General features: G+C 44.9%; 1 protein-coding gene across 1 annotated transcript; it reads left to right on the top strand.

Moving 5' to 3' along the window:
• Positions 1-13,000: 13,000 nt before the first annotated feature.
• On the top strand, positions 13,001-66,767 carry NAGLU (N-acetyl-alpha-glucosaminidase). The gene is made up of 6 exons (XM_044297308.1): positions 13,001-13,649; positions 44,227-44,374; positions 47,903-48,049; positions 50,693-50,778; positions 51,737-51,993; positions 64,182-66,767. Exons 1-6 carry the CDS (start codon positions 13,240-13,242, stop codon positions 65,390-65,392), a joined length of 2,259 nt encoding a protein of 752 aa, XP_044153243.1. The 5' UTR covers positions 13,001-13,239; the 3' UTR covers positions 65,393-66,767.
• Positions 66,768-72,089: the final 5,322 nt, after the last annotated feature.

The raw sequence follows: 72,089 nt of genomic DNA, 5'->3' as shown, positions 1-72,089 counted from the left end.
TCATATCTGGTGTCATCACAGTAGATTACATTTTTTTTTTTAAAACAACAATTTTGACTGTGAAATAATAGCAGTCAGTTGCCTGCACGCATGTGTGTTTCAGGCCCTGCAAGCGCATAGTGTCACCAGCGCAACTCATATCTGGTGTCATCACAGTAGATTACATTTAAAAAAATATATAATTTTGACTGTGAAATAATAGCAGTCAGTTGCCTGCACGCATGTGTGTTTCAGGCCCTGCAAGCGCATAGTTTTACCAGCGCAACTCATATCTGGTGTCATCACAGTAGATTACATTTTAAAAAACAACTACAATTTTGACTGTGAAATAATAGCAGTCAGTTGTCTGCCCTCGTGTGTGTTTCAGGCCCTGCAAGCGCATAGTGTCACCAGCACAACTCATATCTGGTCTCATCACAGTAGATTACATTAAAAAATAAAATAATTTTGACTGTGAAATAATAGCAGTCAGTTCTCTGCACGCTTGTGTGTTTCAGGCCCTGCAAGCGCATTGTGTCACCAGCGCAACTCATATCTGGTGCCATCACAGTAGATTACATAAAAAAAAAAAAAATAATTTGACTGTGAAATAATAGCAGTCAGTTGCCTGCACGCGTGTGTGTTTCAGTCCCTGCAAGCGCATGGTGTCACCAGCGCAACTCATATCTGGTGTCATCACAGTAGATTACATTTAAAAAATAATATTTTGACTGTGAAATAATAGCAGTCAGTTGCCTGCACGCGTGTGTGTTTCAGGCCCTGCAAGTGCATGGTGTCACCAGCGCAACTCATATCTGGTGTCATCACAGTAGATTACATTATAAAAAAAAAAACAATTTTGACTGTGAAATAATAGCAGTCAGTTGCCTGCCCTCGTGTGTATTTCAGGCCCTGCAAGCGCATAGTGTCACCAGCACAACTCATATCTGGTGTCATCACAGTAGATTACATAAAAAAAATTAAAAAATTTGACTAGGAAATATTCGCAGTCAGTTGCCTGCACGCGTGTGTGTCTCAGGCCCTGCAAGAGCATAGTGTCACCAGCGCAACTCATATCTGGTGTCATCACAGTAGATTACATTTAAAAAATAATATTTTGACTGTGAAATAATAGCAGTCAGTTGCCTGCACGCTTGTGTGTTTCAGGCCCTGCAAGCGCATAGTGTCACCAGCGCAACTCATATCTGGTGTCATTACAGTAGATTACATTTAAAAAAATAATAATTTTGACTGTGAAATAATAGCAGTCAGTTGCTTGCACGCGTGTGTGTTTCAGGCCCTGCAAGCGCATAGTGTCACCAGCGCAACTCATATCTGGTGTCATCACAGTAGATTACCTAAAAAAAAATATATATTTTGACTGTGAAATAATAGCAGTCAGTTGCCTGCACGCGTGTGTGTTTCAGGCCCTGCAAGCGCATAGTGTCACCAGCACAACTTATATCTGGTGTCATCACAGTAGATTACATTTTTTAAAAACAACAATTTTGACTGTGAAATAATAGCAGTCAGTTACCTGCACTCGTGTGTGTTTCAGGCCCTGCAAGTGCATATTGTCACCAGCACAACTCATATCTGGTGTCATCACAGTAGATAAATTTTTTTTTAAAAAACAACAATTTTGACTGTGAAATAATAGCAGTCAGTTGCCAGCACTCGTGTGTGTTTCAGGCCCTGCAAGCGCATAGTGTCACCAGCACAACTTATATCTGGTGTCATCACAGTAGATTACATTTTTTAAAAACAACAATTTTGACTGTGAAATAATAGCAGTCAGTTGCCTGCACTCGTGTGTGTTTCAGGCCCTGCAAGCGCATAGTGTCACCAGCGCAACTCATATCTGGTGTCATCACAGTAGATTACATAAAAAAATATACAAATATTTGACTGTGAAATAATAGCAGTCAGTTGCCTGCACGTGTGTGTGTTTCAGGTCCTGCAAGTGCATGGTGTCACCAGCGCAACTCATATCTGGTGTCATCACAGTAGATTACATTATTTTTTTAAAACAACAATTTAGGCCTCATGCACACGACCGTTGTGTGCATCCGTTGCTGTTGTGCTATTTTCCATTTTTTTTCGAGGACCCATTGACTTTCAATGGGTCCGTGGAAAAATCGGAAAATGCACCTTTTTGCAGCCGAGACCGTGATCCGTGTATCCTGTCCGTCAAAAAATATGACCTGTCCTATTTTTTTGACGGACAACGGTTCACGGACCCATTCAAGTCAATGGGTCCGTGAAAGAACACGGATGCACACAAGATTGGCATCTGTGTCCGTGATCCGTGGCCGTAGGTTACTTTCATACAGACGGATCCGAAGATCCGTCTGCATAAAAGCTTTTTCAGATCTAAGTTTTCACTTTGTGAAAACTCATATCCGACAGTATATTCTAACACAGAGGCGTTCCCATGGTGTTGGGGACGCTTCTAGTTAGAATACACTACAAACTGTGTACAAGACTGTCCCCTGCTGCCTGGCAGCACCCGATCTCTTACAGGGGGCCGTGATCAGCACAATTAACCCTTTCAGGTGCGGCACCTGAAGGGGTTAATTGTACTATCATATCCCCCTGTAAGAGATCAGGGCTGCCAGGCAGCACTGGGCAGACCCCCCCCTCCCCAGTTCTAAATATCATTGGTGGCCAGTGCGGCCAACCCCCCTCCCTCCCTCTATTGTAATAATTTGTTGGTTGCACAGTGTGCGCCCCCCCTTCCTCCCTCTATTGTAATAATTCGTTGGTGGCACAGTGTGCACCCCCCATCGGCCCCCCCTCCCTCTATAGCATTAACAACATTGGTGGCCAGTGTGCGGCCTCCCATCTCACCCCCCCCCCCCCCGATCATTGGTGGCAGCGGAGTTCCGATCGGAGTCCCAGTTTAATCGCTGGGGCTCCGATCGGTAACCATGGCAACCAGGACGCTACTGCAGTCCTGGTTGCCATGGTTACTTAGCAATAGTACAATAGTAGAAGATTCATACTTACCTGCTGGCTGCTGCGATGTTTGTGTCCGGCCGGGAGCTCCACCTGCTGGTAAGTGACAGGTCTGTGCGGCGCATTGCTAAATTAACTGTGACTTACCAGTAGGAGGAGCTCCCGGCCGGACACAGACATCGCAGCTCGCAGGTAAGTATTTTAGTAATATTTTACTATTTAGTAATATTTTACTATTGTGCTATTGCTAAGTAACCATGGCAACCAGGGCTGCAGTAGCGTCCTGGTTTCCATGGTTACCGATCGGAGCCCTAGCGATTAAACTGGGACTCCGATCGGAACTCCGCTGCCACCAATGATCGGGGAGGGGGGGGGAGATGGGAGGCCGCACACTGGCCACCAATGTTGTTAATGCTATAGAGGGAGGGGGGGCCGATGGGGGGCGCACACTGTGCCACCAACAAATTATTACAATAGAGGGAGGAAGGGGGGGGCCGGGGGGGCGCACACTGTGCCACCAACGAATTATTACAATAGATGGAGGAAGGGGGGGGGTGCACACTGTGCCACCAACAAATTATTACAATAGATGAACGAAGGGGGGGGGGGCCGGGGGGGCGCACATTGTGCCACCAACAAATTATTACAATAGAGGGAGGAAGGGGGGGCCGATGGGGGGCGCATACTGTGCCACCAACGAATTATTACAATAGAGGGAGGGGGGAGGGGGGCCGCACACTGTGCCACCAACCTATTATTACAATAGAGGGAGGGAGGCCGCACTGGCCACCAATGATATTCAAACTGGGGAGGGGGGGGGGTCTGCCCCCTGCTGCCTGGCAGCCCTGATCTCTTACAGTGGGATATGATAGTACAATTAACCCCTTCAGGTGCGGCACCATGGGAACGCCTCTGTGTTAGAATATACTGTCGGAAATGAGTTTTCACGATCTAACTCATATCCGACAGTATATTCTAACATAGAGGCGTTCCCATGGTGATGGGGACGCTTCAAGTTAAAATATACCATCGGATTGGAGAAAACTCCGATCCGATGGTATAAAAGGGACTCCAGACTTTACATTGAAAGTCAATGGGGACGGATCCGTTTGAAATGGCACCATATTGTGTCAACGTCAAACGGATCCGTCCCCATTGACTTGCATTGTAATTCAGGACGGATCCGTTTGGCTCCGCACGGCCAGGCGGACACCAAAACGACTTTTTTTTCATGTCCGTGGATCCTCCAAAAATCAAGGAAGACCCACGGACGAAAAAACGGTCACGGATCACGAACCTACGGACCCCGTTTCTGCGGACCGTGAAAAAATACTGTCGTGTGCATGAGGCCTTACGGTGTGCCCATACAGCAGTTTTTTACAACCACATATGGGGTGTTTCTGTAAGCTGGGGTGTTTGCTGTTAACCCTTGCTGCTTTACCAGAAAAAAATCTATTTAAATGGAAAATCTGCAACAACAAAAAAATTTGACGTTTTGAAATGTCACCTCCATGTTCCTTTAATTCTTAAGGGTTAACAAAGTTTGTAAAATCAGTTTTAAATCATTTGAAGGGAGTAGGTTCTAAAATGGAGTCATCCTTGGGTGATTTCTATTACAAACCGGATTCCAAAAAAGTTGGGACACTAAACAAATTGTGAATAAAAACTGAATGCAATGATGTGGAGATGGCAAATGGCAATATTTTATTTGTAATAGAACGTAGATGACAGATCAAACGTTTAATCCGAGTAAATGTATCATTTTAAAGGAAAAATACGTTGATTCAAATTTTCACGGTGTCAACAAATCCCAAAAAAGTTGAGACAAGTAGCAATAAGAGGCTGGAAAAAGTAAATTTGAGCATAACGAAGAGCTGGAAGACCAATTAACACTAATTAGGTCAATTGGCAACATGATTGGGTATAAAAAGAGCTTCTCAGAGTGGCAGTGTCTCTCAGAAGCCAAGATGGGTAGAGGATCACCAATTCCCACAATGTTGCGCAGAAAGATAGTGGAGCAATATCAGAAAGGTGTTACCCAGCGAAAAATTGCAAAGACTTTGCATCGATCATCATCAACTGTGCATAACATCATCCGAAGATTCAGAGAATCTGGAACAATCTCTGTGCGTAAGGGTCAAGGCCGTAAAACCATACTGGATGCCCGTAATCTCCGGGCCCTTAAACGACACTGCACCACAAACAGGAATGCTACTGTAAAGGAAATCACAGAATGGGCTCAGGAATACTTCCAGAAACCATTGTCAGTGAACACAATCCACCGTGCCATCAGCCGTTGCCAGCTGAAACTCTACAGTGCAAAGAAGAAGCCATTTCTAAGTAAGATCCACAAGCTCAGGCGTTTTCACTGGGCCAGGGATCATTTAAAATTGAGTGTGGCAAAATGGAAGACTGTTCTGTGGTCAGACGAGTCACGATTCGAAGTTCTTTTTGGAAATCTGGGACACCATGTCATCCGGACCAAAGAGGACAAGGACAACCGGTGTTGTGACAGTGTTTATCAACGCTCAGTTCAGAAGCCTGCATCTCTGATGGTATGGGGTTGCATGAGTGCGTGTGGCATGGGCAGCTTGCATGTCTGGAAAGGCACCATCAATGCAGAAAAATATATTCAGGTTCTAGAACAACATATGCTCCCATCCAGACGTCATCTCTTTCAGGGAAGACCCTGCATTTTTCAACAAAATAATGCCAGACCACATTCTGCATCAATCACAACATCATGGCTGCGTAGGAGAAGGATCCGGGTACTGAAATGGCCAGTCTGCAGTCCAGATCTTTCACCTATAGAGAACATTTGGCGCATCATAAAGAGGAAGGTGCAACAAAGAAGGCCCAAGACGATTGAACAGTTAGAGGCCTGTATTAGACAAGAACGGGAGAGCATTCCTATTTCTAAACTTGAGAAACTGGTCTCCTCGGTCCCCAGACGTCCGTTGAGTGTTGTAAGAAGAAGGGGAGATGCCACACAGTGGGGAAAATGGCCTTGTCCCAACTTTTTGGGGATTTGTTGACACCATGAAATTCTGATTCAACATATTTTTCCCATAAAATGGTACATTTTCTCAGTTTAAACTTTTGTTCCGTTATTTATGTTCTATTCTGAATAAAATATTAGAAGTTGGCACCTCCACATCATTGCATTCAGTTTTTATTCACGATTTGTATAGTGTTCCAACTTTTTTGGAATCCGGTTTGTATTTAAACCCCACAAAGTGACTTCATAACTGAATTGGCCTCTTTCACACGGGCATTGCGGGAAAATGTGCGGGTGCGTTGTGGGAACACGTGCGATTTTTCTGCGCGAGTGCAAAACATTGTAGTGCGTTTTTCACGCGCGTGAGAAAAATCAGGCATGTTTGGTACCCAAACCCGAACTTCTTCACAGAAGTTCGGTCTTGGGATCGGTGTTCTTTCTCTTCTGTCTGTCTTCTGTGCTGTGTGGAGGAACAGGACCTGTGGTGATGTCACTCCAGTCATCACATGGTCCATCACATGATCTTTTACCATGGTGATGGATCATGTGATGACCGGAGTGACGTCACCACAGGTCCTGTTCCTCCACACAGCACAGAAGACAGACAGAAGAGATGCCGGGCTGCGAGATCAAGTGGATTAAGGTGAGTTAAATTATTATTATTATTTTTTTAACCCCTCCAGCGCTATTTTACTATGCATTCTGTATTCAGAATGCTATTATTTTCCCTTATAACCATGTTATAAGGGAAAATAATAATGATCGGGTCTCCATCCCGATCGTCTCCTAGCAACCGTGCGTGAAAATCGCACCGCATCCGCACTTGCTTGCAGATGCTTGCGATTTTCAAGCAACCCCATTCATTTCTATGGGGCCTGCGTTACGTGAAAAACGCACAAAATAGAGCATGCTGCGATTTTCACGCAACGCATAAGTGATGCATGAAAATCACAGCTCATGTGAACAGCCCCATAGAAATGAATGGGTCGGGATTCAGTGCGGGTGCAATGCGTTCAACTCATGCATTGCACCCGCGCGGAATACTCGCCCGTGTGAAAGGGGCCTAAGCCTTCTAACGTTTTAAAAAATAAAATGCATTCACAAAATTATGCCAACAAAAAGTAGACTTAGGGTCCATTCACACGTCCGTTGTTTCTTTCCTGATCTGTTCCGTTTTTTGCTGAACAGATCTGGACCAGATCTGGACCCATTCATTTTCAATGGGTCCTGAAAAAAAATCGGACATTGTGCTATCCGTTTTTTTTCAGGACCCATTGAAAATGAATGGGTCCAGATCTGGTCCAGATCTGTTCAGCAAAAAACGGAACAGATCAGGAAACAAACAACGGACGTGTGAATGGACCCTAATAGTGAATGTTAAAGGGGTTGTCTGGGCTTTTACTATTGATGACCTATCCTTAGGATTGATCATCAATATCAGATCGGCGGGGGTCCGACACCCGCTCCGATCATCTGTATGTGCGCACATGCCGTCACCCTTCTCTCTTCGTGTTCATAAATAGGGTAAATAAAAGCATTCCAAAGTTATTATAACACAAAATGAAACACGTCAGATTTGCAAAATGTGGCTTGGTCCTTATGTTAAAAACTGGCTCGGTCTTTAACCCCCTTGAAGGGGTTAAACAATAGGTCTGTCAAATTATGACAAATTCCCTTTAACCCTATCCCTTGAATATTCCATCAATGTATAATATCCTGAGACCTCTACCATTGATGAGAAGGATGGAACAGCAAACGGAGCTGAGCAGTAATTCTGGAGACAATTTTAACTTGACCCCTTCATTCTCATGATCGGTGAGTGTTGCTCATAAGCAGGGCCGGACTGGCCATAGGGCAGACCGGGCATTTGCCTGGTGGGCCGGGCCGCCTCAGCCTCAGGGTTCGAGTGGGGCCGGGGGTGTGCCGTGACAGTGTGAGACGAGTCCGTGACTGCCGGCCGGCCGGGTATGGCCTAATCAATTCACACCCCTGTCACTGTCTGTGACTGCTCCGCTCCGCCTCCTGCCAGCCCACTGTGACACAAAGAACAGACACACACATATACTGACTCACGTGTGAGACTGAGACCGCCTCCTGTAGTCCGCCTCCTGTGCTCTGCCTCCTGTGCTCCGCCTCCTGTGCTCCGCCTCCGTGCTCCGCCTCCTGTGCTCGGCCTCCGTGCTCTGCCTGACTGCCTCCCATCTTCCGGCGGCCGGCAGCGTAACGTCGCTCATTGCGACGTAACGTAGTGAGTGACGTCACGTCACGTTACAGTTACGCTGCCGCCGGCCGCCAATTTTGAATATTGAAGAGCGGGACTGGAGCACTGCCAGTGCCACGCCAGTCACGCCACCAGCTTCTGCCTGCCAGTGCCCGCCCCTGCGCCCTAGTAGTGCCAACTGGCTGTCGCTGGCGCCTGCCTGCCCGCCCATGCCCACAGTCTGCCAGTGCCACAGACAGTAATTGAATTGGATTGTGAAAACCGTGATTGTGAATGATTGACAGGCAGTCTTTTGTGCACTGTCTGCAGCACATTGACTACTGCACTGTCTGTGAAACACAGTGACAGTGAATTGTACTAAGTTGTGAGAATACATTTGGAGTCCTCCTGAGTCCTGACTCCTGACTGTCCCAGGCAGTAAGTTAGTGAATACTGAATAGTGATGATTAGTGATAGATTATATTAGATAAGATAGTAACTTATGTAAGTGAGGTGAGCTATTGAGCTTGTAAATAAACTTGTGCAAACTGCAAACTATATGAGTAGTTACTAACTACTCATATACTTTGCACAAGTTTATTTACAAGCTCAATAGCTCACTTACATAAAGGAACGGACGTCTTACAATAGGGTGGGACACTGTTATGGGGGGGGGGGGGGGGAGAAGTGATATGTGGATGATGACACATTTATATAGCACAAGATGCTTGCGCTGCCTGCCATATATGTGTGTCATCCACAGATCCCCCCGGCCACCTATAACAGTGTCATCCACAGATGCCCCATAACAGTGTGTCACCCACAGATGTCCCCATAAGTTCCATAACAGTGTCATCCACAGATGCCCCCATAACCGTGTGTAATCCACTGATGCCCATAACAGTGTGTCATCCACAGATCCCCCATAACAGTGCGTCATCCACAGATGCCCCCTAACAGTGCGTCATACACAGATCCCCCATAACAGTGCGTCATCCACAGATGCCCATAACAGTGTGTCATCCACAGGTCCCCCATAACAGTGCATCATCCACAGATGCCCCCATAACAGTGCGTCATCCACAGATGCCCCCATAACAGTGCGTCATCCACAGATGCCCATAACAGTGCGTCATCCACAGATGCCCATAACAGTGCGTCATCCACAGATGCCCATAACAGTGTGTCATCCACAGGTCCCCCATAACAGTGTGTCATCAACAGGTACCCCATAACAGTGCGTCATCTACAGATGCCCCCATAACAGTGCGTCACCCACAGATGCCCATAACAGTGCGTCACCCACAGATGCCCATAACAGTGCGTCACCCACAGATGCCCATAACAGTGCGTCACCCACAGATGCCCATAACAGTGCGTCATCCACAGATGCCCATAACAGTGCGTCATCCACAGATGCCCATAACAGTGCGTCATCCACAGGTCCCCCATAACAGTGTGTCATCCACAGGTCCCCCATAACAGTGTGTCATCCACAGGTCCCCCATAACAGTGTGTCATCCACAGATGCCCCCATAACAGTGCGTCATCCACAGATCCCCCATAACAGTGCGTCATCCACAGATCCCCCATAACAGTGTGTCATCCACAGATCCCCCATAACAGTGCGTCATACTGTCATCCACAGATCCCCCATAACAGTGTGTCATACTGTCATCCACAGATCCCCCATAACAGTGCGCCTGCGCACTGAGGAGAGACAGAAAGGAGGGCACATAATCAGTGGAAGCAAGCAGAGGACGGCACAGCAGACGACTGAATAGCTTCTTTTGTAAGTAAATTGTTTTATTATAAATGTAGTTTAATGTTTTTGTCTTTTATTATATTCTGGCTTTTGCTTGGTTATGTATGATGCTTTTTGATAATAAGTAAATGTAGTGGTGCTATAATGTGGACCCCAGGCCTCTCTGATGTCCTGCAGGCTGGCGCTGTGGCAGCATACGGTTGGTCAGGCAGCAGAAAGGCTCTGGGGCTGTCATTGTGCTCTGGAACTTTTCCCTTCACAGCCACTGCTATCTCTCTCTCGTACAGTGCAGACTCTGCAAGAGGCTTTCCGTTTGCTCTCCGTCCTCTTGAAAGTCTATGGGAATCAAAACTGATCCATCTGGTTCCTGTTATGCAAGACGGAAAACAAAGTCCGTCTTGCATAAGGGGACCCAGACTGATCTGTTATGCTTTCTCATAAACTTCTATTAGGACAGAGCAAAACGGAATGCCTCTTAGGGTCCATTCACATGTCCGTTGTTTCTTTCCTGATCTGTTACGTTTTTTGCGGAACAGATCTGGACCCATTCATTTTCAATGGGTCCTGAAAAAAATCGGACAGCTCAATTTCAGATTTTTTTTCAGGACCCATTGAAAATGAATGGGTACAGAACTGGTCCAGATCTGTTCCGCAAAAAACGGAACAGATCAGGAAAGAAACAACGGACGTGTGAATGGACCCTTAAAGGTTTCCGTTTTGCATTCCATCTGGCCATTCCGTTATATTCCGTTGTGAAACGGAACCTATAACGGAATGGCATAACGCAGATGTAAACCCACCCTGTACGGAATAGGTGGTATTTGCCAGAGTTGCTGGAGAACTGTGAGTGCAATTTCGGGGGCACTGACCTGTACAGGGTGTGGAGGATGGGGAGGTTGAGATCCACTGAGGATATTATAAGACTTTTCTGTAGCTTCCTATATTGTTGCAAAGCTTGTGTGTTGGCTGAAGCCTTCCTATCTTACTGGTGGCTGGCCCTGCCCCTCAATTGTGCTTCCGGGTTTGGCTCCGCCCCTAGACTGCAAGGGGGTGGGGCCTGTTGGGGGTCATGTGATTGGGCTGCTCAGTCAAAAATGCCCGGGCCTATTTTTTGTCCCAGTCCGGCCCTGCTCATAAGAACAAATATTTCATGGTTCTTAGGGTTTTACCCCCTGCTTTCTAAATACTGGATGTTATCCCTATGTATGGTATTTGTCTGGCAGAAACCCAGCATTTATGCCAATAAATGACCAAATCCTATTATAGTCAATGAGGATCCGGTGGTTTCTAGCATTAGCCGACTATGCCGGATTCAGTAAACTCTAGCAGGCTGTTCTTCTGGTGGAACAGACTGCCAGATGATTTTGACTGCTGATGTGAACATATACTAACATCACTTCTAAATCTGTGACACATTCATACATCTTATCCTCTGTGTACAGATCTGTGGATTATGTGTTTGTGTGTTTCTTGGTAACTCCTGACCAGGAACTCCTTGGTAACTCCTGACCAGGAACTCCTTGGTAAGGGTACTTTCACACTTGCGTTTTTCTTTTCCGGCATAGAGTTCCGTCACAGGGGCTTTATACCGGAAAATAACTGATCAGGCATATCCCCATGCATTCTGAATGGAGAGTAATCCATTCAGTTTGCATCAGGATGTCTTCAGTTCAGTCGTTTTGACTGATCAGGCAAAAGAGAAAACCGTAGCATGCTACGGTTTTATCTCCGGCGAAAAAAACTGAAGACTTGCCTGAATGCCGGATCCGGCATTTTTTTCCATAGGAATGTATTAGTGCCGGATCCGGCATTCAAAATACCGGAATGCCGGATCCGTTTTTCCGGTCTGCGCATGCGCAGACCTTTAAAAATGAAAAAAAAAAAAAAAAAAACGGATCCGTTTTGCCTGATGACACCGGAAAAACGGATCCGGTATTGCAATGCATTTTTCTGACTGATCAGGCATTTTTCTGACTGATCAGGATCCTGATCAGTCTGAAAAATGCCTGATCAGTCAGAAAAAATGACATCCGTTTGCATACAATTTGCCTGATCAGGCAGTCAGTTCAGGCAACGGAACTGCCTGCCGGAATCAAGCAACGCAAGTGTGAAAGTACCCTAACTCCTGACCAGGAACTCCTTGGTAACTCCTGACCAGGAACTCCTTGGTAACTCCTGACCAGGAACTCCTTGGTAACTCCTGACCAGGAACTCCTTGGTAACTCCTGACCAGGAACTCCTTGGTAACTCCTGTCCAGGAACTCCTTGGTAACTCCTGTCCAGGAACTCCTTGGTAACTCCTGTCCAGGAACTCCTTGGTAACTCCTGTCCAGGAACTCCTTGGTAACTCCTGACCAGGAACTCCTTGGTAACTCCTGACCAGGAACTCCTTGGTAACTCCTGACCAGGAACTCCTTGGTAACTCCTGACCAGGAACTCCTTGGTAACTCCTGACCAGGAACTCCTTGGTAACTCCTGTCCAGGAACTCCTTGGTAACTCCTGACCAGGAACTCCTTGGTAACTCCTGACTTGGTAACACTAACACATTCAAATATTTTAAGTGAAGAAGGAGGAGCTTAGTCCTGGCAGACAGCTTTGGATTTGCTGTTGTGGATTTTTGTGCGGCAAATCTTCAGCGTACAGTACTGGCAAAGTGCATAGAAAAACCACAGTGTAAATTGACCTGAGGTGTGAATTTAAAATCTGCAGCTTGTCATGCACGTAATACGTGTGGTTCTTGGTTTTTGCTGTGGAAGATCTGCTGTGCACATTTTTCAGCTGTCTATATCCTTAGTGTGCTATGTACAGCACTGCTGGGTGTAGGAATCCTCAGTTCAGGTTGGTTACTGAACGCATTATACATGAAGGATTGCAAAGCCTATTTTTTGACAACTCCCTTTAACTAACAAGAAACAGCCCTATGCAGTCATCTCTGCGGCTTGTTCAAACAATCACCCTCCTGTAGTAAAACACTTAAGGAACCAATAACATTTGTTCAGTAGCCAATCCTGCAGTCTGGGACAGTCCACCAATAGCAGCATAACGCATGTGGCCAATGAGGCACGAGGTCTCATGTTACCACCTTCAGGAAATGTAAAAGACTCCCTCAGCCTATGAGTAATGCACATGCATGCTGTTTGAGTCTGTAAGTTGTCTCTGCGGACTACACTGCTGAGCTTCTGCTACCTCAGCTATTAACTCTTTGAAGAACACAGATTCTTAGGATTAAGTTTACATGCAAATGCCAGGTAGAAGCATCTAGGATAGAACTCATGCATGTTGTAAGTGGACATTATTGACCAAGATTCAACATTGAGCATTTGATTGCAAACACAAGGATGAAAGTAGCTGTGCTGGTTTTCATTCTCCTTTCCTCTCTTGGTGTGGCGGTGTCAGGAAAAGTTTTCCAGACTTTGTCCCACCTTAAGCCACAGTACAGGGATGAGGTGCAGACCTCTGCTGTTCAGGATCTCCTCCATCGGTTGATTGGTGACCGCGCTGATGAGTTTGTTGTCACCGTAAACAGCTCCTTGGCTGGAATTGAGGGTCTGGACACTTATCAGCTGAGTTCTGTGGGTGGAGGTAAAGTGGCTGTAGTGGGCACCACTGGCGTAGCTGCTGCCACAGGATGTTACAGCTATTTAAAAAAGTTCTGTGGATGTCACATTTCCTGGTCAGGAGTCCAGATGCAAGTCCCATCACCTCTGCCGCAAGTGCCTTCAACTATCACAGTGAAAACACCTAACAGGTAAGTAATATACAATGTAGTTAGAGCTCAGAAAACTGTGGGGATATTACCAAATTAGGGCTCATGCACACAGCCGTATTACTAATCCATATAACCCAAGTAGTACAGTGCTGTAATATATCTCCTGTACAAGTGTATGGGGTCCTACAGTATGTCTCGGGTTTCATACAGAAGCATACAGAACTTTATTCCGGCATGGGCTTTTAGTCTCAGTAGGGGGACCTATATCAAAACTGATGTACAGGAAAACCAGCTAATGCCTGATCAGAGCTTACCTTTAATTTTTTCAATATTTTTATTTTATTTTTTTACTTTAAGAAATGAAAGGTGAGCTCTGGTTGCTATGGGCAACTAAGGCTACTTTCACACTGGCATTTCTGGGTCCGCTTGTGAGATCTGTTTCACGGCTCTCACAAGCGGCCAAAAATGGATCAGTTCAGACCCAATGCATTCTGAATGGATAAGGATCCGTTCAGAATGCATCAGTTTGACTCCGTTGCTCCTGTATTCCGCTCTGGATGCGGACAACAAAACGCTGCTTGCAGAGTTTTGGTGTCCGCCTGACGATATGGAGCCAAACGGATCCGTCCTGACTTACAATGTAAGTCAATGGGGACAGATCCGTTTTCACTGACACAATATGGTGCAATTGAAAACGGATCAGTTTCCCATTGACTTTCAATGTAAGTCAGGACGGATCCGTTTTGACAAAGACTTTTTTTTTAAGAATAATGCAAACTGATCCGTTCTGAACGGATTCAAGCGTTTGCATTATCAGTGCGGATCCGTCTGTGCAGATACAAGACGGATCCGCACCAAACGCGAGTGTGAAAGTAGCCTTTAGACAGTTTTCCTGTTTTGATAAATAATGCCCAGTGTTTGGTCATTGATTTCCATCTGTGATTGTGAGCCAAAACCAGGTGCAGGTCTAAACACTGACATGTGAATAAACCTTTGGGCTAGGTTCACATCACAATTATTTATCCCATCAGAAGAACAGAAAACAGAACAGAAAAAATAGATCCTTTTATTTTGAGCATCCGTGATGCTCATTTTGCATCCATTTTAGCAATTTCAGGCTTGGATCTGTTTATTATAGATGAGGAAAAAAAGTACTTTGTGGAGGACTTTTTTTCCGCCTTAAATTACAGATCTCCGATGGAAATGGATAAAATAGTTGCAAAATAAGCATTACTGAGCATAGCGGATGCTTAAAGGGTTTCTACCACTTCGGTGTCACATATTTAGCTGTCAGACACTAGCGATCCGCTAGTGTCTGCTCTGCCCAACCATCCTAATATAATTGCTTTTGGGGCAGCCGTTTTGATAAAAAAAGAACTTTTATTAATATGCTAATGAGCCTCTAGGTGCTATGGGGGCGTCATTAGCACCTAGAGGCTCCGTCTACCTTCAGAAACTGCCGCCGCCCAGCGCGTCCCTCCAGCCCGCCCATCTCCTCCTGAATGCGATCCTCCTTGTGAGCGTATGTATTCTGCGCATGCGCAGTGAATGTCTGACCGCTTCCTTGCTCAGACATCTCCACTGCGCCTGCGCGATGACGCCATAGTGCTCCGAGGAACAGGCGCAGTGGAGATGTCTGAGCAGGGAAGCTGTCAGACATTCACTGCGCATGCGCGGAATACAGGCGCTCACAAGGAGGATCGCATTCAGGAGGAGATGGGCGGGCTGGAGGGACGCGCTGGGCGGCGGCAGTTTCTGAAGGTAGACGGAGCCTCTAGGTGCTAATGACGCCCCCATAGCACCTAGAGGCTCATTAGCATATTAATAAAAGTTCTTTTTTTATCAAAACGGCTGCCCCAAAAGCAATTATATTAGGATGGTTGGCCAGAGCAGACACTAGCGGATCGCTAGTGTCTGACAGCTAAATATGTGACACCGAAGTGGTAGAAACCCTTTAAAGAGTAACTAAATGTTTAAAGGGTTTCTACCACCAGAAATACTGTTATGTAGCTGACTGACATTAGCGATGCGCCCATGTCAGTAATACATAACAGTATGTTTCTAACGTTAGTCCCTGCAGCCGTTCTGATAAAAAAGCACTTTTATTATATGCTAATGAGCCTCTAAGTGCTATGTGGGCGTAAAATCAGCACCTAGAGGCTCCGTCCACTCACCCTGTATTCCGCCCAGGTCCAGTGTTGTGCCCGCCCGGCTCCTCTTGATTGATGCCACTGTTCCCTGCATCGTTGGCGACATCCCGCGCCGTTCACTTCTGTCTTCGGTGCAGGCGCAGTGAGTGAATGATGCGATCCTGGTGCCGGCTTCCTGGCCACTGATGAAGAGGTAGGAACACCTCGAAACGCGTATGGCAACTTGGCATTACTTTGTGACTACCCACCAAAACCCACGCCTTTGCTAAGAAGAACTCAGAAGATCGCAATCACACAAGGAACTTTTTGCGACTTAAAATACGAAGAAAAAGTCACCAACTGAACGGCCAACAACCACGTGACTAATCACGTGAGACACCGATCTAGCAAGAAAATACGCGCAACACACAGCATGCACGAATATACCACCAGGAAGATCGCACCAACTACCGCTTTACCAGACGCTGATCCAGCGAGAAAAAGCGTGGGATACACAGTGCGCACCAGCTACCACTCTACCAAACAGGTACCCAACTCAGACCGTAGGGTGAGTACAAACAATTGCTGTGTGGGACGCCACCAGCAATAGACTGAAAGCGAACTGTATACTACCAACCGTATGTTCTGACAGGAGACAAATTCCGCCTATATTATCGCACGCTAATATACCTGCAAAGACTATTTTTTAGCTTTTTTATTTCTACTATCAAGACACATACATATTTTTTTATCATACTTTGATCATATTTTTATCATACTTTGATCATATTTTTATCCGAAACCTTTGAACATGTCCTAAACCTTGGATAATTTCCTGGACATTATTGGATCCCTCTATATTATGTCTTATAATTTTCTTCCATTAGTACTTTAGTATCGATTAATTTGCATCGATTTTTCGATTTTAAATTTTTCGATTTTGCTCCTAACAATTAGAAATTAATTCCTCACTACCTGGGTGACAACACCAGCACCATACACAACCTCAGCCCCCCCACATCGGAATAATATTTTTAGGTTACACCTTCCAAATACCCAGATCACACCACCCATCCCCCACCACAACAACAACAATTCCAATATTTTAATAATTTTTAATGAATAGGAATAAAAATTAACATTTTTAACAGTTTTAAAAAAAACTCTGTACAACATCGACTAATAATTATCTTTAAAAAACAGATATAGAGTGCCTGTCGACTTTTCTTACTTCTATTAATGGCTTCCTCACTGCGCCTGCACCAACTATGTCACAGTGAGGAAGCCGGCATCAGGACAGCGGCCTTCACTCACTCCGCCTGCGCCGAAGACTGAAGTGAACGGCGCAGGCGCGGAATTTCGCCAACGATGCAGGGAACAGTGGCATCAATCAAGAGGAGCTGGGCGGGCACAACACTGGACCTGGGCGGAATACAGGGTGAGTGGACGGAGCCTCTAGGTGCTGATTTTACACCCACATAGCACCTAGAGGCTCATTAGCATATAATAAAAGTGTTTTTTTTTAACAAAAACGGCTGCAGGGACTAATGTTAGAAACATACTGTTATGTAGTGCTGACATGGGCGCATCGCTAATATCAGTCATCTACATAACAGTATTTCTGGTGGTAGAAACCCTTTAAGGCTACTTTCACACTTGCGTTCAGAGCGGATCCGTCTGGTGTCTGCACAGACGGATCCGCTCCTATAATGCAGACGATGGAATCCGTTTAGAACAGATCCGTCTGCATTATAGTTTAGAAAAAATTCTAAGTGTGAAAAGTTGCTCAGACGGATCCGTCCAGACTTTACATTGAAAGTCAATGGGGGACGGATCCGTTTAAAAATTGAGCCATATTGTGTCAACTTCAAACGGATCCGTCCCCATTGACTTACATTGTAAGTCTGGACGGATCCGTTTGCCTCCGAACGCTGCAAGCAGCGTTCGGGTGTCCGCCTGCTGAGCGGAGCGGAGGACAAACTGTGCCAGACTGATGCATTCTAAGCGGATCTGCATCCACTCAGAATGCGTTAGGGCTGTACGGATGCGTTCGGGGACGCTTGTGAGAGCCTTCAAACGGAACTCACAAGCGGAGCCCCGAACGCTAGTGTGAAAGTAGCCTAATATGTTCTCCCTAATGCCCTAATAAAGTTATCTCTAATATACTTTATCAACCTCTTGGGGACACAGGGCGTACCTGTACGTCCTGTGTCTTTTCGATCACCACTACGTCCTGTGTCTTTTCGATCACCGCTGCGTGAACACTCTGTGATAATGCCGAGGGGGGTCGTCCCCCCCCCAGATCGGCAATCCATGCAATTCAGACTTGCGGTTTGCAGCGCTTTCGGAAGTTTCTGATCACCGCGGTCCGTGACTGCAGGGATAAGAAACTTCAAAATGACAGACATAAAAAATTTAAATAAAAACTATGATATTGAAATTTTGCCCACCTTACTTCCCCAAAAAGGTAATAAAAAATGATAAAAGTCGGATGTACGCCAAAATTGTACCAATCAAATCGGCACCTCATCCTGCAAAAAATGAGCCCCTACATGAGACAATCGCCCAAAAAGTAAAAAAAATATGGCTCTCAGACTATGGAGACACTAAAACATAATTTTATTTTATTTTTCTAAAATGCTGTTATTGTGTTAAAGTAAAATAAATTAAAAAAAACTATACATATTAGGTATCGCTGCGTCCGTAATAACCGTAAAAAAAGCCTTTTTTTGTCACCTTACATCACAAAAAGTGTAATAGCAAGCGATCAAAAAGTCATACGCACCCCAAAATAGTGCCAATCAAACCGCCATGTCATCCTGAAAAAAATGAGCCCGTACACAAGACAGTCGCACAAAAAATAAATAAAACTATGGCTTTCAGTATGTGGAGACACTAAAGAATAATTATATATATTTTTTTAAATGCTTTGTTATGTAAAACTGAAACAAACAACCAAAAAATATAATATTTGGTATTGTCGTGTCCGTGACAACCTGCTCTATAAAAATTCCACATGATCTAACCTGTCAGATGAATGTTGTAAATTACAAAAAATAAAAACTGTGTCAAAACAGCTATTTCTTGTTACCTTTCATCACAAAAAGTGTAATTTTTAAAGCAACCAAAAATCATATGTACCCTAAAATAGTACCAACAAAATGGGGTCACTTTTTCTGAGTTTCTACTCTAGGGGTGCAGCAGGGGGGCTTCAAATGGGACATGGTGTAAAAAAAAAAAACAGTCCAGCAAAATCTGCCTTCCAAAAACCGTATGGCATTCCTTTCCTTCTGCGTCCTGCCGTGTGCCCGTACAGCAGTTTACAACCACATGTGGGGTGTTTCTGTAAACTACAGAATCAGGGCCATAAATATTGAGTTTGGTTTGGCTGTTAACCCTTGCTTTGTAACTGGAAAAAATGGATTCAAATGGAAGATCTTCCCAAAAAGTGAAATTTTGAAATTTTATCTCTATTTTTCTTTAATTCTTGTGGAACACCTAAAGGGTTAACAAAGTTTGTAAAATCAGTTTTGAATACCTTGAGGGGTGTAGTTTGTAAAATAGTGTCATTTTTGGGTGGTTTCTATTATATAAGCCTCACAAAGTGACTTCAGACCTTAACTGGTCCTGAAAAAGTGGGTTTTAGAAATTTTCAGAAAAATTTTAAGATTTGCTGGTAAATTTTGAATTTTTTTTAATAAAAATTTTATTTTTTTTACTCCATTTTACCAGTGTCATGAAGTGCAATATGTGACGGAAAAAAAATCTCAGAATGGCCTGGATAAGTAAAAGCGTTTTAAAGGATAACTGTCAATTATTTTATTTTTTGTAGCATAGGATGTGGCTGATTAATATCACCTCGGTGCCCCTGTTTAAACTTTTAACTGTGTATTCAATAACTCTCTGTATTTTTGTTCCCTCTCCTGGCTATTAATACCTGCGCTGAAAATCACGTTGCTATGTGTCCTCTGTCTCCCTGTTTCCTTATAGAGAAGACGGAGGACGTACAAGCAGGCATTGCGTGCTCGCTCCCTTTAGATCCTGTGCAGCTAGAGCTTGAAGTTTAATTATACCATCGGATTGGAGAAAACTCCGATCCGATGGTATAGTCTAAGCCCGAGGCGTTCCCATGGTAATGGGGACGCACCTCTGACAGGGAGCTTCCATCCGCAGCACCCGAGGGGTTAATTGCACGGACGGCGGCTCCCTATCAGAGGTCGGGTGCCTTCTACAATGCTTACATTGGTGGACAGTGCGCCTCCTCCCACACGGTCAGTGTCCCTTTAATACTGTTAGAGTACAGGGAGTGCAGAATTATTAGGCAAGTTGTATTTTTGAGGATTAATTTTATTATTGAACAACAACCATGTTCTCAATGAACCCAAAAAACTCATTAATATCAAAGCTGAATATTTTTGGAAGTAGTTTTTAGTTTGTTTTTAGTTTTAGCTATTTTAGGGGGATATCTGTGTGTGCAGGTGACTATTACTGTGCATAATTATTAGGCAACTTAACAAAAAACAAATATATACCCATTTCAATTATTTATTTTTACCAGTGAAACCAATATAACATCTCAACATTCACAAATATACATTTCTGACATTCAAAAACAAATCAGTGACCAATATAGCCACCTTTCTTTGCAAGGACACTCAAAAGCCTGCCATCCATGGATTCTGTCAGTGTTTTGATCTGTTCAACATTGCGTGCAGCAGCAACCACAGCCTCCCAGACACTGTTCAGAGAGGTGTACTGTTTTCCCTCCTTGTAAATCTCACATTTGATGATGGACCACAGGTTCTCAATGGGGTTCAGATCAGGTGAACAAGGAGGCCATGTCATTAGATTTTCTTCTTTTATACCCTTTCTTGCCAGCCACGCTGTGGAGTACTTGGACGCGTGTGATGGAGCATTGTCCCAGGGGCGGACATACCGCCTGTGCAGCCGGTTCAGCTGCACAGGGGCCCAGCGTGGGAGGGGGCCCTCCAATTAAGCTGTCTATGCATCTACAGGACGCACAGACAGCTGATTGTAATGGTGAAGCAGAGAGCCGCACGCTCCCCGCTTCACCATTCACCATGTAGAACGGGCCCACCTTACTATCTGACTTCAGTCTCAGGACGTACTGCGCCCGAGGAGCAGGGCCAGGGAAGCACATCCTGAGCTGCATCAGTGATCGCCCCCCCCCATCCTCCATACAGCTCAGTCCTGCTGTGTATTGGGCAGCGTCAGCCAGGTCTGTGCTGAGCCACTTCACTGTGTGTAGCTCCGCCTCCCATCTGGTAGTCAGTAGCCCCGCCCCCGGTGGTAGCCCCGCCCCCGGTGGTAGCCCCGCCCACATGCGGTCCTCTCCTAGCACTTCTGGTGCGAGGCCTGCAGCAACTTAGGAGGAAGTGAGTGAGGACCAGAGGCTACCCCAGTGACCACTGCCTCTGCCAGACACTGAACTTGGCTTGGTATGTTGGTGTTTTTTACCCCACCTGTCCCCCTCTGGCCCTCCCGTGACTGTCCCTTACCCACATACTGTAAGGCTACATTAACAATGTATTTTGCGGTCCGCGGATCGGCAAGATATGTATGCCGTCCATATGCGATCTGTATATTTTTGCAAACCTATTAACTTAAATGGGTCTGCAGTCCGCATTTTGTAGAGCAATATAGGACACGTAACATTTTCCATCTTGTGCAGAACGGACATACAGATGCAGAAAGCACATGGAAGTCATTTGCTTTCCGCATCCGTATGTCTGTTCCGCAAAGGATAGAAAATGTGTCCTATACTGGTCTGCAACATGCAGGCTAGTTAATAGGTCTGCAAAAAAAATGCAGATGGCACACGGGCGTCATCCGTAATTTGCAGATCATAAAATACATATGGGCCGTGTCCTGTAAATGGGTTAAAAGTGTTGCCCAGACATGGAGGGGGTCATTTGTTAAGACCGGCGTTTTAGACACCGGTCTTAATAACCCCTAAACTAGAAGTGGTTCTGCTGATGTTATGAAGAGGCGCCGGCCTCTCCATAACTTCAGCGCATCCAGCGCCAGTGTAAATGCATATCATCCAGACTGAATCCTGACCCGTTCATTTCAAGGGGTCTGTGTGAGGGGCACATAAGCTGGACATAGCTACTGTGAGGGGGGCACATAAGCTGGACATAGCTACTGTGAGGGGGGCACATAAGCTGGACATAGCTACTGTGAGGGGGGCACATAAGCTGGACATAGCTACTGTGAGGGGGGCACATAAGCTGGACATAGCTACTGTGAGGGGGGCACATAAGCTGGACATAGCTACTGTGAGGGGGGCACATAAGCTGGACATAGCTACTGTGAGGGGGGCGCAGTGTGGATATTACTACTGTGTGCTGGCACAAAGGGGCAAAAATTACTATGTAGGAGCATTAAGAGGACATTAATACACACCACAGTATCTGAAGGGTTTTCCCTATCTTTGATGTGACTGATCACCCCTTCCTCTCCATGTAGGATTAGGGGAAGATGACATATTGGGGTCCCTTCTGCTGCCACACCTCATTGTATTAATCTTTACCTATGGCCTATGTTTATTTCTATATGTGTGGTTGGGGGGCCCAGGCACATTCTTTGCACAGGGGCCCTCTGCTGCCAGTGTCCGCCCCTGCATTGTCCTGCATGAAAATCATGTTTTTCTTGAAGGATGCAGACTTCTTCCTGTACCACTGCTTGAAGAAGGTGTCTTCCAGAAACTGGCAGTAGGACTGGGAGTTGAGCTTGACTCCATCCTCAACCCGAAAAGGCCCCACAAGCTCATCTTTGATGATACCAGCCCAAACCAGTACTCCACCTCCACCTTGCTGGCGTCTGAGTCGGACTGGAGCTCTCTGCCCTTTACCAATCCAGCCACGGGCCCATCCATCTGGCCCATCAAGACTCACTCTCATTTCATCAGTCCATAAAACCTTAGAAAAATCAGTCTTGAGATATTTCTTGGCCCAGTCTTGACGTTTCAGCTTGTGTGTCTTGTTCAGTGGTGGTCGTCTTCAGCCTTTCTTACCTTGGCCATGTCTCTGAGTATTGCACACCTTGTGCTTTTGGGCACTCCAGTGATGTTGCAGCTCTGAAATATGGCCACACTCCAGTGATGTTGCAGCTCTGAAATATGGCCAAACTGGTGGCAAGTGGCATCTTGGCAGCTGCACGCTTGACTTTTCTCAGTTCATGGGCAGTTATTTTGCGCCTTGGTTTTTCCACACGCTTCTTGCGACCCTGTTGACTATTTTGAATGAAACGCTTGATTGTTCGATGATCACGCTTCAGAAGCTTTGCAATTTTAAGAGTGCTGCATCCCTCTGCAAGATATCTCACTATTTTTGACTTTTCTGAGCCTGTCAAGTCCTTCTTTTGACCCATTTTGCCAAAGGAAAGGAAGTTGCCTAATAATTATGCACACCTGATATAGGGTGTTGATGTCATTAGACCACACCCCTTCTCATTACAGAGATGCACATCACCTAATATGCTTAATTGGTAGTAGGCTTTCGAGCCTATACAGCTTGGAGTAAGACAACATGCATAAAGAGGATGATGTGGTCAAAATACTCATTTGCCTAATAATTCTGCACTCCCTGTATATAAAGTGACATATATTCTTCTATTGGTCTTAATATGCTTAATTAAACTATACCATTATCACCCCTCGCTGCCTTTCCTTTACTTATAAAAAGTGTTTTTATTAATATGCAAATTACCTTACTTTGTGCCCAAGGGGCTGTCTCCTAGTGCCGCCCAGCTCATTAGTATTCACTGCACTGGGCAGCTTTTTTTTTTTCTCCCGACGCAGTGAAATCCTGAGCATGCCCAGTACTATCTTCTACTGGAGCTGGAGGGTGCCGGGGACCTTATCCGGTGCAGGCACGGAGCGACAGGATGAGGCTTATGCCAGGAAGAGAGTACTGGGCATGCGCGGGATTTCACTGTGTCGGGAGAAAAAAAAGCAGCCTAGTGCAGTGAATACTAATGAGCTGGGCGGCACTAGGAGACGGCAGTTGGGGCGTGGCTGGGCACACAACTGAATGAGGGATAGCTCCTTGGGCACAAAGTAAGGTAATGTGCATATTGATAAAAACACTTTTTATAAGTAAAGGAAAGGCAGCGAGGGGTGATAATGGTATAGTTTAATTAGGCATATTAAAGGATAACTGTCATATTTTTTTTGGAGTATTGGATTGTGGTGATTAATATCTCCTAGGTGGCCCTATTTCAACTTTTCACTGTGTATTCAATTACCCCTTGTCAGCCATGTCCTCACCCCCCCCCCCCCCCATCTGCTGACAGAGCTCCACAGGAGGGCCCTGGTTCAAAGCCCCAGCCCTGATTGTAATTTGATGCACCTCTTGGCATGTTCAGTGTACATGCAAAATAAGTTTCCACCCCCCCAGCCATCTGAGTGTCAGTTGGCCAGGAAGAAAGCCCCCAGGGGGTCCAAGCTTCAAGGAGAAGGTCACACCTCAGTGCACCAGTTTGGAGCCACCTGAATCCGGCAGGAAAACCCTCAGCATGGGGTATCCGCCCTTGCCCAGGATCAATGAGACCTCCCAGACATGTTGGCACCTACCTTTCATAAGGAATTATGAATCGCCTGGCCATCGCAGGCGCAAACCGGATACATATTTGTGTCCCGGTGGCCACGAGGTACTTTCCCATGGTCTTTGTTTACTGGGGCGCGGTCAGGGTAGGGAGCTATTCATATCTCCCCATAGAAACCACATAACAGTGAATGGTTACGCATGCAGGCCGGAAAATAAATAAATAAATGGAACGGCTATGGAAAAAGAATTATGTACATGAACCCTAAGCCAGCTTGGATAAATATTTAGTGTGTACCAAGAAAGACTTCTAGAAATGTATTCTCAATTTTATAGCTGGTGGTACACATTTTATGAGCCGGTTACTATGAAATGCCATACATAAAAATGCATTTGAAAATCTTTTATTGCCAACATCTTCATGGGACATATTATTGGTCATTGCAGATTACAGTGTGACTGGTGCTGGCCTCTGCTTCTGTTGCTTGTTTTTTTTGTACTTGGTTATCTAGGTTTTATTTTATTCCCTTTTTGGTTTGTTTTTTCTGGCAAGCCATTCTAGAAGCACATGTGACCTTCCTTCTGTACATGATCACGTAGACAGTCATATGAAACTTACTTCCTCATATTCAGCTGTAAAAGTATCTATGCTTTAGAGTGCATTCTCACAAAAGTTAAAACCAGCTGTGTGATGGCCATTTTCAGAAACATTGCTGTCTATAGATGGGGCTATTCACATGGCAATTTTTTTTAAACTTCCAGTGAATAGCGACCGTCAAAAAATATCACATTGGCTAATTTTTAACGCCGGTTAGACAGAAGCTCTCTAAATGTAAGCCAAATTAATCTAGAAATCTATAGGATAACTGAATTGATTTACTCAGGCAAACTTGGTGTCTGCTTGTGATATTTAACGCCTTGCCGCCTCCAAGAGATCACTATTGGCCAAGAATTGCATGCAGTCCCAGTTACAGGACCCCCATTCTGTACTGGTTACAGTACCCTGTACTTTTGGCCACCGTGGAACTTGAAATTGAGGCAGATGTCGAGCTTTAGGCTGGACAGTCTGGCTTCCTGGCTCCTGTCCTGTAATTTTAGGATATCCGAGAACTACTACTCCTACTACTGAACTACTGCTGCTGCCGCTGCCACCAATGGGCTGATGGCAGGCAGGAGAAAGGGAGGGGCTACTGCATCACCAATGAATATAGTTTATGCTTAATACAAACGCAGGCTGCGGGTGCCGGACATATCCCATACCCGGCACCTAGCCTCTATGACTGCGCGCTGCGATCCGCCGCTATTAACCCCTCAGGTGCTGCACCTGAGGGGTTAATAGCAGCGGATCGCAGCTCGCAGTCATAGAGGCTGGGTGCCGGGTATGGGATATGTCCGGCACCCGCAGCCTGCGTTTGTATTAAGCATAAACGATATTCATTGGTGGTGCAGTGCACCGAACCCCCCCAACCCCAGTATTATAAATCAGAATAATTGGTGGCGCAGTGAACCCCCCCAGTAGTATAATAATTGGTGGTGCAGTGCGCCAAACCCCCCCCCCCTTCCCCCGAAAGTATTATCATTGGTGGCAGTGGCAGTTCTGATCGGAGCCCCAGCAGTGTAAGCCTGGGGCTCCGATCGGTTACCCTGGCAGCCAGGACGCTACTCAAACCCTGGCTGCATAGTCGGCTGGCTCCCTGCTGCTGTGTGCACAAAGCACAGAGCAGCAAAAACAGTGTGAGTTCCTATTCACCCTGATAGAGATCTATCAGGATGAATAGGACAAGGGACAAGGGATGAAAGATCCCAGGTTCTAGCCCCTAAGGGGGTAAATGGGTATTAAATAAAAAGTAAAAAAAAACAAACACCAAAATATTACATTTAAATCACTCCCTTGCCCAATTTTTGGGTATCGAAATCAAGTCAAAATTTTGGTATTGTGACAACCCTAGGTAAGACGTGTTTTTTTTTTTTGTTTTTTTTATTATACTGTAATTATATGTATTTTAAATTTGGCTCCTAAATTTTTCAGGTTAGGAGCCAATGGCTAATATTTTTTTTAGTCTGGAGCCCTGTGGTGGTTTGTGGATGACACACTGATATGGGGGCATCTGTGGATGAGGCATTGTTATGGGGCATTTGTGGATGAGGCATATATATAGCATCTTATGCTGGTCCCCTCTGTGTCTTCTCATGTCCCTGTGTAAATAGTGAACCCCCCCCCCCCCCATTACACCAGGCCCCACTCACAGCAGTCTTTACATGTAAAGTCTGTTTATTTAATGTGCAAGCAGTGGCTCTGGTTTGTTGAACTAGCGTAATTGTCTGTAGTAGTACTCTCTATCAAATCGGTGGGCAGGCTGACAGCGTAACGTCACTCACTCATTCACGCTCCTGCTCCGCCAGTGAGTGACGTTACACTGCCGGCCTGCCCGACGCTTTGATAGTGAGTACTACTACAGACTGTTATGGGGGGGGGGGGGGGGAATCTGTGGATGAGACTGTTATGGGGGGGGGATCTGTGGATGAGACTGTTATGGGGGGGGGATCTGTGGATGAGACTGTTATGGGGGGGGGATCTGTGGATGACACTGTTATGGGGGGAATCTGTGGATGACACTGTTATGGGGGGAATCTGTGGATGACACTGTTATGGGGGGAATCTGTGGATGACACTGTTATGGGGGGAATCTGTGGATGACACTCTGTTATGGGGGGAATCTGTGGATGACACTCTGTTATGGGGGGATCTGTGGATGACACTCTGTTATAGGGGGGATCTGTGGATGACACTCTGTTATGGGGGGGATCTGTGGATGATATATACAGTACAGACCAAAAGTTTGGACACACCTTCTCATTCAAAGAGTTTTCTTTATTTTCATGACTATGAAAATTGTAGATTCACACTGAAGGCATCAAAACTATAAATTAACACATGTGGAATTATATACTTATCAAAAAAGTATGAAACGACTGAAAATATGTCATATTCTAGGTTCTTCAAAGTAGCCACCTTTTGCTTTGATTACTGCTTTGCACACTCTTGGCATTCTCTTGATGAGCTTCAAGAGGTAGTCACCTGAAATGGTTTTCACTTCACAGGTGTGCCCTGTCAGGTTTAATAAGTGGGATTTCTTGCCTTATAAATGAGGTTGGGACCATCCGTTGCGTTGTTGAGAAGTCAGGTTGATACACAGCTGATAGTCCTACTGAATAGACTGTTAGAATTTGTATTATGGCAAGAAAAAAGCAGCTAAGTAAAGAAAAACGAGTGGCCATCATTACTTTAAGAAATGAAGGTCAGTCAGTCCGAAAAATTGGGAAAACTTTGAAAGTGTCCCCAAGTGCAGTCACAAAAACCATCAAGCGCTTCAAAGAAACTGGCTCACATGCGGACTGCCCCAGGAAAAGAAGACCAAGAGTCACCTCTGCTGCGGAGGATAAGTTAATCCGAGTCACCAGCCTCAGAAATCGCAGGTTAACAGCAGCTCAGATTAGAGACCAGGTCAATGCCACACAGAGTTCTAGCAGCAGACACATCTCTAGAACAACTGTTAAGAGGAGACTGTGTGAATCAGGCCTTCATGGTAGAATATCTGCTAGGAAACCACTGCTAAGGACAGGCAACAAGCAGAAGAGACTTGTTTGGGATAAAGAACACAAGGAATGGACATTGGACCAGGGGAAATCTGTGTTTTGGTCTGATGAGTCCAAATTTCAGATCTTTGGTTCCAACCACTGTGTCTTTGTGCGACGCAGAAAAGGTGAACGGATGGACTCTACATGCCTGGTTCCCACCGTGAAGCATGGAGGAGGAGGTGTGATGGTGTGTGGGTGCTTTGCTGGTGACACTGTTGGGGATTTATTCAAAATTGAAGGCATACTGAACCAGCATGGCTACCACAGCATCTTGCAGCGGCATGCTATTCCATCCGGTTTGCATTTAGTTGGACCATCATTTATTTTTCAACAGGACAATGACCCCAAACACACCTCCAGGCTGTGTAAGGGCTATTTGACCATGAAGGAGAGTGATGGGGTTCTGCGCCAGATGACCTGGCCTCCACAGTCACCGGACCTGAACCCAATCGAGATGGTTTGGGGTGAGCTGGACCGCAGAGTGAAGGCAAAAGGGCCAACAAGTGCTAAGCATCTCTGGGAACTCCTTCAAGACTGTTGGAAGACCATTTCAGGTGACTACCTCTTGAAGCTCATCAAGAGAATGCCAAGAGTGTGCAAAGCAGTAATCAAAGCAAAAGGTGGCTACTTTGAAGAAACTAGAATATGACACTTTTTTGTTATGTATATAATTCCACATGTGTTAATTCATAGTTTTGATGCCTTCAGTGTGAATAGTCATGAAAATAAAGAAAACTCTTTGAATGAGAAGGTGTATCCAAACTTTTGGTCTGTACTGTGTGTGTGTGTGTATATATATATATATATATATATATATATATATATATATATATATATATATATCATCTTATGCTGGTCCCCTCTGTGTCTTCTCATGTCCCTGTGTGAATAGTGACACCCCCCCCCCTCCATTACACCAGGCCCCCCTCACAGCAGTCTTTACATGTAAAGTCTGTTTATTTAATGTGCAAGCAGTGGCTCTGGTTTGTTAAACTAGCGTAATCGTCTGTAGTAGTACTCACTATAAAAGCGTCTGGCAGCGTAACGTCACTCACTCATTCACGCTCCGCCAGCTTCATTAATGAAGTGGGAGGAGCATGACTGAGTGAGTGACGTTACACTGCCGGCCTGCCCGCCGCTTTGATAGTGAGTACTACTACAGACGATTACGCTAGTTTAACAAACCAGAGCCACTGGTTGAGGATTACATGGATAGACTTTACATATTAAGACTGCTGTGAGCGGAGCCCGGTGTAATGGAGTACAGTGACTGCATAAGGATAGGACTGTTCTATTATGGGCCGGACGTTCCATAAAATATGGATTGCACGCAGCTTTTTTAGTGTTTTATTTTTTTCGCGTGGTATAGAGTATCGCAATACTTTTTTATGGTATCGAAATCAAATAAAATTTTGGTATTATGACAAGTGTAATGGCCATATCATTCATATGTATCATGCTGTGTGTGAAATAATATCAGTGAGCCCTTGGCTACTACGGTTGAATTTCTCCTGAGGTGGTCCTTTGCCCAAAGATACAAGATAAAGAAGTGAGATCTGGGCCCTGGGTAATAATGGTCATGAATTCTTGTTAACTGTTAGAATGCTCTGGCCCTGGGTGCTCAAGCTGTACTCTGGTGCCCTAATTGGTCTGTACTTCAGAGTATAGAAAATAGCTATATTCCTTCAGGCCATACAAGTTACAGTAATATGTTACTTTCATTAGAAAAAAAATGTTCAGCTATATGGAGTTCATTTTCCTGTAATGGGACATCTGGAAAGGTTAGCTGTAACTTCCTGGCCTCCTGGTGGTCATTGGAGACTGGCGTCTTTTTAAGATTTTTTTTTATATATATTTTTTTGACATCTGGAAACACGTTGTCTTTTGAAATACTGTGGTTTAACTCTTTACATAGGAGATGCACAGCTGTTTACATAGGATGTAATGGGGAATGCTGTTGCACATCTGTGGCTGGCTCGCCTCTGCTTCTCTTTTTGTGACCAGGTTCCCACCACTGAGACCCACACCTGTAAGACAATAGGGACATATCCTAGCGATATGTCCCTATTGTCTGTGATGCGACAACCCCTTTAAAACTACTTTTCAGAATGAAGCAATGGATCACTAAGTGAAAGGTATCATTATATTCAGCTGACCTAGGCTTAAAAAGCATTGGGCCAGATTTATCATTAGCTCAGGTCAGAAAAATGGAGTGAAAAAGTCCCCAAAAAAGTCAAACGCTAAAACTGCGCACAAATTTGCGATTTTTTTATTTTATTTATTTTTTTCTGCTCTGCCCTATGCTTGCCAGTTTTCTGAAAGTGGGCGTGTTTTCTTATGTAAATGAATCTCTAGACAGATTTACTATTGGGACTATTTAAAAAGTCGCAAAAAAGTCGCAATTTCACTCCAGTGAGGACCATGCTTATCTTATGAGACTTTTTAATAGAACGTGCGACTTTTTCGTAAAGATGTGCGACTTTTGTAAAGCTGCTTACTGACGGATAAACTGCTACCGTCAAACCACATTTATTACATAAATGTCCAGCTAAATCAATACATGTTTTATAGAAGGATCATAGAATCTAGAAGTGTCCAGCAATGTTGACCCTTTAAAACTTAACTTTTACTTACTAATACTATATAAAATAATACCACTGTGGTGGTTCACCAGTGAAAATTGTGAAACAAACAGACAATGAAAAAAAGATAAAATATGTTCCTACAGGGTAGCCAACCGTTGATGCGGTTTTAGAGGTGAGTGAACACAGGGCAGCAATGGGGAGTGTTGGGATATGTCTAACCTATCCCTATACTCTCCCTGAGTTATTCCTCAGCCCAGGGACGCCCCCTGGTGGTGGAGATTCCCTGTCCTCGTACCTGGACTGACTGCCCTCAGTTTACCCTCCTCTTGTAAAGGACAATGCCATGGCACCCCGTGAACCGACGGATACTTATCTGTGTCCCAGGTAAATCAATACCCACACGGACAACAGCCCATAGAACTGGATGGGCAAGAGGATGTACAGTTGGATGCGAAAGTTTGGGCAACCTTGTTAATCGTCATGATTTTCCTGTATAAATCGTTGGTCGTTACGATAAAAAATGTCAGTTAAATATATCATATAGGAGACACACACAGTGATATTTGATAAGTGAAATGAAGTTTATTGATTTACAGAAAGTGTGCTATAATTGTTTAAACAAAATTAGGCAGGTGCATAAATTTGGGCACTGTTGTCATGTTATTGATTCCAAAACCTTTAGAACTAATTATTGAAACTCAAATTGGCTTTGTAAACTCAGTGACCCCTGACCTACATACACAGGTGAATCCAATTATGAGACAGAATATTTAAGGGGGTCAATTGTGAGTTTCCCTCCTCTTTTAATTTTCTCTGAAGAGTAGCAACATGGGGGTCTCAAAACAACTCTCAAATGACCTGAAGACAAAGATTGTTCACCATCATGGTTTAGGGAAAGGATACAGAAAGCTGTCTCAGAGATTTCAGCTGTCTGTTTCCACAGTTAGGAACATATTGAGGAAATGGAAGACCACAGGCTCAGTTCAAGTTAAGGCTCGAAGTGGCAGACCGAGAAAAATCTCGGATAGACAGAAGCGACGAATGGTGAGAACAGTGAGAGTCAACCCACAGACCAGCACCAAAGACCTACAACATCATCTTGCGTTCAACCATTCGGCACACTTTACACAAGGAGATGCTGTATGTAAGAGTGATGCAGAGGAAGCCTTTTCTCCTCCCACAGCACAAAAAGTGCCGCTTGAGGTGGTCTAAAGCACATTTGGACAAGCCAGCTTCATTTTGGAAAAAGGTGCTGTGGACTGATGAAACAAAAATGTTAGTTATTTGGCCATAAAAAGGGGTGTTATGCATGGAGGAAAAAGAACACAGCACTCCAAGAAAAAACCCTGCTACCTACAGTAAAATATGGTGGTAGTTCCATCATGCTGTGGGGCTGTGTGGCCAGTGCAGGGACTGGGAATCTTGTCAAAGTTGAGGGACACACAGATTCTGGAGACCAATGTCCAGGAATCAGTGACAAAGCTGAAGCTGCGCCGGGGCTGGATCTTTCAACAAGACAACGACCCTAAACACTGCTCAAAATCCACTAAGGCATTTATGCAGAGGAACAAGTACAACGTTCTGGAATGGCCATCTCAGTCCCCAGACCTGAATATAATTGAAAATCTGTGGTGTGACTTAAAGAGAGCTGTCTATTATTTTGTCTCGGAAGCCATCAAACCTGAATGAACTAAAGATGTTTTGTAAAGAGGAATGGTCCAAAATACCTCCAAACAGAATTCAGACTTTCATTGGAACCTACAGGAAGCGTTTAGAGGCTGTAATTTCTGCAAAAGGAGGATCTACTAAATATTGATTTCATTTCATTTTTGTGGTGCCCAAATTTATGCACCTGCCTAATTTTGTTTAAACAATTATAGCACACTTTCTGTAAATCCAATAAACTTCATTTCACTTCTCAAATATCACTGTGTGTGTCTCCTATATGATATATTTAACTGACATTTTTTATCGTAACAACCAACGATTTATACAGGAAAATCATGACGATTAACAAGGTTGCTCAAACTTTTGCATCCCACTGTGTGTATATGTGTGTGTATGTATGTATATATATATATATATAGATAGATAGATATACAGATGTGTGTATCACCTACAACCATAATTTGAAAGGAACCAAATACAGGGGCATCAATAACGGTGCATTCCCAGGTTGGTTCTCATAAGACCCCTACGTGTTTCCCCTATCGCTAGGTTCATCAGGGGGTATTTAACAGTCATGGGTAAACCGTCATAATCACATGGATAAATATAGATAAGTCATAGATACTCATGGTGCAGTAGAGGACACAGGACCAAAGACGCAAACCAAAACACCCGGGGGACCATTAGATATACCCCACCTATGGATGGAAGATCAAAAAGATATCAGGGTGGGAGCTTAATGCAAAAGTATATCATTCTGCCCCTTAAGGGTCATTACTTATTTATTGTCCTAGGCAGTCAAGTGGTTAAAGGGCACAGTCAGATAAAGCCCAACACATTATTCAAGAGGCTGTAAAACATATAATAAAGCGCTCAGCTGATGCCATATTTATCACCTGCCAATTAGGACCAATGAGTCCTTACTCACATGTAGGTTGCGTCCTGGTGCCATCCTGTTCCTCCTGCTGAACACATTCACTCTGTTACCTGCCTCCAGATATACCCTACTCGCCAGCTGTTCGTAATTCCCGGCTGAATAGACAGGGCAGGTTACTTCCGGTAGCAGGATGCCCCATATGTGCGTCACTTCCGGTCTGTGAACCGCATCTGGAGCCTGCACACAGACCAGTGGACCGCATTTTCCGCCCAATGGACCAAACTGTTATCACCTCCTCGCCAGTCGCTTAACCGACGACATCACGGTGCGTCATTTCCATGTAATGGACCGCATAGAACTGCCACATCCGGTCCTTTGACTGTGGTGTCATATCCGGTCTGTAGGCCGTCCCATGGAGCCACCAGAGACCGGATCATGCCGTGTCTGAATATACATTACCAGGCAATTGGCAGGTACTGTTTTAGGAAATTAAAATAGAATGTTGCAAAGCCCACCCTAATGGATACATCCCGATGGATTACTATGATGTATGATACATAACAATGATTATCAGAGGGAGGCGTTATTAATAAGTTTATGTAGCAGATCAACTAGTGTCCATAGGTCCAAAATCGCAAACTCCTCTGGTATATATACAGTGGCATGTATCTACGTATGTTTAATGCTTAATACAATGCAGAAAGAAAGCCCCCCCTCATGCCAGTATGCTACATCACCGTAGCGCAGCACATTAGTGGGGTGATTGGTACTTAGTCAGTATTATTCGCATACTGACTTGTAGTACCAGATAGTTCGCATATGATGGACATTCGTGATGTACAGTCGGATGGTCCCCTCCCAAAACAGTGGACCAGAAAGGCAACATTCTGTATATATTACAGTGGTTAAATGACAGACAAAGGGCGGTGTATATAAGGAAGATGAGTGTGAAACAGATATGATGAATAAGAGCCTATTACACAATATTCCACCTATGTGCACGCCCTGGATAATGGGTGGCACCAGGCACACATGAGATAATTAGTGCGCAGCATTCGGATACTTAACGTATCCTATTATTTTGTCTTGGCTAAAATATATTTACCGAGTCAGTCTATTCCTGACCAGAGAGATAGAAGGAAAGCACATAGCCACCCCCACAGATCATAGAAAACACGAGAACGTGAGTCTTTCGTTAATCCCAAGAGGTGCCTGGGATTTGATGTGGTGAATCCAGACCCACTCCTTCTGGAGAATTTTTCGGTCCCAGTCGCCACCCCTTGGTGATGGGGGAATGGTCTCCAGGATCGAAAATTTCAAGCAGTTAGGGTTACCACCATGGATATCGTTAACATGTGACGCGACAGGGGTGATGTTCTTCTTAACCACGTCGTTCACATGTTCACATATCCGCCGCCTGACCGCTCTGATTGTCTTACCTATATAATCCATAGGACAGGGGCATTGGCAAATATATACCGCACCCTTACTCCTACAGTTACAGAAGTCCCTAATTTTGTAGGTTTGCCCAGTAACTGAACATATGATTGACTTTGCAGTGGAAACAAAGGCACATGCTTCGCAGGAGCCACATTTGAACATGCCGCATGGCTTCCGGTCCAGCCATGTCCCCACTCCACTTGGTGTGGTGTAGTGGCTATGGACCAAGCGGTCTTTAAGACTCCTCCCTCGCCTATACGTAACACTTGGTTGTGTGGTAAGCACATCCCTGAGATCAGGGTCCATGTGTAAGATAGGCCAGTACCTTTTCAGGATTGACATTGCCTGCATATTCGCTGAGTCAAAAGTAGATATCAGGCGTACTGGTTGCTGCCCACTTTGTACCTTAGGTTTAGGGACGAGAAGCTCAGTACGTTCCCTGTCCAGGGCATTCTGAAAAGCGCCCCCAAGAACCGTTTGGGGGTAACCCCTCTCCTTGAATCTCATCTGGAGCTTCTTAGGCTCACTGTAGAACGCTGCACTCTCAGAACAGTTTCTCCGGGTCCTTAAATATTGTCCCCTAGGTATACCACGCTTAAGGGGTGTGGGGTGATGGCTTTCCCAGTGTAGCATCGATTTGGTAGCGGTTTCCTTCCTATACATACCCGCGGTAAGTCTCTCTCCCTCCTTAGTTATCCGAACGTCAAGGAAGGGAATGGTATGTAAATCAAATTCGAAGGTAAACCGCAAACCAATTTCATTGCTGTTGAGGGCCCCGACAAACTCTCGGAGTTCCCCTGACCCACCCTTCCAGATCACGAAAATATCAATATAGCGTATCCAGAAGGTGATCTTATCGGACCACCAGGTAGCAACATCTGGAAACACGTATATGTCCTCCCACCAGCCCAGGAAGAGATTGGCATAGGTGGGGGCACAAGGGCTCCCCATTGCCGTCCCCCTGAGCTGGTGGTAGAAACGTGAGTTGAAAAGGAAGAAGTTGTGGGTCAGAGTGAACTCGAGAAGTCTGAGGATGAAGGTATTATGCGTTCTACAGTGGATGTCTCTTGTTTTCAAAAAATAATCTGCAGCATAGAGGCCCGTACTATGTGGAATTGAGCTGTAAAGGGATTCAACGTCAATACTAGCCAGTATGCATCCCGGGTCCACACTAATCGCCTCAATCTTGCTGAGAAAGTCTATTGTGTCCCTCGTGTATGATGGTAGGGACACAACGAACTGTCTCAGCACGCGGTCGATATAAATACCTCAATTCTGCGTTAGGGAATTAACCCCAGAGACGATTGTGCGGCCTTTTAGAGGTGCAATGCCCTTGTGGACTTTGGGCAGTCCATAGAAGGTAGCTATGGTAGGGTGAATCGGGAGAAGGAAATCGTACTCCGCCGTCGAGATTGCCTTATCTGCAAGGGCTTCAGTAAGAATGATCTTTAGGTCCTCATAGAATAAAACGGAGGGGTTCACAGGTAACACCCTGTAGCCCTCCCTATCCTTCAGGAGATCGAGGCACATGGCCTGGTAAGCCACATGGTCGAGGATTACCAGGTTCCCCCCCTTGTCGGACGATTTAATTATAATCGATTTGTCCTTTTCAAGGGCAATAAGTGCTGTCATCTATGCCTGAGATAGGTTAAAATGATGGGGAGATATCCCTTCCACCTGTTCCAGATCATTGGTCACCATCTGCAGAAAGATGTCCACACACTCATAATTCATGGGTGGGGGCATCTTCCTACTGCTTGGTTTAAGGTCAGTGAATGGTCCCTGCTCTGGACAGCGGCTACCTTCCTCTCCCAACTCACATAGGCAGTGCAGAGTTGTTGAATCTCCCTCGCTGAGACCAAGTCTTGCACACTTTTGTCTGTCGCTATCCTTAAAGAACTTATGCCACTTTAGGCGTCTAATGAACAAATTAAGGTCCTTTGTCCACGTAAATAGACAGAAGTTAGTAGTTGGTACAAAAGAAAGACCTTTGCTCAGTACGTTCAATTCCAAGGTGCTTAATGTATGTGTCATGGTCTTACCTCCTTGCTGTTCCCTTCGTTTGACATGTGCTGGCGGCCATCTTGGTTTCTGGGTTTTCTTGTAGCCTCCCACCCTGCGGCTCCTCCTTCCCACTGGGAGGAGCTGGATGCCCAGCTCATATATATAGGAGGTCTGTGGCTTCAGTTCCTTGCTTGGTCCTCCTGTGTTCACATGCTTCCAAGACTGCTGCTGCTTCTGGTTCCTGATCCTGGCCTCGTCTGACTACCCCGTTGGTTCCTGATTCCGGCTTCGTCTGACTACCCCGTTGGTTCCTGATTCCGGCTTCGTCTGACTACCCCGTTGGTTCCTGTTCCTGGCTTCGTCTGACTACCCTTCTGGTTCCTGACCTCTGTCTCCGCAAGACCCTGCTTCGGTTTAGCCATCCGTTCGGACTTTGCTTACGGCTTGCTCTTCAATAAAACCTTCTTATTTTCCACTTATGTCTTGTTGTACGTCTGGTTCATGGTTCCATGACATTAGGACCAAGCCATGAATTCTGACGGTACAGGGCCACCCTCGCTACCTACGCTGGTTGCCAGACTTGATCAGCAGGATCACCTGTTGGGTCGGTTCGCTGTGGCGTTGCAAACCCTGCTTGAACGCACGGCTCATTTAGCTTCCGTTGCCGATGGGTCGGTTGTCGCTCCTGGGCCCGCTCCTACTGCCGCTCCGGTTGTTGCGCCAGAGTCTACCCTGACACCTGTTGCTGCGCCTGTGGTGTTTCAGGGTATGACCGGTTCTGCCCCCCTTCCACAGCGCTTTGGGGGAGAGCCAACTCAGTGCCGAGGTTTCCTTAACCAGGTGGGCATTTACTTCGAGTTGCTGCCACATGCCTTTCCTACTGAGAGATCAAGGGTGGGCTTCTTGATCTCGCTGCTCTCGAGATCAAGGGCCTGGGCCAGCCCTTTATGGGAGAACAACAATCCGGTGGTTGCCGAGTTTTCCGGTTTTGTTGCTTCTCTTCGGAAGGTATTCGATGTGCCGGCTCGTGCTGCCTCTGCTGCGAAGCTCCTTATGTCCATCAGACAGGGTTCACGATCCGTAGCTGAATACGCCATTGAGTTTCGTACCCTGGCAGCAGAGGTGGGCTGGAATAATGAGGCTCTGGTCGCTGCTTTCTCTCATGGTCTCTCGGATGCCTTGAAGGATGAGGTTGCAGCTAAGGACCTACCAGTGGAGCTCGAGTCTCTTATTTCTTTCCTGATTTTGATTGACACCAGACTCAGGGAGAGACCTTCCTTTAAGGAGAGCCTGCGGAGGTCTCCTAACAGATTGGCGCCTACGTTTGCTGTCCCACCCGTGCCTCCCTCTCCTCCCACGCCTCCTGGGGATGACTTGTCTGGGGGTGAACCCATGCAGCGGGGGTTTGCTCGCCTGTCTGAGGGGGAGAGGGTACTCCGGAGACGCGAGGGCCGATGCATGTACTGTGGTCTCGGTGGGCATTTTCGGTTGGCATGTCCGAACCGTCCGGGAGAACGCTCGCACCTGAGGTCCTGTCGGGGGCAGATCTTGGGTGGAGTCTCCTCGTCCCCGGTTTCCCGTGTTGACAAACCACTGATCACGGTTGTCCTCTCCTGGGTCGGGGGCTCGGTGACGACCCAGGCGTTGGTGGACTCTGGTGCTGGTGGTTTGTTCATTGATAGAGTGTTCGTTGCCGCCAATTCCATTCCTCTGCAGCCTCGAGGTTCCCCACTGGCTCTTGAGGCGATAGACGGCAGACCCCTTCTGCCGCCACACGTTACTCATGAGACCCTTCCAGTGGGGATAGCCATTGGTGCCGTTCACAGAGAGTCGGTCTGTCTCCAGGTTATTTCGTCTCCACACTACTCGGTGGTCTTGGGGTACCCCTGGCTCCAGAAGCATAATCCGACTTTCGATTGGAGATCGGTCGAGATCCTCTCGTGGTCACCGCAGTGTGGGGCTAGTTGCATCCATGGGCCTGTCAAGTTGCTGTGTACTTCCTCGGACTCTCTGTTGCCTCCTGAATACGAAGAGTACCGGGATGTATTCGATAAGGTGCGCGCGGTTGCCCTACCTCCGCACCGCCCATACGATTGTGCCATAGAGTTACAATCCGGTGCCGTTCCTCCTCGTGGCAAAGTCTATCCACTGTCGGTAGCGGAGAATGAGGCCATGGAGGAGTACGTGAGGGAGGCGCTTTCACGCGGACACATTCGCAAATCCTCGTCCCCGGCAGGGGCTGGATTTTTCTTTGTGAAAAAGAAGGGCGGCGAGTTGAGGCCTTGCATCGATTACAGGGGTCTCAATCGCATCACGATCAAGAACGCTTACCCGATACCCTTGATTTCCGAGCTGTTCGATCGCCTCAAAGGGGCCACGGTCTTTACCAAACTCGACCTGAGGGCGGCATATAACCTGGTAAGGATCAAGGCGGGCGATGAGTGGAAGACCGCGTTTAACACCAGGACCGGTCATTATGAATCCTTGGTTATGCCCTTTGGGTTGTGCAATGCGCCCGCAGTCTTCCAGGAATTCATCAACGATGTTTTCCGTGACCTGTTGCAGCAGTGTGTGGTGGTCTATTTGGATGACATCTTGGTATATTCTGCATCCATGGAGGCCCACATTCTGGATGTCAGACGAGTGTTGCAACGCTTACGAGAGAACAAGCTGTTCGGTAAGCTTGAGAAATGCGAATTTCACCGATCCCAGGTAACCTTCTTAGGTTACATCATTTCCGCTGAGGGGTTCTCCATGGATCCTGAGAAGGTTTCGGCTGTCTTACAGTGGCCCCAGCCCAGTGGGCTTCGTGCCCTGCAGCGCTTTTTGGGCTTCGCCAATTATTATCGGAAGTTCATCAGGGACTTTTCCATGCTAGCCAAGCCTCTCACGGATCTGACCAGGAAGGGCAGTAATCCTCAGGTCTGGCCGCTCGAGGCCATCCGAGCTTTTGAGGCTCTAAAGTCCGCCTTTGTGTCGGCTCCGATTCTGTCGCATCCCAACCCTGGGTTGCCTTTTGTCCTCGAGGTGGACGCGTCTGAGACGGGAGTAGGCGCCCTCCTGTCTCAGCGTAGAACACCAGAGGGTCCTCTGCTTCCTTGTGGGTTTTACTCCCGGAAACTGTCTTCCGCGGAGTGCAACTATCAGATTGGTGACAGGGAGTTATTGGCCATCGTGCAGGCCCTTAAAGAATGGAGGCACTTGCTCGAGGGCTCGGTGGTTCCGGTTCTCATCCTGACGGACCACAAGAATCTGACCTACCTCTCTGAGGCCAAGAGATTGACACCACGTCAGGCCAGATGGGCTCTGTTCTTGTCACGTTTTAATTACGTGGTCTCCTACCTACCCGGCTCCAAGAACATCAGAGCGGATGCCTTATCACGGCAGTACTCCGAGCTGTCCGGGGAGGAGTCGATTCCGACTACGGTCATACCCCCGAATCAGATCCTGGCCGCTATTCGCACCAGCCTGACTTCTCCTCTGGGTGAGCAGATTTTGGCGGCTCAATCTGGTGCTCCCTCTGGGAGACCCAACGGCAGATGTTTTGTGCCTGAGGAGTTGCGCACTCGGTTGTTGCGAACCTACCATAACTCCAAGGCCGCGGGGCACCCTGGAAAGAATCAGCTGTCCTGGGCGGTTTCACGTCTGTTCTGGTGGCCTTCTCTACGTTCCGACATCGCCGCATATGTAGCGGCATGCTCCGTTTGTGCCCAGAGTAAGTCCCCTCGGCACCTTCCGTTGGGCCTTTTGCAACCCATAGCCACCGGGGAGCGTCCATGGTCACACCTGGGGATGGATTTCATTGTGGACCTCCCTGCATCCCGAGGCCATACGGTCATTCTCATGATTGTGGATCGGTTTTCCAAAATGTGCCACTGTGTTCCTCTCAAGAAGTTACCCTCTGCACAAGAGTTGGCCTCGATTTTTGCCAGGGAGGTCTTCCGGTTGCACGGTTTGCCCAAGGAGATTGTGTCGGATCGGGGGAGTCAGTTTGTGTCCAGGTTCTGGCGCGCCTTTTGCTCCCAGTTGGGGATTCATCTCTCTTTCTCCTCGGCCTACCACCCTCAGTCCAATGGGGCCGCAGAACGATCCAATCAGGCCTTGGAGCAATTCCTTCGTTGCTATGTCTCCGATCACCAAGACAATTGGGTTGACCTCCTGCCTTGGGCTGAGTTTGCCAGGAACACGGCGGTGAACTCTTCCTCTGGGACGTCTCCCTTCATGGCCAATTATGGGTTCCAACCTGCCGTGTTACCGGAGGTATTCTCTCCCCAGGATATTCCGGCTGTGGAGGATCACCTTTCCGTCCTACGTGCTTCTTGGGTACAGATCCAGAGGTCCCTTGAGGTCTCTGCGCAGCGCCAGAAACTCCAGGCTGATCGCAGACGAGCGCCCGCTCCTTCCTACCAGGTCGGAGACCGCGTATGGTTGTCCACCCGCAACCTCAACCTTCGAGTGCCCACTCCCAAGCTGGCGCCTCGCTTTGTTGGTCCCTTCCGAGTGCTTCGCAGGGTAAACCCGGTAGCCTATGCCCTTGCGCTTCCTCCTGGCATGCGGATCTCCAACGTGTTTCATGTCTCCCTGTTGAAGCCACTGGTGTGTAATCGTTTCACTTCCTCGATTCCTCGGCCTCGTCCGGTCCAAGTGGGCAATCGTGAGGAGTATGAGGTGAGCAATATCCTGGACTCACGCCTGGTCCGCGGCCGGGTGCAGTTTTTGGTCCATTGGCGTGGTTATGGTCCAGAGGAGCGTTCCTGGGTTCCCTCTGCAGATGTCCATGCTCCTGTCTTGCTCCGAGCCTTCCACGCACGCTTCCCTCAGAAACCGTTCCTTACTCCGCGGAGGAGGGGCCCTTGAGGGGGAGGTACTGTCATGGTCTTACCTCCTTGCTGTTCCCTTCGTTTGACATGTGCTGGCGGCCATCTTGGTTTCTGGGTTTTCTTGTAGCCTCCCACCCTGCGGCTCCTCCTTCCCACTGGGAGGAGCTGGATGCCCAGCTCATATATATAGGAGGTCTGTGGCTTCAGTTCCTTGCTTGGTCCTCCTGTGTTCACATGCTTCCAAGACTGCTGCTGCTTCTGGTTCCTGGCCTCGTCTGACTACCCCGTTGGTTCCTGATTCCGGCTTCGTCTGACTACCCCGTTGGTTCCTGATTCCGGCTTCGTCTGACTACCCCGTTGGTTCCTGTTCCTGGCTTCGTCTGACTACCCTTCTGGTTCCTGACCTCTGTCTCCGCAAGACCCTGCTTCGGTTTAGCCATCCGTTCGGACTTTGCTTACGGCTTGCTCTTCAATAAAACCTTCTTATTTTCCACTTATCTCTTGTTGTACGTCTGGTTCATGGTTCCATGACAGTATGTGACGTTAAGTTTATGATTTGAACACCTCCCTTGTCGGTCCTGTTCCTGTCTCGTAGGTGATATGGGACCTGGCTTTTTTCTAAAAAAGAAGAGGGTGGTTGTGATGAGGGGAGACTGTTGGACGAGGTAGCAGCAGAGTAGGATGATGGACCAGTGGAGTAACTTACCCCCCCTGGGCGACCCCTCCCGCCACCTCCGCCCCTGCCATCGTCGTCTGCCCCGTTTCCCAGTTTGTGAGGTACCTCTACCCCTGTACGTGCCGATTGATGGTTCAGTGTCAGAGGAATCCACCTCTGATGTGGGCACCTCAGACCCTATAGGTATAGTATTCGTAGATTGTTGAGTGTAAGCCCGGTTCTCCCTGAACTCGGACAGATCAGAGTGAACTGTCTATGCTTTCTCTCTTTTATCACACTCTGAAATCTCTCGACAGACGCTTGAAGGGAGGTCTCCCGTCTGGCAAAGTCGGGATCGTCCCTGAATGTGAGAGCAAGCTCGAGCTGCTCTTGGAGACTGACGGCTGTTTTATCAAACATCAGTCTCTCCTCCTGCAGGAGGATTTGCATCAACCTTAGTGAGCTGCAGGTCAATTGCTCCTCCCACCTACTTGTCAAAGACAGTGACGCTATACAAGAGAGCGTATCTCCCACCAGTATTTTATGTTCTCCTTATACCTATTATATAGGTCCCAAAAGACCTGTTTACAGGTGGCCGATGTACTTAATCCAGGAATCTCTCTATCGGAAAAGATGTCCTTCGCTTCTTTGATTAATGCCTCTGTAAATAAAGTGCCAGACAAAAAATTGGCCATAATGTAGTACAGAGCATAAATGTCCAGCTAAATCAATACATGTTTTATAGAAGGATCATAGAATCTAGAAGTGTCCAGCAATGTTGACCCTTTAAAACGTAACTTTTACTTACTAATACTATATAAAATAATACCACTGTGGTGGTTCACCAGTGAAAATTGTGAAACAAACAGACAATGAAAAAAGATAAAATATGTTCCTACAGGGTAGCCAACCGTTCATGCGGTTTTAGAGGTGAGTGAACACAGGGCAGCAGAGTTTTTCCTCAGCCCAGGGACATCCCCTGGTGGTGGAGACTCCCTGTCCTCGTACCTGGACTGACTGCCCTCCGTTTACCCTCCTCTTGTAAAGGACAATGCCATGTGTCCCAGGTAAATCAATACCCACACGGACAACAGCCCATAGAACTGGATGGACAAGAGGATGTGTGTGTGTGTATATATATATATATATATATATATATATATATATATATATATATATATATCACCTACAACCTTAATTTGAAAGGAACCAAATACAGGGGCATCAATAACGGTGCGTTCCCAGGTTGGTTCTCATAAGACCCCTACGTGTTTCCCCTATCGCTAGGTTCATCAGGGGGTATTAACAGTCATGGGTAAACCGTCATAATCACATGGATAAATATAGATAAGTCATAGATACTCATGGTGCAGTAGAGGACACAGGACCAAAGACGCAAACCGAAACATGTGTTCACTCACCTCTAAAACCGCATCAACGGTTGGCTACCCTGTAGGAACATATTTTATCTTTTTTCATTGTCTGTTTGTTTCACAATTTTCACTGGTGAACCACCACACATTTATTACAGTCTTAAAGGGCCGATCATAAATATGACTTGGCTAAAACTGACTTTAGCCATATGTTAAAGTGGAGTGAGCTGTCAGAGTAATGATAAATCTGGCCCATTGTGTCTGATTTAACAGTGACTTTCCCCTTGACAATCTCCCTTTAACCGCTTCAGAATCTCAGAGGTTTAAAAATGGTGCCCACTCATGAACGGAGTGGGCACTATAACCACCAGGTTTCAGCTGTTTTAAACAGCAGACACCCAGAGCTAATATCTGCGATAAAAATAAATATTGGCATGGCCGCCTTCCAAAATGACCGTACTATCAAGGCCAATTCGCCATTTTTTTGTCACGTGTGTTCAAAAAGTCATACACGCTTTAGAATGGTATTAAAAACAGGTGACTTTGCAAAAAAATTAGCCCTCACACAGCTCTGTAGACATAAATATAAAAAGTTATGTGGGTCAGAACAATGCAAAGAAAGAGAAAAAAACAACAAAGTTTTTATTTGTATTTTTTTCCCACTACACTGTATGCAATATTTAATAATGCCATTAGAAAGTAGAACTTGTTCTGCAAAAAACAAGCTTTCATATGGCTATGACCGAAAAATTTAAGGGTCTGGTTCTGGGAGGGCCGGGAGTAAAAAAAACAAACACAATAAAAAATAAAAAATTGCCAGATCATGGAAGGGTTAATGAATCCGCTTTTCTTTTTCCAGATTTCGCTATTATCAAAACGTCTGCACTTCCAGTTACTCATTTGTGTGGTGGGACTGGGATAGATGGGAGAGGGAGATAGACTGGATGGCACTTAATGGAATCAACATGCCCCTTGCATTCACAGGCCAAGAGGCTATATGGCAACAGGTAAAATCACCTGTCTTTATTTTACATTATTATTGATTTCAATATTTCTTGCTGACATTTGGTATTGAATAAACTGCGCCACCATAATGGCATTATACTGTTGTTTTGTTTTTTAACTTGCAATATACTATAGAGTTGATATTTAGACACACAGACATAGTTCCACTTTCTACCACAAGGTGGCAATATAGGATTATGGCAGAATTAGGCTATATATAAAATGCCATGATTCCCTGACTGTGAAGTCTGACGGTCATTATTCTTGATTAAAGAAAATGTGTCTTCAAAAAATGACCTATTGTTAAAATCACATTTTTATGTTTAACATATTTTTCAACAATTTTTGGTGATGTTATTTCTAATTTTCCATGTTTAACATCTATATTTAAACAACAACCATAAAATCATTTTTGACTGGCCACTAAGCCTAGTAATAGGCACCACTTCTTGGTCCGTACAGATCACTTTACTGCAGTTACCTGCTTATCTATACACAGAGGTGTTATCATTACAGGCAGTATTAAGTTGGATTTACACGGGCAGATTCTCTGACAGATTATCGGGAATGAACATTCCCAACAATTTGCTTGTACAAAGGTGCTGCCAATCACCCAATGACTCGTTTTTTGCTGGCAGCAGATTGTGCTGTGTAAACGATAACTGAGTGCACACAAATGGTCGTATTACTTGATGAAGGAGGGCTTCTCTCGTTCATCGGGTAATCATCAGTCATTTACACTGCCAGATAATTGTTAATGAGCAGTCTTATGATGCACATTTAGTGATTATTTTAGGGATTCTTGGCCTGTGTAAAGGGCCCTTGAGAATTACAGATAAGACCGGATCCACCATTCACAAGGTGATTGTCAAAGCTTATCTATTCTTCCCTTGTACAATGCCCTTTGCACAGGGCACAGAGCATGCCTAGAAAACTCTCCCATAGAAGTCAATGAGGTCCCCTTCGACCCATTGTGTCTATGACTCATGTACTGTAGCTGGACGTAAATTTTCAGAATGCTTTCTAAATGCTGTTAAAGGAGTAGTCCGGGTTCAGGGTTGAACCCGGATATAAGCTTCCCTTCACTCATTTACCATTCAGGAGTGGAGCATCGGTGCTTTACCTTTCTCTTATCATGAATGAGCGCTTTTATGAACACTTGTTCCCAATAATTGACCTTAATATCTCAGTGTATTAGGGGCTTAAAGAGATTTCCCAGTAAAAATTTATTTCTAACCCGTTCCTGCAGCATGGCCCCTGAAACCGAAGAGTTAAACTTACCTGCTCCCTGCCGCTACGGGCCTCCACGCTGCTGCCATCTTCCGGGCCCCACGCTGTTTACACCTGGCAGTGCATGGGCATAGTCATACTGCTCCAGCCAATGACTGGCTTCAGCGGTGATGTGGCCACAAGCATCATGTCGCTGCTGAAGCTAGTCATTGGCTGGAGCAGTGTATATGACCATGTACGTGTACAGCCAGGTGTAACCAGCGCAGGGACTGGAAGATGGAAGCAGCAGGGGGAGTGCAGAGGAGCGGCGGGGAGCAGGTAAGTATCTTCTGTTTCAGGGGCCATGCTGCAGGAACTTGTTAAAAAAATATTTTTTACTGGAAAAACCTGGAAAAGTGGCAACATTTCCTTCCATTCTGCCTCCTATTTATAAATGAACGATTTCCTTCACTGAAGAGGATGACGCTCACTGGTTATTACCGCCTCATGCTCCCCAGTAACAGGCGCCATGTAATAACCAGTAAGCACTTATTTTTTAACACTTTAATAACCAGGCTTGAACACGCACTTGTTTTTTTTTACTTAGTGCACCTGGTGTTTCAAACATCTGGAACTTTTTTATGTTTTAAGTGTTGGGACTATCAAAATAATTTTTTAAACGATTTTTTACTTGACACATAAGGCCTTATAATTTTTTTTTTATTTGGGGGGAAAACTGTACAAAACATTTCTTAAGTGTTCAAACTATCGCTTCTTATTCTTTAAATATGCAAACTGACACCAAAATAAATTATAATAGCGGTAATTAGTTCCCTATTTTGTGTCAGTCATTTTGTTATAATTATATGTATGGTTTTACATGGGGCGATAATGGTGATGGTTTTGGCTGGTGTGGGTGCTTTTTCTTTTATGTTTTTTATTATTTTTATTTTTTAACTTAATATTTCTGCTACAAAATATATCCCCCCAAGAGGTAGTAAAAAGACTTGGCGGACACTGACACCATTTTATTTTATTCACTTTTTTCCTTTTTATTTTTATTTTATTGTATTTTTTTTCTAATTTGTTTATTTTTTTTTATAGATTTTTGCCACATATTCCCCAAAGAGGTCATAAAAAGACTGTTGAGGGACAATAAACACTCTTATATTTTGCAATTTCTCCTTTTAAATTTTTATTTCATTTTTTTTTTTTATTGACACATCATATTTTATTTATTTTTTTATTTAATTTGTGTATTAATTTTTATTTTATTTTTTTCCACATAATTTGTCCTCAAGAGGTCACTGAAAGACCTTTTTAGGAGACAATAGGAGATTTGTTTGCACTATTTCCACTGTAACTGGGGCATCCGAAGGAGCCCCAATTACAGGGGAAACCAGCCTTCTGTGTGGGCTGAGCAGGGTCTCCTGACCCTGCAGCTCTGCGCCCATCTGCCCCCAAGGCAGTTCAACCCTGCATAGTGCGCCGCTCACCTATCTGAGAAGGCAGAAGCAGTGTATCAGCGCTTCAGTCACTGACAGCCGAGGACAGACCTACTCCTGCTACGGTGGGGGAGCAGGAGCTGTAATGCTCTGTTGTGCGGCGCTGATGGCAGATACACAGCTGATCACACAATCATCTGTGTTTCTGTCTAGGAGGACAGGGGCTGCAAACTTTGGCCTTGGGGGCCGTATGTGGGCTGCGGGTTGTGCACCCCTGCTTTACCACTTCAGTGCTGCTATGAGACTGTTCTCAATTTCATGTAAAACCATAGGACACTGTAGCAGAGCAGATGGGCCCCAGGTTTTTGGATACACATGGTATGAACCAAACTGTTCTCATAGCATAGATCTGTATTAAAGGTTTATCCTACACCTAACTCAAAATTAAGAGCCAGAATGTGTTTACTTGCGTCTTCCATCTGTCAACACATACATTGTTGCAACCATTTACTAGCCTCAGCAGTGACATGTTGCCAAGCGGTAGATGACTGCTGAGGTCGGTCAATTGCTGCAGTGTTACACATGGCGACAAACGGGACGTCACACTTCTGTTCCACAGGGGACCAGAAGCGCTGTTAATGGAACTGTTGGAGCTGGAATGGAGCTTTTGGAAGAAGTAATTGTCGTGTTGTGTATTTTTTTTTATTTTTGTAAACCCATTCCGGGCCTTAGTAAATTTTAAGTTAATGTTCAGAAAACCCTTTTAATTAAGTTTGAGAAGTATTAATCATGTTATTCATCCTTTATGATTCCTTATTTGTTCCTATTTTGTTGGCTATATACTGATGCATTTTGCAATTGTTTTCACAATTTTAGGTATTCTTGACTTTGGGATTAATTCAGTCAGAGATAGATGACTTTTTCACTGGTCCTGCTTTTCTAGCCTGGGGTCGGATGGGAAATATTCATACTTGGGGTGGGCCTTTGTCCTCCAACTGGATGCAGAAACAGCTTTCCCTGCAGGTAACGTAAACATATAATTCATGTGCTATGATTTACAGTGCCTTTAGACAGAAAATTTCTGCGACTTAAAAATCAATTCCATTTATCTGAAATTCATGTGCTTGCTGCCAAAACAACCCCATTCAGATAAATGAAACTGATTTTCCGTTGCATAATATTTCTGCAACAAAATCTGTCGTGTGAAAGCACACTACAGCGTTTTGCTACAATTGCCTAATAATTCATTATTTAAAGAGCTTGTGCAGGGGTATAATATAGAGCACTTGATAAATTCATATTTTATTTGGTGCAATTAAATGTAAAACCGGTTTATATGTGACACTACTTTGTGTCAATCTCAGTAAGCTTGGTGTCTTGTAGCTCTTAGCTCACTATGGTGCAGTGGCTGTTCCAGAATCTTATTCAGAGTTCTGTAGAAATGTAGGTCTTTGTATTCTGCTAGGAGTGAATTTGTAAAGCCCATGCTCAGTATGAACTCACAAGAAATAAGCATAAAACACCATGTTAGGTTAGGAGGTTAAAAAGTGGGGGGAATGCAAATCTAGGAATACTGGCACAAATCACATAGCACAACTCAAGTATAGTCTTGTATAAGTTTAGTCTTGTATGAAGTTCCCACCAAGGTACTTTGGGAAAATCTTGGGGCTTTGGTTGTTCTATAAAGATGATGCTGCTCCAGGGCAGTGAGCTGGTGGGCTTTCAGGACTGTTTGTGTCTCCTGCTTGTGTCCCTTAGTGTAGGACTCTCTGCACTCTACAGTGGACACACATTCTCACTTGGCCAAGGCTCTATACTCTCTGCTTTCTGCATGAGCTCTTCCCCCTGATCCTTGCTCATCCAATAATTTTTTTTCCTCTGTGACTCCTCCTCTCAGTTACAGAAACGTACAGAAACTTGATGTGCTAGTAACTGTAGTCCAGATAACTTCAGAAAAAAAATCCCTACTTGGAGTAGTCCCTACTTGGCATCAGCTGCAGCATGCACTGCACACAAGGGCTACATTAAGGTTGGTGGAGGTCCCTGAGTAATAGTAAATCATGCTGATTAATAGATGCCCTCACAAACATGGAAGAGGGAATTTAAGCAGCAAGAAAAACTAGGTTTTCTATGTGTGTAAGGTTTTATAAAAAACCTGGTTATAAGGGCTGGCTGCTTTGAGCAGGGAGAGTTGGATGGGTCCTTGCTCCAATTGGCCACTCCAGGTATTCATGGTGAATGTGGTTAATCACTTGAGCACCTGGGTGGACTAAAAAAGGCCAGACCGCTCACTACTGATGGCTCTGTTCCCGGAAAAAGCTCTGATGCGAGTACAAAGCAACCGTGTGTTTTTGGTTTATGGTGCTGGGCATGAAGCTCAGTTTCCTGTAGTTAGGAACTGCTGTATGTATAGACGTAGCGGCCAGACGGCCAGGTATTTTTTTTATGTTGTACTGTTTTGTTTAATATATTTGCCAGCAAAAGACAAATAAAACTGGCTTTGGTCAGTTGACCATACTTGCTTGGACTGGACTGTGTTTTGTGTGCCCGTCTATCCCAGGAGACGGTGATCACGTGAGCTAATCCCGTTACAACCTGCAAAACCACATGGCATCCCTAGGCTAGGTCTACACGACAACACAGATAGGGCAGAACTACACTGCCACATTTGTTGCACCAATGTCACGCGACTATTTTTATAATAGTAGTCTATGGTGTCGCACTGCAACATGCGACATGCTGCGACTGCGACGCGACCGTTGCAGAAAAATCCATCTCAAATGGCTTTTTTGAGACTGTCGCAGCATGTTGCAGTGCGACACTATAGACTACCATTATAAAAATTGTCGCGCGACATTGGTGCTACAAAATGTCGCATGACAAATGTCGTCGTGAAGACCTAGCCTTAGGCTTTACTGTGCTGAAAATAATCAGTAATAAATTAGACAGGAGTCGTAACAGTAGAGAAACAGGAGAATTTCCTCACTCTGAATGGGCAGGGAAGGGGTACGTTGTAGAGGCCTTTCTTCTTATTTAGTGAAGAAGTGCCCTCCCTTTAATCCTTCCCTGCACAATAGTCCTCCTTCTTCAAAGGTTGCATTTTTATTTTTTTTAGACTGTAAGGATTAGTATTGTAGAGAACTTGGTAAAAACTGTTGGATTAGATCATTTTAACTACTGGGGGTGCAATGTGCCTTAACCATGATGGTCACTACAACTTTTTGCTGCAACCTCCAATGATAAATATTTCCAAGGAGCCTCTGATGGCAGAGCAAAACATCTGAAGATTCATTCGCTAGATGGGACAGTCACTTTAGATATGTTGTAGATGGCAATATTCAGCTCTGATACCTATTGATGTTGCTATGACCTTCAGGCAGTATTTCTCTCCAGTAGCAATATGGGGAAAGCAGTAGTCAAAGACCATTTAGACATCTGTATTAAACATCTGTAAAGTCTAAGAAAATGAACACAGCTGGTGACATCACCGACATATGCCCGACCATTCCATTCTGAAGCAGTATCCAGTAGAAGAGCCACTTGGCATTCCTTTAACTCACCCAGTGGAGAGCCATACGACTATTTTGTCAGAGGACTGGATGGTTAAGTTACTTGAAGTATAGCCAAACCTGATTATACATTTATTCATTTCATGTTTAATCTCAGAACAAGATTGTAGAGAGGATGAGGTCTCTTGGAATGATCACAGTGCTGCCTGCATTTGCTGGACATATACCACAAGGTCTGCTAAGGTAATTCAATTACTTACTGTTATGTTGTGTGCATAATACAATGCTCAGAAATAAAAGGACCACATGACATGACCAAGAATATTAAAAGCAATCAAATTACTAATAGCCTGTATATCTTTGTCAAATGTTGCTCTATACAGTTGTAAGAATAAAAAGATTTTGCTAGGTCAATACCCTTTAGGGCTGGAAGACCATTGGTTTGTATAATCTAATTAAGGGTGGATTCAGACAGATGATCGGGAAAGAACATTTCTAAGAATGCTCATTCTAAACAAACTGCCCGTCTAAATGGGCAGCCGATCACCCACTCATTCATCAGGTGAAATAATCGTAATTGCAGGCACATTATTGTTTCTGGGCAGCAGATCGTGTTGTCTTAATGAGCAGCCGACTGTCGGGAAGGAACGCTTCCCTCTCGACAATCTGGTGCTTCTCTGCCCATGTAAATCCACTTTAATCACAGGCCGAAGCAACCAACCCACACCATATTGTCTCTTGGTCAGTCCTCTTGTTTATGGTTTATCTGATCTTAGATAAGCTGTTAGGCTTTATGACTGCAAAGACACATGGTACTGCTGTAGGAACCTTATCTCCCTATAAACACCTCTGACTTGCTTCTTGTATATGCATTATTTACCAGACGGAATCACTCAACCCAACCATCTAAAGTGTCACCACTGCTTTCCTCTGACTTTATAGGGACATCCTATTAGAGCCTTTAAATTTGACTTGCCCCATAAAAAGGCTCTCAACCAAGGGTGCTCTGTGCACAGAGGTACCCCATGGTTTCCCGCATCTCTTTTCAATACCCCATTCTTATACATACATTCTTTGCCACCTTTATTCCTGGCTGTTGCAGCACCTTCTACACGCTGAGGAGGTCTGCCTGTTGTTGAACTTGTCCAGAGATCTCATGGCTATGTGATCATGTTATGTCCTGAATTGCTTTTCTTCACAGGGTATTTCCTAATATTAATGTGACTAGACTTGGTGGATGGAGCAACTTCAATTGTACATACTCGTGCAGTTATCTACTGGACCCAGAGGATCCACTTTTCCAGAAGATTGGAGGACTCTTTATGACTGAAATGATTCGCGAATTTGGAACTGACCATATTTACAATGCAGACACATTCAACGAAATGACCCCAAGTTCTTCTGATCCAGCCTATCTATCTGCAATCAGTGGTGTCATCTTTAAGTCCATGGTTAATGGTACAAGTATAAACTTTTATTAGTTATGATTACCTTCTGTAGTGCTCAAGAAGTAAGGACATTAAAAGGAGTCTGCCACCACCTTTTTCTTGTTTTAAATTGTTCATGACACCTTGTAGGTCACATACATTGTAACCCAGACATACCTGTGTGCTTTTCTCGATCTTTATTGCCCCCGAAAAATATGTTTATAGTGATATGCAAATTTGCATGAGCCCAAGAGGCAGTACCCATCTGCAAAGGAGCCCTGCCTCTTTTTGAATTGAGCCACACTCCTCCCTTCTCCTTCTCTCTGCTCCCAACATCATAAAGACAGTGCTTGAATTTAGAGGGAGGTGTCAGAAAGAGAAGACGGAAGGAGCAGGGCTCAATTCAAATAGTTGTGGCTAGGCACCATTGTAGTTGGTACTGCCACTTGGTTCATTATGCTAATTTGCATATCAATATAAAGATCTTTTTGGGGGCAATAAAGCTCGAGAAATATACTCAAAGATATGTCTGGGATAAGGTGCATCTGACGTACAGGACACTAGGAACTGTTTAAAATGAAAAGAAGTGGTGAAAGACTCCTTTTAATTCTGTCACCAACTGGAAATCTAATATTCCATCTACTAGGAACAATTTAGTCATAAATTTACTACTCCGTCACATTCAAGTCAGTGGGGCAGAGTTGCATTACTATTTGCAGCCCAGAGACCAATGTGACGCTGTTTATGGAAGAAAATAACAGGCCCCTTTTTTTCTTTTAATTTATTACCGTCGCAAGTTTATGAAGTAATAGTGGTACTGAATCAATCATGTGAAACCCTAAACAGAGTTGTACCTCTAGGATCTAAAGATTTAGCAGTCACATCCAAAACCAGGTGCCCGTAGGGATGCAAAGTCTTGAGCAAGCGCCCTGCAGGGCCATGTGACACAGGCTACCAGGTGCCCTAGAATATTACCAGCATTGCGCAATGGCACATTCCACACTATTTTAGTGATTTTTCTTTATATGTATGGAATGCCTTATCCCTACTCCCACTGCATAAGTGATCTGACTATGGAGGTATGTGGGAGGTTGAATAGTCCAGCAAAATAAGCAAACCCTTAAAATCATTAACTTTATTTGATCTGTTTTAAAAAAAAAAACGTGAATAAAGTCCTGGTTATCAATAAATCTAATGGCCAATAATGTGATACAACTAAAGACCAGACATACATAAATATCAGGGGATCTACCAGGAACCGGCAGGGGGAGGGGACCTGACTGGCTCTTCACTTACCCTGTCTAGACCCTCAGCCCAGGGACGACCCTATGAGGTAGGGACTCCCTGTCCTCGTACCTAGGCTGAGTAGACCCTGGTTGTCCCTATTATAAACCTATAACAAATCCCATACCCAGTGATAACCTTAATGTTTACTAGTGTCCCCACCAGATGTTAATCTGTAATGGGGGCTATCTAGTACATATAAGTGACACCTTGATGTGTTTTTCCCTATAGTACGGGTTCCTAAGGAGGTAATTCTTATGGGTCACTATTGTATAAATGTCAATTCAGATAGGAAATTGATATTAGATGCAGCAGTGGCAACCATGCGTGTTAAGCACGTCTTCCTGAAGATACGCCAAAAATACACTTCCATGCATTATCGGATGAAAAACGCTGCGATAACCTGTGAACAAAAACCAAAAAATGACCTAAGAGTTTGCATGCAGCAAGATGGTAATAACACCTGCCTATAGGCCACACAACATCACATACCCGTCAGGTAACTGTTCCCCAGTATTGCAATCACTACCCACAATATGGTTTCCTGTTGAATTGTGGTGATGCCAGTAATGGATCCGCGGTCCTGTAAAATAACCACGTTTGATATGGAAGTTCGCTGGGCAAACAAGCATAGGCATCACATGGAAAAGATTAACTACTTACAATGGAAGACGGCACGCCATGAATAGCCACTCTGCCACTGTCACAATGGACTGACTAGTCAGATACCTGCTGTCAATTTTAAGCAGGCCGCCCAATTCCCGCCATTAGAGAAAGTTCCGCCCCCCGATGAGCATGAAATGTAATACACTCTCAGGAGGCGACATCACCGCCCTGCTGTGTCGCGCGTGGAACGCAAAGCCTCTGTCCTCAGTATGTCGGCCGTAATGCTAGGCACTGCTGGCGTTCACCGGAGTCATGTGACCCATGACTCGCATTGACTTCCTGTCTATGGAACGCAAGCTGCAGAGATGCGCATACCCAATACTGATACAGCCATCCCACAAGAGCAGGTAATACTGTGCATAACGGACACCCAATTATCCCCATATGAGGAAAGAGAAGATTATAACAAAAGGGGGAAAGATATTATTAAAAAAAGGTATATTCTACAAAGACATGTGAATACTGTTACACTGGTAATTAAGTGCTCCCTAGTGCGGTGTGACTAAATAAGCTGAACACCAGCACCACATTGATAATATATTAACCCCATAAAATGTATGTCCAGAGGTTATCAGATACATTAAAGGATGGAAAATACCCCAGTGAGAGAGACTTAACTATAACCACATGAATGATAAATCCCCTATCTGAATAAGGGGCAAAACTCTAAATAGGCAGTGCATACTCCCTTCCTGGGCATACTCCCGTCGGGGGGCGGAACTTTCTCTAATGGCGGGACTTGGGCGGCCTGCTTAAAGAGGACCTTTCACCTAAAAAAAAAATGTAAACTAAGACCATAGCTTTACTTACATGCCCCCATGAAGTGTTGATCGTTTTTTCTTTTTTCAAACTGTGCCCCCGTTTGTCCGCTATGCCCCCCCGGAATAATTCCCGCCGTCTATGCTAATGAGCCAGCCTCAAATGGGCTGGCTTTAAAAGTTCTCCTCGGCGTGCCTTCTCTCTTCTCCCTGGCACGGAGCGCATCCAATCAGCGCGCTCCGCTTTTAGCCGGATAGACGAAATCGCTCCAGTTCTCTGAAGTCTCGCGAGAACTGGAGCGTCTTCTCCCTGGCTAAGAGCGGAGCGCGCTGATTGGATGCGCTCCGTGCCAGGGAGAAGAGAGAAGGCACGCCGAGGAGAACTTTTAAAGCCAGCCCATTTGAGGCTGGCTCATTAGCATAGACGGCGGGAATTATTCCGGGGGGCATAGCGGACAAACGGGGGCACAGTTTGAAAAAAGAAAAAACGATCAACACTTCATGGGGGCATGTAAGTAAAGCTATGGTCTTAGTTTACATTTTTTTTTTAGGTGAAAGGTCCTCTTTAAATTGACAGCAAGTATCTGATTAGTCAGTCCGTTGTGACAGTGGCAGAGTGGATATTCATGGCGTGCCGTCTTCCATTGTAAGTAGTTGATCTTTTCCATGCGATGCCTATGCTTATTAGCCCAGCGAACTTCCATATCACACGTGGTTATTTGCAGGACCGCGGATCCCTTACAGGCATCACCACAATTCGACAGGAAACCATATTGTGGGTAGTGATTGCAATACTGGGGAACCGTTACCTGACGGGTACGTGATGTTGTGTGGCCTATAGGCAGGTGTTATTACCATCTTGCTGCATGCAAACTCTTAGGTCATTTTTTGGTTTTTGTATTGCAGTGTTTTTTATCCGATAATGCATGGAAGTGTATTTTTGGGGTATCTTCAGGAAGACGTGCTTAACACGCATGGTTGCCACTGCTGCATCTAATTTCATTTTAAAATCAATTTCTTATCTGAATTGACATTTATACAATAGTGACCCATAAGAATTACCTCCTGAGGAACCCGTATTATAGGGAGAAACACATTAAGGTGTCACTTATATGTACTAGATAGCCCCCATTACAGATTAACATCTGGTGGGGACACTAGTAAACATTAAGGTTATCATTGGGTATGGGATAGGTTATATGTTTATAATAGGGACAACCAGGGTCTACTCAGCCTAGGTACGAGGACAGGGAGTCCTTACCACATAGGGTCGTACCTGGGTTGAGGGTCTAGACAGGGTAAGTGAAGGGCCAGTTGGGTCCCCTCCCCCTGCCTGTTCCTGGTAGATCCCCTGATATTTATGTATGTCTGGTCTTTAGTTGTATCACGTTATTGGCCATTAGATTTATTGATAACCAGGACTTTATTACCGTTTTTAAAAACAGATCAAATAAAGTTAATGATTTTAAGGGTCTGTTTATTTTGCTGATATTGATTTTTGTTTCAAGCAACTCGATTAGTTGGTATGTGGGAGCTTGGCTGTAAGTTTGATCCTAGCACCTTTCAGACCATGTTCACACACCATAGTGATGTCACCGCTTGCTCCTTTGTCTCGTTCTCACAACCGAAAACGACCGCCAGAAGTACAATCGTGAAATCCCTGGTGTAGTGTGCGTCGATGTGTGCGCAATTCCTCCAAAATAACATCACAGAGACGTTCTCAAGTAGGTTCCAATAATGTGCCTCCCTCCCAGCAGCTAGGCGTGGTTTATTTATGCCAGAAGAGAGGGAGGCGGTCTTACAATCATGACCAATGAGGAGATAGGTTATGGTATGAAGTGATTGGCTGGAAGGCGGTCTTACAATCATGACCAATGAGGAGACAGGTTATGGTATGAAGTGATTGGCTGGAAGGCGGTCTTACAATCATGACCAATGAGGAGACAGGTTATGGTATGAAGTGATTGGCTGGCGAAGATGTGAATGATCGCGCAAACTTATGTTCGCTCGTTCACACACACCTTCGCGCCCTTTCCGTTGCCGTGCTTATCCTCGTGGATGAAGAAATCCCCCCCTCGACGGTCCCCATCCCTCCCTCCTCAGCCGGCGCCATGACACTGGTATCCTGCAGTAATATCAGGCCGGGCACAAATCAGCTACAGGTCGGGACGACCGGACCATCGTGCGAAAGTCTCTGCGCAGATGCGAATGCGAACGAATCTGCGCAACTCCATAGGATAGATGGCGACCATACGGCGAACAATTATTTTTCCACAACAGTTCCCCCCTTTTTCGACATATGTCGTCATTTCAGCGGCTTCCTAACACTACAATCACTCAAACCAGACCTCTAAAGGGAATAAACATGTAAAAGGGGGACATGCTACACTACAAATGAACTAACAAGAGGAACCTGGCCTATCATTCTTGGGCCTCTTTGGTTGCTTGACCGCGACGTCCGGTAAGTGTGGTGACAGTGAAAAGTCTTTAATAAAGAAATGCCTTCAAAAGGAAGGGTGATTGTCCATGACGGTTCCTTAAAATGCGGTGGTTCTTCTTGGGTTGGTCCTCCTGGAGTAAGAATCCGGTTGCTCCAGGCGATGGTTCTCTGCGATCATAACGTTGTCCTCTGAACGGCTTCTCGCAACTCGATTCATCAAGCAGCAGGTCATTCTCACCGCCACATAGAAAAGAAATAGAAAACACAGCAGTAACAGGACATAAACTCCTATTTCCTTAAGCCATGATCCTATAGAGAACAACATATCACCGAAGCCCCCAGACCTTTAAAGGGGTTCCAACCTTCATCTGCAATCACACGTGCTTGCCCCTGTAACGCCTTAACTCTATCTAGATGGGCCTGAACCTTGTCACCAGTATCTTCCACCCAGGTGCAGCAATCCTCCCCGATGAATTCACAGAAACCCCCCTTTTCAGCTAAAAGATAGTCGAGAGCCATCTTCTCCTGGAGGAGAAGGGTTTTTAACTGTCGCTGTTCGGAGGAGACTTCTCTCATGGCTTCGACTGTCTCGTTGAACATCTCATCCACTATGGTAGAAAATTTGTTTAGCCGCTTCATAAGTTCTATACCCCATCCGGTCCATGCCGGAAACCATGCCCAAGCACGGTCCCCTGCAGAGAACAGCTCCCTCCTAGTCCTTCTTCCCATACTCACTCTCCTATGCACCATAAGATCCTCATGGCCATCAGCAATGTAGGAGGCGGGGACTAACCTGACTAAGGAGCATGACCCTCTAGCATTTGTGGGAATGACTCTGTAAGCAGCCTGCCCACACAAGAAGTAATAGGGCCCAGTTAGAGAGACACAAAGGTCATTAGGGTTCCGGTTACGGGAGTTGAGCAACAGCTGGATGGATAAAGGGATTGCTGCACCGTCCTGAATGTCACACCCTCCCCCCCAGCAGATATAGTCGTGTCTGGTGGTTAGGTTGTTACGATCAGGGATTCTATGGTCGATATGGACAGTGATCCCAGATGGGCACTCGGTCCGACCCATGGACTTAGCTCCAAATCCAGAGCTGATATTAAAACAAATCTGGGGTCGCCCTAATTGACCGGATACCCACACGGGTCTACTAAGCCTACTACAAGTCTCAGGGCTGAAATCAAGACCATAAGTGACGTTACCATCTAAGAATGTATGGTTGAACTCTACGGATAGGTGACGCTCCATAGATTTACCTAAAGGGTTGATTTTTCTCATGCCCACCCTGATGTCATAAAGGGCATGAACTGCCGCCATGGCCGGGAGGCTCTGACCCGGAGGTGGTTTGGAGCACACCCAGCAGTTGGATCTATTTGCAGTCTTTGCATAACACTCCTCATAACATTTTCCAAAGTGCATTAGACAGGAAAAATAAAGGAATACGAGGTACCTGACCATTGCGCTTTGTGGTCCAGTAGTTTCTTGCAATGGCTGGCGTGGATCCATCCGTCACGTTCCTCGACCTTGAGGGAGGTTGGTGTTGTAAGTAGAACCTGGTACGGCCCGGTATATCTTGCCTCCAGTCCCTGCCGCTGATGGTTTTTTAACGACCACCCAATCGCCTGGTTGTATGGAATGCAAACCAGTTATAGATTCTGGATCAGGAATAGATTCATAAACTCTCTGGTGTATCTTTTGGAGTTCCCGTTGAAGAGACTGCACATACCCCGTCAGCTGAGAGTGTAAAGATGACAGCTGCTGGGGAAAGTACAACCCTGTCTTTGGTCTACTCCCGAACAGAATCTCATATGGGGACAGCCCATGAGGCCGTCTTGGTGCATTGCGCACAGAGTAGAGAGCAATGGACAAACACTCGGGCCATGGTTTACCCATGTCGGCAGAGATCTTGTTCTTGATAGTACCGTTTAGTCTCTCCACCTTGCCACTGCTTTGGGGATGGTAAGGAGTATGGAGACCCTGATTGATGTGGAGAGCCTCGCATATCTCCTTGAAAACATGTCCCGTAAAGTGAGTCCCCCGGTCGGATTCAATTGTTTCGGGTACTCCCCATCGACAGACAACCTCAGAAAGGATCTTTTTGGCGGTCGTTGTGGCATTAGCTTTTTTAACGGGCCAAGCCTCCGGCCATCCAGAAAACATGTCTACACAGACCAAAGCATACTCGTGGGGCCCACTCTTAGGCATGTTGATGTAATCAATTTGGATTCTCTGGAAAGGGTACTCAGGTTTTGGGGAATGTTTCTTTGGGGTTATAGCCGGTCGTCCAGGGTTGTGTAAAGCACAGACCAGGCAAGCACTAGAAAATTTGGTGGCTGTGGTGGAGAATCCTGGAGCTATCCAGTACTCTTCCACTTGAGCACACATGACAGTTTTGGACTGGTGACTGGGGTAGTGAGCTAAATGGGCCATCATTGGATACAATACTCTTGGCAAGCACCACTTACCACCGAGACCCCAGATCTTATCAGCCCCCTCCGTTGCCCCCAACGCTGCCCATTTCCGCTTCTCTGAGTTCTCTGTCTGAGCCTGCAACTTCTTGAACTCATCCAACGACACATCAGCGGGTTTAGCCAGCATTAGTGTCAGGGGAGGGGGGTCTAGGGCTCCTTCTTTAGCAGCCAGATCTGCCATTGCATTGCCCCTAGCTTCCATGGTGGTCTCTGTGGTATGAGCCTTGACCTTTTAAGATAGCCACTTCTAATGGGAGTGTAAACGCTACGAACAATCTATTGATTAGTTAGGCGTGCTTCACAGGTTTCCCCGAGCTAGTGAGGAATCCTCTGGCCTTCCAAATTGGACCGAAATCATGGGCTATTCCGAAAGCGTACCTTGAATCAGTGTATACATTGATCCTTAATCCTTCATGTTTCTCACAGGCTCTGGCCAATGTGTGTAATTCGGCCTCTTGGCTCGACATGTGGCTGCTGAGTGAGCCTTTTTCTACTATTTTGTGGACTGTTGTTACAGCGTAGCCCGTGTGAGGCTTACCATCTGATGTGTAATACCTGGAGCCATCTACAAAAAGATTTATTGCTTCCGGAAGGGGAGCTCCCTTGACAGGGCTAACTGCTTCTGTCTCAAGCTCCATGAGCTCGAGACAGTTGTGATCTTCTGAGTTTTCAGTCATGGTCGTGTTAGCGTCGGTCGCAATCCTTTCGTCCTCCCTCTCTTCTTCCGAGTCTGATTGGGTCGGGAGAAGAGATGCAGGATTGAGGATGGTACATCGTCTTAGTGTAAGGTTAGTAGGGGTGAGGAGAGCCATTTCATATTTGGTCAAACGGGCAGCCGAAAGATGTTTGGTTTGGACCTGGTTAAGGATCTCTTGGACAGAGTGTGGGGTGAAAAGGGTCAAAGGGGAATCTAAAACTATATCACCTACTTTGTGCAATAGTACAGCGCAGGCTGCTACAGCTCGGGCGCACCCAGGTGAGCCTTTGATGATCGGATCCAGTTCAGTTGAAATGTACATGATGGGTCTATACCTGGATCCGTGTAATTGGGTCAGTACCCCAGTGGCATGCCCTTTACTTTCGTGACAGAAAAGGGTAGGTTGTAGTTGGGAATACCTAGTGCCGGGGCTCTAGAAAGTTCCTGGATCAGATCCTGGAGGGTTGACCAGTTTTCATTAGTTAATTGAAATGGTGTTTGTGACGGAAGAGCATAGAGAGGACCCAGTTTGGATGAGATGTTAGGGATCCAATCTCTGCTATAATTGATTAGACCTAGAAGGGCTCTCAACTGTCGGGCATTACGAGGTCGAGTAAAGTCTCTGAGAGTCTCTATCCGTTGCATTGTCAAATGTCGGGTTCCTTTTGAGATACAGTGGCCTAGAAAAGTAACCTTCTCCATACAAAACTGTATCTTCTCCTGGCTAGCTGGCCAACTGATGTCACCGTTTGCTCCTTTGTCTCGTTCTCACAACCGAAAACGACCGCCAGAAGTACAATCGTGAAATCCCTGGTGTAGTGTGCGTCGATGTGTGCGCAATTCCTCCAAAATAACATCAGAGACGTTCTCAAGTAGGTTCCAATAATGTGCCTCCCTCCCAGCAGCTAGGCGTGGTTTATTTATACCAGAAGAGAGGGAGGCGGTCTTACAATCATGACCAATGAGAAGACAGGTTATGGTATGAAGTGATTGGCTGGAAGGCAGTCCTACAATCATGACCAATGAGGAGACAGGTTATGGTATGAAGTGATTGGCTGGCGAAGATGTGAATGATGTGACATAAGTTCGCGCGTTCACACACACCTTCGCGCCCTTTCGTTGCCGTGCTTATCCTCGTGGATGAAGAAACCCCCCCCTCGACGGTCCCCATCCCTCCCTCCTCAGCCGGCGCCATGACACTGGTATCCTGCAGTAATATCAGGCCGGGCACAAATCAGCTACAGGTCGGGACGACCGGACCATCGTGCGAAAGTCTCTGCGCAGATGCGAACGCGAATGCGAACGAATCTGCGCAACTCCATAGGATAGATGGCGACCATACGGCGAACAATTATTTTTCCACAACAATAGGTAGTCTAGTGGTATGCTGCTACCATACACTCCTCAAACAGCTGATCAGCAGGGTGACGAATGTTGGACCCTTGCTGTTCTAATATTGATTACCTATCCTGAGGATGGGTCATCACTTTTTAACACCCAGAAAACCCCTTTAAAGCTATTAAACACACTGAGATACCTTGGCAGTGGTGCAAAAGGGCTCCGATGTGTTCCTGACTGGAATACATTGGCTAAAGTCTCAGTTTTTAACATCAGCCTGAGGGATTAGCCAGTATTGTCAGTTGCATATCTGATCTTTTGCAGTGATTTATGTATTCATCGTGGTTTGTCTAGTGCATATTATGGGGATTCAAAAAACAATATGTGCCAGGTTTGGGGGGGGGGGGGTCTTTGCATCCTTGCGGGCACCTGGTTTTGGGTGTGACTGCTAAATCTTCAGATCATACAGATACACCTCTGTTTAGGGTTTCACATGATGGATCCAGTCCCACTATTAGGCTGATTTTACACGCCCGTGGAACACGGTCCATGAGATACCGGACTGACATCCTGCTGAGTGCAGGAGCGCACGGGGTCCTTGGTTGCTATGACACTGTGCGCTTCGTGCCACCGCTGCCATACAGCAATACACTTGTATGATCTATACCAGTGTATTACTGTACAGCAGCAGCGGCGCAAAGCACACGGCGTCTCAGCAACCAATGACTGTGCGCTTCTGCACTCAGCAGGATGTCAGTCCGGTATCTCACGGACCGTGTTCCACGGACGTGTGAATTCAGCCTTACTTTCTAAACATTGCGACAGGGGTTGTCGATAGGGGATAACTTGTAAACTTGGTACAACCCCACAAATGTGCTGCTACCATACACACTACATATAATATGACACTTAAAGTATAGCTGTAGTTTTTAACTTTAAAAGAAAAAAAGAAATGTGTCGGGACACATGTTAATAAATGTTGTAATATATATTTTCTTAGCGACAGATTCTCCTTAGCAATGCTCAATCTTTTAGCATTTTACTAAAAGCTGAATACTGCTTACTGTAGGATGCAAAGCCAGGCTGACTCTGCCCTAGCCATTGCATTCCTATGTGTAATTAACCTATTTTAATAAGCAGTTGACTATTATTTATACTAAGAGTCCTTTCCTTGAACTAACAGTCACTGCCTATATCTTCTGCAGCCAGTACGGAATGTTGCAGCTCCACTCTTCTCCCTATCTTCCCTGTGCTAGCCAGAAACTCACTAGGACGATAGAGAGGAGAGGGGCTGCAGCGATCGGCCTTGACAGTAAGTGTAATGTATGCTTGTGGTTAACACTTACTGTTTGCTGCAGCACTGTTCTCTATCTTTTCATCACTTACTATCTAACCAGAGATGATGCTAGTAAGATAGAGAACAGTACTGCAGCGAACAGTCAGTATTAAACCCAGGAATATAATACCCTTAAGGTCCCATACATGGTGCAATTTAGCAAAACATTGTCGGGAAGGAGGTATTCCTTCCCAACAAGCGCCTGCTCATCCGTGAAGGAGACTGCTGCACTTATGCACTTACATGCAGCAATCTCCACCACAATATGACATCGCTCGTCCCCATAAAGAATCATTATTTGCCAGCAGCAGAGGCTGTTTAGATACCATGATCTCCTGCTGACAATCAATGATTTAGTTGACCGCAAGAAAGATGCAATTACGCGATCAGGTAATCGACAGTATCTTTACAACTGCTGATAATCACTAACGAGTGTTCCTATGAATGCTTGTTAGCGATTATCTGGCTGATTCTCGGACTGTGTAAAGGACCCTTTACTGTCAGGGCTGATCACTGCAGCCCAGCTCCTCTCTATTTATTACTGAAAAACCTGTCTCTGAAATTTACAGAAAGCCATACTCAAGAGTTCAATAGAATGCTGAAGATTGATTCTCCTTAGAAACTCTATTACAGTGTCACTAAGAGAACACTTTAAAGGCAGTTTTATTTTTTTAAAATAAAATTACTTGTTTCTCTAATAAAGTATTTTACAACTTTATTAACATGACTGTCCCTACAATTATTATTTTTTTTATTAAAATGACAGTTTTACTTTAAAGGGATTGTTCAAGATTTTGATATTGATGGCCTATGCTCAGGATAGGTCATCTATCCGAATGGAGGGGGTCAGATTCTTGGCACCCCCACCGATAAGCTATTTGAAGAGACTGTGGGGCTCCAGTGAGTGCTGCACCTTTTTCCTAGACCTGTGATACCATGTTCATCAGTCACATGGCCTTGGTGCCCCTCAGTCCCATTCAAGTGAAAGGGGCTGAGCTGCACTAATGAGCAGTGGATGGCACTGTGCTTGGTAAGCTGCAAGGAGTCCAGTGAGCGATGCAACCTCCTCAAACAGCTGATCAGCAGGGTGACGAATGTTGGACCCTTGCCGTTCTGATATTGATTACCTATCCTGAGGATGGGTCATCACTTTTTAACACCCAGAAAACCCCTTTAAAGCTATTAAACACATTGACTAATACTTTGTTCTTATCTGTCTTAAGTGGATCCTGGAGCCATCTGGTTAATGCAGGGCTGGTTGTTTGTTAATAATCCATCCTTCTGGAAACCAGCACAGATTCGTGCACTACTTCATGGAGCACCCATTGGTAAAATAATTGTCCTGGACTTGTTTGCAGAGACCTCATCAGTTTACCAGTTAACAGAGTCTTTCTTTGGGCAACCTTTTATTTGGTGCATGCTGCATAACTTTGGTGGCAACCATGGTTTATATGGAAAAGTTGAAGCTGTCAATAATGGACCTTTCGAGGCTATGTCATTTAAAAACTCCACCATGGTTGGAACAGGACTTACCCCAGAAGGTATTGAACAAAATGACATGATATATGAACTGATGAACGAGATTGGTTGGAGATCCAAGCCCCTTAACCTTACCGAGTGGATTTTAAATTATTCCACCAGACGTTATGGAAAGAAGAACCCCAATGCTCTGACTGCATGGCAGCTTCTTCTTAGAAGTGTGTACAACTGTACCCAAGATTGGAAGGACCATAATCACAGCCCTTTAGTAAGACGACCATCTCTCAAGATGAATATAGCCGTCTGCTATAATGAAAGCCAACTCTTTGAAGCTTGGAAATTTATGTATTATGCATCTTCTTCCCTGTCAAACAGTAGCACATTTCTGTATGATCTAGTGGATGTTACTAGAGAAGCCGTGCAGCAGTTGGTAACTCACTATTTTATAGACCTCAAGATGTCTTATGAGAGTGAAGATCTAACAAACCTTATGACTGCAGGTGGTGTATTGATTTATGATCTTCTTCCTGAACTTGATAATCTCCTTTCCAGTCAATCCCAGTTCTTGCTTGGTAGATGGCTAAAAGATGCCAGTAAAATGGCAGTAACTGCACAGGAGGCTGCCCTTTATGACATGAATGCTCGTAACCAGATCACTCTATGGGGTCCTACTGGCAATATTTTGGACTATGCTAACAAGCAATTTGGGGGGCTAGTACAGGATTATTATTCAGAACGCTGGAGTTTATTTGTGCGGTGCCTGGTGGAAAGCCTTAATACAGAAGTACCCTTCCACCAAGAGAAGTTCAATCAGGCCGTATTCAATGTAGAAAAGGCATTCATTTACAATGGCAAGAAGTATAGTTCAACTCCCACTGGAAACACAATAGATATTGTTAAAAATATATTTATAAAGTATTATCCAAAAGCAGTAAAGGTAAAAGAAAACCTATAATGGACAAAATGCCTTATACTTACAAGAGGTAATACAACTATTTCAAGGAGAATACTTAAATATACATTACAATTATAAAATAGGCATAAAACAGCATAAACGTATAGACATTTGCTGTATCAGCAGTCCCCTAAAATATGAAAGTTATGCTGTGTAAAATAGTGCTGAAATAATTGCAACCTTTCAACTTCTTATAAGGTGCTTTTTTTTTAATTTATTTTGCCAATCAAGAGTCTATACATATGTGAGAATAACAAACATGCTGGCTATATAGATCATCAAATAGGAGCAATACTAATGCAATTTGATACAGAATCAAATTCAAGCATATATTCCAATTATTATTAGTTTGATACACTAAATGAATGTTCCCCAACCAGTGGCTCACAAGCAACATGTAGATTCCAAGCTATTAGTAGCTTTAAACACTGTCATAATATTGATTTAAATATGGTACTAGGATCAAAACGATTTCCCTGGCAGCTAATACTAGGCTAAGAGTCATGTGGCTGCCCTATCGGGGGAAGGTAACATGCCACTCTGGCTTGGCAGGGGTATTTAGATAAAGGATTAGGGCAGGAAACAAACTTTGTTCCAGATGTAGTACTTTTTTTAGGTTGACCACTCGGGGTAAAACACTACAGTTACAATTAATATCACTATATAGTGCTGAGCAATATGCAGCATCCAAATAATACTCCCCTACAGAGCCCACCAAATGCTGCCATATAGTTTCTACATTATAATGCAATTAGATTCCCAAATAACCATCAAACCCTGCTAAACAGTTGTAGATGGTTTGCCTTGCTCCTGGGGTTTTATGGCCTTTGTAGAAAATAAGGAACTTAGGCTGTTACCAGTTTGCCACTCTCTAAAACTGTTAGTGGTTACATGCTATAAAGACAAAGATTTAAAGGGTCTTTCATTTCGCAGGACAGGCCAGGAAGCTTGGCTATAACCACTAAATTTTATGGTGTCAGATCCCATTTGGCTTTCTCAGTTCACTCATGTGTAGGGAAATAGACTAGACCTATGCATATTGCATTGTGTTGCTTATGTTTTTCAGCCTATTTGCCCATTGCTTGGTAAGGGCCACTAACACTGTAAGTAATAATACACTGGCGTGGGTATGGTTAACTTCATAGTTTGAGTTATTAATTTTTTTTTTGCTTTAAACTTTTTGCTGACTGTAGCCTTTGCCAAAATGGTAGCTACTCTGTTTCAACTGCGATGACTTTTTTTTATTTTATGTTTATATGATATTCAGTTGTTTACAAACAAATTTGTTTAGAAATTTAAATTCACATGATATATGTATCCATCCCTCACTTTTGTAACTTGTCATGCAGATGGGATTTAATAAAATCTTTTTGTATTGATAGGGGGTGTCTGTGTATTTATTTGGTTATTTTTACTATATAAAACTAAAAAAAGTAGTGTTTTTACTATAAAGTTGGAACCTGTTCTATTTGGGGGACTCATTAGATGAACCCCTTTTAATGACCATAGCTATGAGATAAATGTCGTTTGAGCCCACAGATTTTGGCTGGATTATCATGTAGAAGGATCGAGATGTTGGATTTCAACAAGCCTGATCCTTTAGGCTACCTGTACACATTGAGGATTATGTGCATATTTTTTTGCTTGGATTTTCGTGCAGAAAAACCGCAGCCAAATAGAGTACCAGCAAAGGGAATGGGATCTGATAGATCTCATCTTCATTTTGCATATATACAGTTAGGTTCATATATATTTGGACAGAGACAACATTTTTCAAATTTTTGTTCTGTACATTACCACAATGGATTTTGAAGAAAACCATTCAGATGCAGTTGAAGTTCAGACTTTCAGCTTTAATTCAGTGGGTGAACAAAAAGCAACCTGGTTTTTGTGGGGAATCAATCACCTGCCCATATGTATCTTTAGTGGGACATCCGTATTACATGGTGGTCCACAAAAACTTGTTGTCACATCTGGCTTGGAGCTAAGTATCATTTTTGTATCACATTCCGTATCTCATTTATTGTATCCATCCTGGTATTGAAATCACCCCCTGATGAGCCTGAAAAGTTCTAGGCGAAACGCTTCAGGGTTTTTCTTCGGTTTGATTTTTGTGAGAAAGTGGTAGTGGTATCCACCTACTTGGATAACCACCCACATTCCATATGTGTATTATCTTTTCCCTGATTAGGGTTTTTTAGGGACCGGATAGCATTAGGTTCGGGGACAGGGAGCCTCCACCATCAGGGGGTCGCCCTGGGCTCAGCAGTCTGTAGGGCAACTAGGGTAAGTGATCTTTGTCCTGCCCTGTCCAATAGACCTTGGTCCTTCCGCCGGAACCTTGTGTCCTATCCCGTCACCACAAATGTTTTCTTCTAGGGGGGTCACTACTCCCCTATAGAGTAATTCTGTTAATTGTGGTGCACAATTGTTGGTATATATTTACCCATACCCATTTGATTATTATTAAAGGTATTTTTAAAAGTCACGTTCTTTACCCCATGAAACTGTACTTGAAACTAATGTGACATAGTATCCTAGCAAAAGAATCCTAATGTTTGGCAGTAAGGGTTGAACGAAATGATTGCATAAAAATGTGAGGAACTAAAGCATTTTTTTTAACTCAATCCCTTCATTTCAGGGGCTCAAAAGTAATTGGATAAATTAAATAATTGTAAATAAAATGTTAATTTCTAATACTTGGTTCAAAATCTTTTGTTGGCAATGACTGCCTGAAGTCTTGAACACTGGCCTTTACTGCAGCGGTTTTCAGTTGCTCTTTGTTTGTGGATCTATCTGTCTGAAGTTTAGTTTTTAACCCTTAAAGGACCTATGACGTACATGTACGTCATAGGTCCGGCCCCTAAACATGGCGCCCGCTCGCACGTGCAACGTGCGCCTTAGCCGCGGGGTTTCTGCTGTTTTTAAATAGCATAGACCCGCCATAAGGCTGATCGCATACATCTTACCCTTCAGATGCCGTGGTAAAATGTGACCACAGCATCTGATCATGCCGGAAGCGGAAGTCGCGCACTTCCGGTCCGGTAACAGCATTCCCCGACTGAGATTGGGGAACCTGTTACACTGCGCTAATTGACCCGAAGCCTCAAGCAGACTTCAGAGTCAATTAGATGACTATACCAATACAAGCCATTAGGTGGCAGCATTGTATTGGTATAGTGCAAATGAAGTGTTCAATATGGCTATGTAGCAATCAATGAACACTACGGGCAATCGAATGATTGCCAGTTATTGTAACCCAAGGTGACAAAAAAAAAAGTTTTTACAAATATAAAAAATAAATCCTAAAAGTTCAAATGAATCCCCCCTTTCCTTAACCACTTCAACCCCGCTAGCTAAAGCCCCCTTAATGACCAGGCCACTTTTTACACTTCTGCACTACACTACTTTCACCGTTTATTGCTTGGTAATGCAACTTACCACCCAAATGAATTTTACCTCCTTTTCTTCTCACTAATAAAGCTTTCATTTGGTGGTATTTCATTGCTGCTGACATTTTTACTTTTTTTGTTATTAATCGAAATTTAACGATTTTGTTGCAACAAAATGACATTTTGCACTTTAAGTTGTAAAATTTTGCAAAAAAAACGACATCCATATATACATTTTTCACTAAACTTATTGTTCTACATGTCTTTAAAAAAAGAAAAAAATGTTTGGGTAAAAAAAAAAGAAATGGTTTGGGTAAAAGTTATAGCGTTTACAAACTATGGTACAAAAATGTGAATTTCCGCTTTTTGAAACAGCTCTGACTTTCTGAGCACCTGTCATGTTTCCTGAGGTTCTACAATGCCCAGACAGTACAAACACCCCACAAATGACCCCATTTCGGAAAGTAGACACCCTAAGGTATTCACTGATGGGCATAGTGAGTTCATAGAACTTTTTATTTTTTGTCACAAGTTAGCGGAAAATGATGATTTATTTTTTATTTTATTTTTTTCTTACAAAGTCTCATATTCCACTAACTTGTGACAAAAAATAAAAAATTCTTGGAACTCGCCATGCCCCTCACGGAATACCCTGAGGTGTCTTCTTTCCAAAATGGGGTCACTTGTGGGGTAGTTATACTGCCCTGGCATTTTAGGGGCCCATATGCGTGAGAAGTAGTTTGAAATCAAAATGTGTAAAAAAATGACCGGTAAAATCCGAAAGGTGCTCTTTGGAATGTGTGCCCCTTTGCCCACCTAGGTGGCAAAAAAGAGTCGCACATCTGGTATCGCCGTACTCAGGAGAAGTTGGGGAATGTGTTTTGGGGTGTCATTTTACATATACCCATGCTGGGTGAGAGAAATATCTTGGCAAAACACAACTTTTCCCATTTTTTTATACAAAGTTGGCATTTGACCAAGATATTTATCTCACCCAGCATGGCTATATGTAAAATGACACCCCAAAACACATTGCCCAACTTCTCCTGAGTACGGCGATACCAGATGTGTGACACTTTTTTGCAGCCTAGATGCGCAATGCGGCCCAAATTCCTTTTAGGAGGGCATTTTTAGACATTTGGATCCCAGACTTCTTCTCACGCTTTCGGGCCCCTAAAAAGCCAGGGCAGTATAAATACCCCACATGTGACCCCATTTTGGAAAGAAGACACCCCAAGGTATTCAATGAGGGGCATGGCGAGTTCATAGAAATATTTTTTTTTTGGCACAAGTTAGCGGAAATTGATTCTTTTTTTTTTTTGTATTTTCTCACAAAGTCTCCCTTTCCGCTAACTTGGGACAAAAATTTCAATCTTTCATGGACTCAATATGCCTCTCAGCGAATACCTTGGGGTGTCTTCTTTCCGAAATGGGGTCACATGTGGGGTATTTATACTGCCCTGGCATTTTAGGGGCCCGAAAGCGTGAGAAGAAGTCTGGAATATAAATGGCTAAAAAATTTTATGCATTTGGATTCCGTGAGGGGTATGGTGAGTTCATGTGAGATTTTATTTTTTGACACAAGTTAGTAGAATATGAGACTTAGTAAGAAAAAACAAAAACAAAACAATTTCCGCTAACTTGGGCCAAAAAAAATGTCTGAATGGAGCCTTACAGGGGGTGATCAGGGAGTCTATATGGGGTTGAAGTTATTTTACAGGGGTGATCACCCCCCTGTCATTGATCACCCCCCTGTAAGGCTCCATTCAGACGTCTGTATGATTTTTACGGATCCACGGATACATGGATCGGATCCGCAAAACGCATACGGAAGTCTAAATGGAGCCTTACAGGGGGGTGATCAATGACAGGGGGGTGATCAGGGAGTCTATATGGGTGATCACCCCCTTGTCATTGATCACCCCCCTGTAAGGCTCCATTTAGACGTCCGTATGTGTTTTGCGGATCCGATCCATGTATCTGTGGATCCGTAAAAATCATACAGACGTCTGAATGGAGCCTTACAGGGGGGTGATCAGGAAGTCTATATGGGTGATCACCCCCTTGTCATTGATCACCCCCCTGTAAGGCTCCATTCAGACGTCCGTATGTGTTTTGCGGATCCGATCCATGTATCCATGGATCCGTAAAAATCATACGGACGTCTGAATGGAACCTTACAGGGGGGTGATCAATGACAGAGGGGTGATCAATGACGGGGGGGGGGTGATCAGGATGTCTATATGAAGTGATCAGGGGTTCATAAGGGGTTAATAAGTGACAGGGGGGGGGTGTAGTGTAGTGTAGGTGGTGTTTGGTGCTACTTTACACAGCTACCTGTGTCCTCTGGTGGTCGATCCAAACAAAAGGGATCACCAGAGGACCAGGTAGCAGGTATATTAGACGCTGTTATCAAAACAGCGTCTAATATACCTGTTAGGGGTTAAAAGATCGCATCTCCAGCCTGCCAGCGAACGATTGCCGCTGGCAGGCTGGAGATCCACTCGCTTACGTCCTGTTCCTGTGAACGCGCGCGCGTTCACAGGAAATCTCGGCTATCGCGAGATGACGCGTATATGCGTCGTTGAGCGCACAGCTGCCGCTTCCGGACCACAGATCTGCGTTAGGCGGTCCGGAGGCGGTTAATGGAGAGCATACAAGTCTAAGAAGACTTGTCGCGATACAGTGTCTCTATGTTAAAACATGTCCCTTCCAGAAAACTCCATTAATGATACTGGACAACCCCTTTAAAAAATAATAAAAGTAGCTTTAAAAAAAGTATAGAAATATATGCCAGGAATATTAACCCCTTCCCGCATTTGGACACAACCCTACGTCCAAATGGCATGTATGGCATATAACGCATATCCGTTCACTTATAAGTTATTAAAGAATAAAAAAACTACACATAATTGGTATCGCTGCCTCCGTAACAACCTGATCTATAAAGGTATCAAGTTACTAATCATGCGCGATGAACGCTGTAAAAATATTGTTAAAAACAATGATGGAATTGCTGTTTTTGTCACCTCACCTCCACAAAAAAAATATATAACAAGTGGGGGCGTTGCCTGGACGCTGATGGCGCTGGCTGCTTAGTTGAGGAGCCCAGCTTCCAGCACTACAATTCGGCTTAATCTCAGCCTTTCCTGCTACCAAATTTATGAGGATCTCTCCTCCTGCATCCTGTCCACATATGGGGAGAGTCAAGAAGCGCCAGGTTCCGGCCAAACTCACAGAGTTCTTTCACAAAACTCTGCCGTTGAGGGTAAGCCCGAAGCTGCCTTCCACGCCATCTTGTGACG

Source organism: Bufo gargarizans, chromosome 6, assembly GCF_014858855.1.
Source record: "Bufo gargarizans isolate SCDJY-AF-19 chromosome 6, ASM1485885v1, whole genome shotgun sequence".
Lineage (NCBI taxonomy): Eukaryota > Metazoa > Chordata > Amphibia > Anura > Bufonidae > Bufo > Bufo gargarizans.
The sequence above is the reverse complement of the archived record's forward strand: the minus strand, read 5'-3'. Positions and strand labels throughout refer to the sequence as shown.

Coding starts and splice junctions, on each gene's coding strand:
- NAGLU (XM_044297308.1), top strand. CDS start 13,240: ATGAAAGTAGCTGTGCTGGTTTTCATTCTCCTTTCCTCTCTTGGTGTG. Junction 44,375..47,902: donor AAGAGGCTATATGGCAACAG/GTAAAATCACCT, acceptor TCACAATTTTAG/GTATTCTTGACTTTGGGATT. Junction 50,779..51,736: donor ATACCACAAGGTCTGCTAAG/GTAATTCAATTA, acceptor TTTTCTTCACAG/GGTATTTCCTAATATTAATG.